Source organism: Rousettus aegyptiacus, unplaced genomic scaffold (genome assembly GCF_014176215.1).
Source record: "Rousettus aegyptiacus isolate mRouAeg1 unplaced genomic scaffold, mRouAeg1.p scaffold_m13_p_4, whole genome shotgun sequence".
Lineage (NCBI taxonomy): Eukaryota > Metazoa > Chordata > Mammalia > Chiroptera > Pteropodidae > Rousettus > Rousettus aegyptiacus.
In genome coordinates, this window is record NW_023416307.1 from 156,858,544 (window position 1) to 156,928,661 (window position 70,118).

At 49.0% G+C, this 70,118-nt stretch overlaps 6 protein-coding genes across 6 annotated transcripts in view; 3 read left to right on the plus strand and 3 right to left on the minus strand.

The window, feature by feature from the left end:
* Window positions 1-4,704: 4,704 nt before the first annotated feature.
* On the minus strand, window positions 4,705-5,378 carry IQCF6 (IQ motif containing F6). Its single transcript, XM_016133139.2, has 2 exons — window positions 5,357-5,378; window positions 4,705-5,131 (listed from the first exon to the last, which is right to left on the minus strand). Exons 1-2 carry the CDS (start codon window positions 5,369-5,371, stop codon window positions 4,763-4,765), a joined length of 384 nt encoding a protein of 127 aa, XP_015988625.2. The 5' UTR covers window positions 5,372-5,378; the 3' UTR covers window positions 4,705-4,762.
* A 16,349-nt stretch (window positions 5,379-21,727) lies between these two features.
* Window positions 21,728-23,137, plus strand: LOC107521063 (IQ domain-containing protein F2-like). The gene is made up of 2 exons (XM_016165453.2): window positions 21,728-21,751; window positions 22,736-23,137. The coding sequence occupies exons 1-2, from the start codon at window positions 21,728-21,730 to the stop codon at window positions 23,135-23,137; spliced, it is 426 nt and encodes a 141-aa protein (XP_016020939.1).
* Window positions 23,138-36,376: 13,239 nt separating this feature from the next.
* LOC107521062 (IQ domain-containing protein F5-like) lies at window positions 36,377-37,714 on the plus strand. The gene is made up of 3 exons (XM_016165452.2): window positions 36,377-36,418; window positions 36,479-36,813; window positions 37,265-37,714. The coding sequence occupies exons 1-3, from the start codon at window positions 36,377-36,379 to the stop codon at window positions 37,422-37,424; spliced, it is 537 nt and encodes a 178-aa protein (XP_016020938.2). The 3' UTR covers window positions 37,425-37,714.
* An 8,972-nt stretch (window positions 37,715-46,686) lies between these two features.
* Window positions 46,687-48,062, plus strand: LOC107504117 (IQ domain-containing protein F2-like). The gene is made up of 3 exons (XM_036219682.1): window positions 46,687-46,710; window positions 46,887-46,952; window positions 47,679-48,062. The coding sequence occupies exons 1-3, from the start codon at window positions 46,687-46,689 to the stop codon at window positions 48,060-48,062; spliced, it is 474 nt and encodes a 157-aa protein (XP_036075575.1).
* Window positions 48,063-57,274: 9,212 nt separating this feature from the next.
* On the minus strand, window positions 57,275-57,697 carry LOC107504132 (IQ domain-containing protein F5-like). The gene has a single exon (XM_016133130.2). The coding sequence runs from the start codon at window positions 57,695-57,697 to the stop codon at window positions 57,275-57,277; it is 423 nt and encodes a 140-aa protein (XP_015988616.2).
* Window positions 57,698-69,008: 11,311 nt separating this feature from the next.
* The window catches only part of LOC107504116 (IQ domain-containing protein F1), a 1,910-nt gene continuing 800 nt past the window's right edge, over window positions 69,009-70,118 (minus strand). The window contains exon 2 of the mRNA XM_036219683.1: window positions 69,009-70,118. This exon is cut by the window's right edge and continues 388 nt beyond it. Within this exon, the coding sequence (XP_036075576.1) occupies window positions 69,990-70,118 (129 nt within the window). The 3' untranslated portion in view covers window positions 69,009-69,989.

The window sequence follows — 70,118 nt, forward strand, 5'->3', positions numbered from 1 at the left end:
TTCACGTGGTTGTGCGGACGAAGCCAGAAGGAGCTTGCGAGGAGGCAGGAGATGAGCACGGAGGGCAGAGGCTGGACGGTGGGAGGGGCCACCTGCTGTCGGCCAGAGAGAGCTGGGAGTTGGCGGTCTTCCTCCCTCCTGTCCCCGGAGGAGCTCGGACCGGGCGGCGCAACCCTGGAGCCCAGCGCCCGTGCGCATCCCGCGCGCGCGTGGGCCGAGGCTCACCAGCAGAGGGCGCAGAGGCACAGCCTCGGCCGCACGGCTGCGCCCGGCCACCGCCGCCCTCGCGTGGCCTTCGGGGCAGTGGGCAGCGGACCCAAACGCGAGCAGAGGAACCGGGCAGCTTCAGGAAGCCCCCAGACAGCGCCGTCCCAGAGGCACAAAGTCCTGCGTTGGGAGACCGGCAGGCCAGGGACATTTGTCATTTTTAAGTGAACTGATTTGCATGTAGAGGCTGGCAAGGCTGTGGAAATTGGGGTTAACAATTTAAACAATGAAAACAGAACACTGAAAAAAGATCGTTGAAGGGATAGCTCTTCCTAGCCAGCCAATATTTGGGGGGGGGAGGGGTAAGGGTGCCAAATAAAATACAGAATGTCCGGTTAAATCTGGATGTCAGACAAACAAGGAGTAATTTTTTAGTCTAAGTATGTCTCATGCAATGCCGGGGACATACTTAGACTGAACATTTTCATTGTCTATCTGACATTGATTTAACCTGACATCTTGTGTTTTCATGTGCTAGTTTTGGCAATCTTATTGGGGTGTTTCCGTTCCAGATGCGTGGCCCAGATTACCCAGGCCTGGGTGCAGCCCCCGGCAGATGGGCACCAGGGGCCTGGGACCGTGGGACCTGCAGTGCTGTTCACCGCCCCAGCCCCAGGACAGGCCCAGACGGGGCTCCGAGCCCCTTGCACCTGAAAAGCCACCCTCCTTTGCATGGCTCAGGGACATTTTCCTTAACATGTAATAATAACAATTTTTAAAAGGCAATAATTAACATGGTTCACAGCTAAACAGGTACAAAGGGTATTCAGTGAAAAATTTTCTAGCCCTGCCACCTCTGGCGGGGAAGACCCTGGACCCTGCGGGGCACTTTGCCCTCCAGCTACTCTCATGCCAGGGCGCTCCCTTCCTCCCACCCCGCCCCGGCTGCTCAGGCCTCCTCTCCTGGTGTGGGGGGGTCGTGGCAAAGAGGGGTCGTGGAAGGTCTCAAAACCCTCCAAAAGTGTCCCCGCCCCAACCTTCTGCAATAAAAGAAGGGAGCCTACAACTCTGCCTGGGCCAGCGAGGCTTTAAGCACTAAAGATGGGTGTCCTCAGTCTGGGGGTGGGGGGCTAGGTCTGGGGAGAGCAGGGCAGGGAGGTGGGGGGTTCAAGGGAAGTGAAAGTTGGGAGGGGCAAGAGGGAGGCGAGAGGGAAATGAGGTGGAGCGTAAAGAAGGGAAGCTTTAAACCCCGGGATGTCAGGGTTGGGTTTTTTAAGTTTATAAGAGTAACATTGGTAAATACGATTATATAATTTTCAGGTGTACATTATCATTTGACATCTGTATATTCTATTGTGTATTTACCACCCAAAGTTCAGCTTCCTTCAGCTACCCCTTTACCCCCTTCACTCTACCCCCACCTCCTATATTGACCCCCTTTACCCCGTCTACCTCCTCCCTCCTCCTCTACCCCCTCCCCTCTGGTAACCACTAGTCCACGTCTATGAGTCCCTGTTTGTCCTGTTCATTTGTTGCTTTTAAGTTTATATCCCACATATAAGTGACCTCATGTGGTTTTTAACTTTTTCTGTCTGGCTTATTTCGCTTAGCATGATTATCTCGAGGTCCATCCATGTTGTCGCAAATGGCAGTATTTCATCTCTTCTTACGGCAGAGTCATGTCCCATTGTGTGTATGTACCACAGCGTCTTTATCTAATCATCTACCGTAGGACACTTTGGTTGCGTCCATGTCCTGGCCATTGTGCATAATGCTGCTATGAACATCGGGGTGCAAATATCCTTTCGGATATGGGTTTTCAAGTCTTTGGGGGATTGCTGGATCATATGGTAGATCAATTCTTAGTTTTTAAAAAATTTTCTCTTCCTGTGAAAACAATATATGCTCCCTATAAACTGCTTAAGCATTGCAGAAAAAAATACAAAAAGAAAACAAAAGTATTACCCCCGGTTTCATCATTCAAATAGAACTATCATTAACATTTCTGGTGCGGCAGCCTAGATTTTGATGCATTTTTACAGATAGAAGGAGAGATAGAAATACTTCCATAAAAATGGGATCATGCCATATGTCTATTTTTTTTAGTGAAGACTATTTAATTTTACTTTATTCTAATTGAAGAAAATGAATCTGAAATGAAACTGAAAACAGTCTTGAACTTCACACACATTTCTGCACCGCAAAAGATATTCCCACCTCCCTCCTCAGCCTCCCCGCTCCGCCCCCAAAGAGTCCTGTAAGTTTAAGAAAAGAGACAGTGACATTTAGAAGTAAACATTCTTTTAGCCTCAGGAAATCTGAGATTCCGACCCACTGTCAGTCTTCCGGTGCCACGAATGGGAGGCAGGGGGACCAGGTCCCCCCAGCCGCACTGGCCCCGGGGGTGGCTGACTGCCCAACCCGTCCTCTGTGCACTGTACTCGGCAATGTCATTCAGGCACTGCACCCGACAGCGGCGCCCAGGCAGACACCCACAGGTGCTAGGCGCTTCTCTGGGCTGGAGAGGACGGCACTCACGTCAGCTCTCCGCCCTCGAGGATGGCAGCGGGAGAAGCAGCTGCAGAGTCCCGGGGGAGCCTGGAGACCCCGAGCTCCCTGTTCTGGATCCTTTCTCCAAGCCAAAGAGACTTGAGTGTGGGACAGCCTCAGCTGTCCTGCAAGTTTGCTTCACAACCTCTGACACTCTGGCGGCCTTGCAGCCCGTGATTTTTCGCTAACTACATTTTTATTTGTGGACGATATCCATCGGTTCCTTGTTGAGGAGTCGAGAAGACCAGCGTTAGCTGGTGGTTTACGCTGTCGAGTTTTATCGCGTTTAAATTGTTTTATAGCAGTAATTAGTTATTTAATGTTCATCCTGTATCTAACGTATTCACAGGTCGCCACCAGCCCTTAACTTCAGCTTCTCCATTCCTGAGTTCCAATCTTCCTGTGTGGCCGGAACTTTCTCTCCCCACCCTGTCCCCACCCCCGCCTCTTGCCATCCTCTGCACACTGAGGCTTACCAGTCAGCTGGGAAGGTAGTTTGCATCCCCATCGCCAGTGGGGGGTGTATCACCTGGGCGGGAAGGGCTTAACTCAGCGGTTTCTCAACACACTGAGTCCCAATGCCCAGCCTCTCCCAGCCCAGTTAGAGCAGGATCCCCATCTGGGCCCAGGCATCAGCATTTGTTATGTCCCACAGACTCCTATGTCCTATGTAGGTTGAGAATCGGGGACTCAAACCGTCGATGGCCCAGGTTTTAAACACCCCTCACAGCAGGTGTGGCGCCTACAGGGCTGGGCTGGTCATTCGGAATTCCCGGCGAGGTCCACGGCCGCATGCAGGTCCACGGCCGCATGCAGGTCCACGGTCACATGCAGACGTAGCTGGTTTCCCACCACTCCCTGCTGCAAGGCGGGGGAGCAGAGAGCTGCGACCAAGGCTCCTGAAGGGGGTCCCTGGGGGGAGCGAGGAGCCTGGCTCATCACCACCGCTCGCGGCCGCCGGGGGTGACGGACGTCGGACTGGTCCCTGAATCCTCACATCTGCCGCAGCTGTTCTGGAGACCCTCCCCTGACCCCTAAACACACGCACGTACACACACGCACATGCGCACATGCACGTGCACATGTGCGCACACATGCACACACGGGGGCCCAGGGGAGGGAAGCCTGACCCAGCTGCGAGGCCCCATGAAGACCTCTGACTCCTGGGCACCTCCCCACTGGTCCTCCCACCCCCCCACCCCCATGCAAGGCCGCCCCACCGCAGAACCCCGGGGAGGGTCAGGGGCCTCAGACTTCTGGGATGCACATTCGGAGCCCAACATCTGCTTCTGAGGGTGCGGCGGGGTCCAGCAGCTGCATCCCCAGACTGATGACCTGCAGCGGAAGAGGGCAGCCCGGCCCCCTGGCCAGCCCCGGGGCCCCCTGGCTTGTTTCCCCGCCATGCCTGGCACCCCCAGAGGAGGGGAGGGAAGCCTTGTCTCTCAGCCCAGGCACAGTCACTGCCCCTCAGCTGCGGCCCCGGCCTTGCCCAGGGGCTGGCCCTGCCTGCCGCCCCCCCGTGAGGCACAGCACCTGTGCAGCTCTTGGTTACCTGGCTGGGGCACCCTGTCTTCCTGGCTCCCCGCCTAGCACGGTGCAGGTATGGGGGCCCTGCCGAGCACAGGACTGTGGAATCCTGGCCTTCCTGCAGCCGGACCCTGCTGTCCTGCCCTGAGTGGAGACGCCCAGGCAGGGGTTGCCCAGTGCCGACCCCCACTTGTGGAGGGAGCTGGGATCAGGCTCGCTGAGGTGTCAGAGCCTGACCTGGGCCCTGGGGTCTCCTTTGGGTGCACGATTGGTCAGGTTTGCATTTGGAGCAAGGGCCTAGGGTGCATTGCCCTGGGATGGGCTCAGGACTATGCAAGGGAACCATTTTGGGGGGCGGAAGGCAGGAAGATCAGGGGCCAGTCCCTCTTCTTTGGGTCTGATTTCCGAAGGGCAAGACTCTGGTCGGCGAGCCTCTTTATTGGAAGAGAGATCCAGCCTCCTTGGCCCCGCCGGCGCCCTAGGTCATGAGGATTTCGATGTCCAGCTCCAGCCGGCTGGCTCTGACCTCGTAGCGGCCCTGGATCAGGCCTCGGGTTTGGCTGGCATGCCAGCGCCAGTGAGACTGGATGACGCAGGCCGCCTGGCGGGCCTGGAGGAAGCGCCGGCGGGCCTGCCACATGCGGACCTGCGCCTGCACCTTCACCACGGCCCACTCCTGGCAGGTGTAGAGCCGTAGCGCCAGGCGCCGTCTCTGCTCCAGCATCTTGGCCTGCACAGACCTCCACCAGCACTGGATGACCCAGGCGCGCAGCGCCGCGTGCAGCAGCGCCTGGCGCACCATGACGCCGCGCCACCACGCCTGGATCCGCACGGCCGCCCGCTCCAGCTGGGTGGGGGAGGGAAGACCGCGGGATGCTCGGCGGGGTACCCGGGCGGGGGAATGAAGACCCCGGGATGCTCCGCTGATTCCCGTGCCCACCTCCGGGGCTCGGAGGTTAGGGGACCCTGGCCCGCTTCCAGGCCCTGCCCGTCCAATTTTCAACGCACCACTCACCTTTAGACACAGCTCATCCCCCTCCGGGCAGACCTCTTCTGTACTGGCCTTCATCACAGTGTGCACGTCCATGGCCCTGATCTTTTGAGTCGACTTGTCCGTCTATCGGTCGGGCCACCCTAGTCTTCAGCCCCGCCCTCAACTGTTAGTCACACCCCCCCTCACCAGACTCCGCCCACCTGCACACAAGGCTCTGCTCACCAGCGCCTGGTCCCATGTCGGCCACACCTCTCTCCCCGTCTCTTGCTCTGTCTGCTCAGGGACTGACCGGTCACCTTACTTATTGATCCCCACCATTTCAGGGGCCCGCCATTCGTTACGAGCCCACACACAGAATGTCCTCTTGCCTTCGGTATATTTCTCAGACCCAGCTGGTATCTTAAACCTCACTCTTTCTACACCTTCCAGTCACTAATTTCTGTTCCGCCAAGAGAGGTTCACACACCGTCTTCCCTGAAGGAAGGGGCTTTGCTTCAGGAGTGCTCATCCCCAGGTTGGCCTTCCGGAGGCTTACAAGTCAGGGAGTCAGGCTCTGTGGGAGGGGCCCGGACATCCTGTGTGTGGGCTCGTATGTTTCTGTGTACAATTTGTGAAAGCAAGGGATTCAAGGTGCAATTGGAGAGAGTCTCCGTCTCCTGAGCCTCTCTGGGCTCCAACCAGTGGCACCACTAGGGACAATGGGCGAGCCGGCTCGGGAAGTCACGTTCTGTGCATCTTGGGTGTCCATAAGAAACAAGTTTCTGTAGAAAATATTTTCCAAATCATCATGGGAAGAAACAATCAGAGGTTGTGCAACTAAAAATGTAAGGAAAATATTCCAGAGGCAGGACAGACAATTAACTATCATAAATATTGTGTTTTAGTGTTTGCCAACTTCTAAAAATTTGTAATATGTTGCCATATCTTTACTCATCCTAAGGAAAAAAAAAAAACATGCACTTGCGTAATTTTCTGTCTGTAATTTTGCACTTTTTTTCTTGAAGTAGGGCTTCCAAATCACATAAGCTCCGGGCCGCGCCGGGAGGACACGGCCATGCAGCCGGGTCTCCTGGGAGCGCACACAGGGCCGCGTCTCTGCATCGCATCAGGACCGGAACTGCAGGCGGAGCGACACCAGGATGCCGGGCGGCCTTCGGGCCATCTTGGCCCTGGCTTGGGCATGCGCGTTGTTACCCACTTCTCTGCGCGAGGCTTTGCTGGGCGCCCAGGGCCTGTGGGGCCACACACACCATCCATGGTTGTCACTTATGTGTGTTTGAGCCCTCACACCATCTGTCGGGGTGCCTTACAGGTTCTGGCCCTATCGTCAGCCAGGTAATCTCTTTGCATCATTTAAAAAGTCCTCCAGAGTGGACCCTATTGCATCCTTTAATGACTGTCGATCTGAGTGGAGGGCGGGAATGGGTCTTCTGAAATGCCTCCATCGCTGCGTTAAGCCCTTGGTCCAGGTGTCCAGCCTCCACTCTCAGCCCGATCTGCAGGAATCTGCAGAAGCAACCACGCAGTAGGGGGATGTGGCTGTGGCCAGTGCTCTGAGGCTCGGTCCACCCAGGCCAGGTGGCCATGGTCAAGACTCCAGACCCCGCTGTTCCCTGTGGATCTCTCACCAGCCTCACTCTGGCCGGGCTTCTCGTTGCCGGAATACCCTGGCTTAGTCTCCGCAGAGCCCCTGGGAACACCCGCCAGCCCCTTTGATGCCCATGCTTTTTTTATAATTCACAGAGTAGCAGTGCAGGGCGTGAAGGGGTAAGCGACCCCGCAGTCCTACTAAGTTGTCACAGATCATGGTCTCTCTTTCCTCATTGCTCCCCTCCCCAGCTTCCGGGTCTCTTCTTCTTGATCGATGTTTTTTTATTTTTTTCTGATTATAAATATGGTACATCCGTAGCTAAAATTTTCAATAATGTAGAGACATGTAAGGTGGAAAGGGAATTACTCACAACATTCGCCCCAGAGCTATTCCTCCAGACTTATACGAGGCACAGACTGACTTATATTTTTGATTAAAAATAATTCCTTTTTAATTTATACATTTTAAACTAAAAATTTCCTTGGCGATTGATGTTTTCTTCCATACCTTGTTACTGCTCCCAGCTTAGAGGGTACCTCGGACAATGGGCTGTACATTTATACACGTGGGACGTCTACGTACTGAAAGAAAGATAAAACTGCTTTGTGTGTTTCTTTTTAAATTGACTGAGGTAAAAATCATATTAAAGAGGAATTTTCACTCAAAAGGCTAACCTTATAATCAGCTCTTTGTTCTGCTTCTGTAGATATGCTTGCCGCATAGGCTGTAGGGCAGGGTGACCTTGAAATTAACTAAATCCTCCCTTTCGCTTGTTCTGTCTAAATAATAAATGTTGCCTGTAACCCATAGCAACTTCCGAGCTTTGTAACCGTCTGAGGACAAATTAACCAATCGGCCAATACCAATTAAGCCCTATAAAAGCAAGGTTGCCTCTGAGCTTGGGGCCCAGGTCTTCAGAGTGCTAGCTAGGTCTCTTGGGACCTCTGGTGTAATAAACCTGAGTTCTCCAACTCTCCGAGTGGTGCCTGGTTTCTCGCTGGTCTGATTTCTGCAACGATATAACATAAAATTGACCATTTTAACTATTTTAAAGTGTACAATTCAGTGGCTTTTAGTACAGTCACAATGTTGTACACCCATCACCATTATCCAATTCCAGTTTCTAATTTCATCTGATTTTAATTCTAATTTTATCTTCCAAACAGGAAACCCTGCAGTCGCTTCCCATTACCTTTCCCTCACCCCAGGCCCTGGCAGCCACTAACTAGTCTTCTTGTAGTCCCTAAGGATTCGCCTATTCTGGACATTTCATATAAAAGGAATCATATAATATATGGCTTTTGTGTCTGGCTTCTTTCACTTACCATGTTTTCCCAGTTCACCCATGTTGTAGCCTGTGCCCTCTTTATGGATAAATGATATTCCATTGCTGGACACACCACATTTTGTTATTATATTCATAAGTCAACAGATACTTGAGTTGTTTTCCGCTCTTGGGTGATTGTAAATGGTGTTGTGAGCATTTGTGTACAGTATTTGAACACCTATTTCCAATTCTATTGGGTACATGCCTAGGAGTGGAATTGCTGGGTCATATGACAATTCTGTGTTTAAATTTTTGAGGAGCCACCCTGGTGTTTGTGCACGTGATGTTATCTCATAGGTCCCTTAAACTATCTTAATTTTTTAAATTATTTTTTCTTTTTGCAGATCAGCTTGGGTGATTTCCATTACTCTGTCTTCCAGATCACTGATCCATTAGTAAGTATCGTCTAATCTGCTGTTGATTACCTGCAGTGTATTTTTCATTTCAGTTATTGTTTTGCTCAGCTTTGACTGGTGCCCTCTCACATTTTCTATCTTTGTTGAAGTTCTCACTTTGTCGAAGTTCACCCATTTTAGTCCTAAGTTTGTTGGGCGCTTTCGCGACCCTTACTTTGAACACTTTATTGGGTAGATTGCTTATGCTCATTGTGTTTAGTTCTTTTTCTGAGGTTCTGTGTTGTTCTCGTGTTAGGGACATATTCCTTCGCCTCTTCATTTTGCCTAATTCTCCATTTGTTTCTATGTGTTAGGTATATGAGCTACGTCTTCCGGTCTTGAAATAGTTGTTTGATATAGGAGATGTCCTGTGGGGTCCAGTAGCACAATCCCCTCTGGCCACTAGAGCCACGATTCCCTGGGGTGTTCCCTGTGTGGGCTAAGCCCTTGGTGGGGTGTGTCCGCTGGTGTTGGTAGGCCAGGAGGAAGACTTCAAGATGGTGCCCACCAGTGCTGGTGTTAGCGCGACAAAATGAGATCACAAAAATGGCTGCCGCTAGCATCTCCATCCCTGGGGAGAGTCCTAGTTGTCTCCGGCCTCTCCAGCAGATGCTTTGGGATCAGTAAGTGGGTCTCCTTCACTTATGGTCTGTGTACTTTTCTATCTGGTGTTTTCGTACTGGTTTCTGGGTCAAGGGAGTCTGTATGTGAGCTCTTTAGGGGTCTGTTTTCATTTCCCTACAGTTCTATATTTTTTTGGATGTATTCTCATTGGTTTTTAAAACCAGCCATTTTGGTGGCTTGTCTCTCCTGTGCAGGATCTAAGGGTTGTGGTGCCTGGTTGTGGGGCTGAGTCTCTCACTCTTCAGGGAACAGTTTTGTGCCTTCGAGATCCCACCTGCCCATCAGGTACCATGGCCGGAGTGGGGTTTCTCCTTAGCAGAGTCTTATCTCTGTCTCTCCTACTCTTCTCAGTGCTGTCTCCTGTGGTGGAAGCTCTATTCATCCAACTCCTCTTCAGAAGGAATTATCCCATGAGTAAATCTGTTGTGTTCGTGCAAGGAAGTGAGTTCAGGATATTCCTACACAGTCATTTCGAACTCTTAAACTCTAGCTCGTTTTTTTTTTTAACCATTGTTTAATACTCCCTTGTCTGGATGTTCCAGAGTTTATTAATCCATTCATCTACTGGAGGACATCTTGGTTGCTTCCAGGTTTGGGCAATTATGAATAGAGCTGCTATAACCATCTGTGTGCAGGTTTTTGTGTGGACATAGTTTTCAGCTCCTTTGGGTAAATACTAAGGAGCAGGATTGCTGATAAGTATACGTTTGGTTTTTGAGCGACTGCCAAACTGAGTCCCAAGGTTGTACCATTTTGCATTCCCACCAACAATGAATGAGAGTTTCTTTTGCTCTTGACCTTTGCCAGCATTCGACGCTGTCGACGGTCTGGATTTTGGCCCCTCTGATAGGTGGGTAGCGGTATCTCGTTGTTGTTTTAATTTGCCTTTCCCTGATGACATATGATGTGGAGCATTTTTTCAGGTGCTTATTTTTCATCTATATATCTTCTTTGGTGAGATATGTGTTAAGGTCTTTGGCCCATGTTTTAGTTAGGTTGTTTGCTAATGGTTTTTTAAAAAGAAGAATTTTATTAAATACTTTTTTTAGAGAATAGTTGCAGAGAGGAGTATGTGGTTTTCCTCTTTGGTCTGTTAATATCATGAATTGCATCAATAGATTTTTTTTTTTTTTTTTTTTTTTTTACTGTGGAAACCTGACAGTGGCGGGCCTTGGCCGTATTTTAGACTACCTGGCACCTGAGTGCCTCCTCTATGTTGGGGGACCGCCCTTTTTATCCCTCTCGGTGGGAGACAGCCTACCTCTAATTGTAGACTTGAAAAATGCCACTTTCTCATTGTCCCAGTTTCCCTGGCTGCTGGGCAGACACGTGACCAGGTTTCGCCAATGGAATGTACCCGCGCGGGATTTGTGATCGGCAGCGTGGGGTCCCGGGCACCAGCAGAGCATCCCCTGGGCCGGCGAAGGGCTCTTCATCAGGCTGGTTCTGCGGCGTGGTGTCTCCTGTGGTTCTCTGCATGTGGACTTGCTCTTGGCCCTGCCCGTTTCTGAGCCTCGTCCTCCAGGCTTCCTGAAAACCCGGTGAGCTCCTAAATATTCTTTTGGTTCTTTTGTTTTCTGACTAAGAAACTATAAATTAGTTTCCGTTGTTTGCAGTTAATAACAAGGACCAATACGCTTGCACTCACGGGATAAATCCTGCTGGTTTAAGTATTATTTGAAATCATCATTGAATTCGGTTTGTTAATAGTTACATAGGTCCAACTGGCATATAGTTTTCTCTTCTTGTTCTGAATGGATCTGATTTCGGTGTCAAGTACATGTTAACTTTTGGGAACATTTGGATCAAAAACAAACAAACAAATAAATAAATAAAAATTTAAAAATCCCAGAGTAAAATTGCTGTATCGCGCGTCCGTGAATTTTTAGTTTTGATGGATATTGTCAAATTTCTACTCAAAGAGGTTGTTCCAGTTTGGATTCTGACCAGCAATATGTAATACTGCCCTTTTCTCTTCACTCTTAACGTGGAGGACCTGTCAACACCAATCTCTCTTTAATTTTTTTATGGACGAGTTGACCATCTTTGCATATGTTCAGGACCTTCTTATCCTGCTGTTTCTTTTCCTACAAACTGTCTGTTCAGGTCTGTGAGACAGGCACAGTCCTTATCTGTGTGGAGGACATACAAGTGGGGAGACATAAGTGATAAGTAGGTGAGGAAATTATATTTCCAGCGTTTTAAGTGTTCGGCTATAAGAGTTTTTATGAGTGAACCACATTCCTTTTGGTAACAAAATTACAGAAAGAAGGAAACCTTTTTAAACATCCGTTTTTTAAAACCGTCTTCCATGCTATCTTATTTTGTCTGATGAGACGCTCCCCCTAGAGGCAAGAAATATATTAGCAACAGGGTGTCTGCTGCTTCCCCTTGCTTGCAAGTTAGTAACATTTCAGTTTTGGGGTTTTTTTGTTTTTGTTTTTGTTTTTTGCAGGAATCCTTTTCCTTTTATTTTAATTAATTAAATTTATTTTTATGGTAACATTGGTTAACGAAATCCAATAAGTTTCAGCTTACACTTTAACAGTAAGGCATATATATATATTTACACTGTGTGTTCGCCTCCCAGAGTTAGATTTTTTTCTGTCACCACATATTTGATTGACCCCTTTTACCCTGTCTACCTCCCCCCTCCTCTCCTACTCCCTGCCCTCTAGTAACCACTAGTCTATTTTCCATGTCCATGAGTCTCTGTCCTGTTCATTTGTTTTCAGGTTCATATCCCACATATAAGTGATATCATGCAGGAATCTTTTTAACCCAGTTATCCATGCTGGTGAGAGTTAGCATGGTTAAAACTAGACAGTGTGATCCATAAACACCTTTGTCAGTGCACAGAAACACAAATGGCCACCTGTCCCAATTCATGGAAAGGACATTTATTTGTTGGTTTGTCTGGAATGTGACCTTCACACATATAAGGACTTTGCCTGCCTCAATCTTTGCTTTAATAAATGCCTATAATAGTACCTAACACACAGTAGGGGTTAAATAACTGTTGAATGAATGAATGAGTGAATGAATGAAACTCTCAGCTTCGAATCCACGATCAGGCCCTGTGGCCAAGGGAAGATACTAATTTGTGACCTAGGACTAAACAGCCCATGCTCAGTGGGATTTACTTAACCAGCATAGGCCAAATTTATTCACTCAACACTTACTGACTGAGCGCCCACTGGGTGCCACACACCATTGTGAGGCTGAGGGTCCACCAGTGATAAAAGCACACATGAGTCCTGTCCTGATAAAGCTGTTATTTAGAGAGTGTTTTAGATGGTAATATCTGTGGTGGAGGAAAGTCAAATAGGGAAGGCAGAGCTTGCTGGATGGGGAGGGGGTCCCACTTTTCTAGAGGTGTCAGAGAGCACGTCACTGAAGGGTGCAGAAAGGAGGGAGGGAGCTCTACAGCCAAGCGTGTGTCAAGACACAGGAGCGGGACTGTGTTCGGCACGTTCGAGGGACGTCCAGGAGGCTAGTGTGGCGGAAGTAGAATAAGGGAGGGGGAGAGGGAGGGAGGAGAAGACTTCAGAAAGATAAACTTAGGACACGTGTCCCAGAGAGGTGACATTTCTAGAGAGCGTGATAGAGGATTTTCTGGCAATGAAGAAGGACCTTGTGAGTCGAGGGCAAAAGCAGGGTGGGTGTTTCCCACAGACTTCTCGGCTCTCAGGGTCAGCTTCCAGGTCGCCTTCCCAGAAACCATTTCCTTGGAATCTGATCATGACTATGAGGTGACGACCCTACAGTGTGGCCCACCTGCCAGGAGATGGGAGATGTTCTAGGGCGGTACAAGGTGCACAAGGAAGAATCTGCTGAACCAGATTCTCTCCGAACTACTGCTGAACGGCGAGAAGCCACACTCAAGGCATTAACGAGAGGATTTTCAGGTGTCAACGCCAGAGTTTTTAAGGTGATTCTTTTGAAAGACGCACGGTTTAAAACAGGTGACCAACCGTGCCCAGATGAGTAAAAACAGATGCAACGCAAAATACGTCATGACACAATTTTAACCGATGAAGATAAATATTTGAAGAGGAGATAAAACCTACCAAGAAGTTTACCTACCCAGGAGTGAATCAAATTGACACCAGCCGACTTCGCGACGCTGGGCGCGAAGGAGAGACTGGAAAAACATCTCCGACTCTCTGAAGAAATAGCTTTGTAAGCGCAGAATTACAGACTCGCTCAAAACGTTATTAAAGTGTAATGACAAATGAAGGAACTTTTTGTATTTGTCAAGATCCAGGAAGTTCACTATACAGACAAGAAATATTTACTGGGCGACGACACCATCACAGCGAGACACAGGGGCGGGCCACAGCGGTGGCAGCGATCAGAGAAGCCAGGAACACGGATTCTTAGCTCTAAAGAACTTGACTGCAAAAATGTGCATGTCAGTTTAAAAATAACGTTCAAGATGATAATGCCATGCAGGATTGGGGGAGTGAGTGGAGGAGTAGGAATTGGGCTAAAGTTCTTGCCTGATTTAGGAAGCAATAGATCATGGTTTTGCTCCAGATGTTAACAGCAAATTATGAAAGTAAATAAATACGAATATTGGAATGCATGAGGAAAGTAAGAATAAGATACATCGCTTTCCTATCCATTAGAAATTGTACTTGGTTGCTATAACGGAAACCTAGACAACAGTGGCTCAAACAAATTAGAGGACTATTTTTACCTCTCATAGAAAAAGCCTAGACGTGGGCATTCCCCAGCTGGCGTCCAGACTTCTTCTGTCACTATGTTTTTCCCATGCTCGTGACTGGATCTTTGTCCTCACACTCGCAATATGGCTACCAGAGTGCCCCGCCTGCTGCGGAAAGAAGTGGAGTAAATGCAAAGGGCAAGAAGACCATTCTAGCCTGAGGCAGCCTCTTTACGAGCTTTCTCAGAAGATTTACCCAGCGACCTCTGCTGACATCTCATTGGCCAGCGAGTGCCACGTGACCCACCCCTAGCTGCAAGGGAGGCTGATGAAGGTGATCCTTTTCTCTCCTCCCTTTGAGGCCGATATACTGCCACCTCAAATTATCATGGTTCTATTAGTTAGGAAAATGAGAAAAATGGATACTGGCTAGGCAACTAGCAGTCTTTGTCTCAACTTCTAAAATAATAAAAGGAATAAAATGTCAAAGAAAACTCAACCAATTCAACAAAGATATGGAACATGAAAAAAAAAAACAGACAATAGATGGAAATCATGAAATAATATGGCGATAAGTCCAGGCATATTAGAAATCATAATAAATGTACATTTGTAGTATTCATCTGTTAAAAATACAAAGACTTTCTTGCTGGGTCAAAACAGACATATCTGTATTCTGTTAACAAAAAGAAAAGAAGTTGAAAATAAATCGGTGAATAAAAATATAGCAGGGAAGAGATACCCACTTCCGATAATGGTATGCTAAGCAGGATTAATCCTTTTGCTGAGAATAACTGGAAAAGCCGATTGAAATGTTTTATATTTCTGCTTGAAGGAACTGGAAAGCAGTGCCATAGTTTAAAAATTTCTGGGCCATGATCTAAACTAAGAAAGAAATCCAGGGACGGGAGCCCGGCATTTGGAAATTGTCCTGTGGCTGGTTTCTTGGGCCTTCCGTGTCCCGTGCTACCCACCGCTTCCCCTGTTTTCCAGTTTTCTCCTGTCTTCCCTACTGTCCTCGCCCCGTTAGCCTCACACGGACACCCCACAGCCCTCGATGGCCAACTCTTCTCTACCTCTCCTCACAGCCCCGCACCAGCCTCCACGATACGCACCCTCTGCACTCCAGTGTGACCTCTCGGTGACCCCTGGGGCTGCGACTCTGAGAGGGAACCAGGGCCACTCAATAAGCCCCAGTCATTAGACAGGGACCTTTCTGCTCAGCACTGACCTTGTGGTACGTCTTCAGAGGCTGGGAGCAGGCGGAGCAGGCTGGGAGCCTTGCTCATGCAATGGCTGCTCCTTACCCATCTCCTGACTGTGGCCTTGAAGCCTTTGGGAAGAGGAAGACAGGAAAGTACTTGAGGCCACTTGAGCCGGAGCTGGGGGCCCCGGCTGGTCCTGGGGGCTTCGTACTCTGCCAGGAGGCTGATAACTGTGTTTCTGGCAAATGGGCCAGACCCGGGGCATTCGAAATTTATCCATTCGCCTAACTCCACCGTCTTCATTAAAGTTAATTATGGTTAAATTTTTATAGTGTATATCTCCCCAATCCCCTCCTTTAAAAAAATGCCTTTATAACACATACATATAAATACTTCCCTGGGTAGGGACCATATTGTTCTTCGATCTATTTTACTTACATTTTCCATGTCGGTACATAGAGAACAAACTCATTCTTTGCCGTTTTTTTCTTTTCGGTTTTATTCAGTGTTTCTTAATAGATAAGTTTTCTCAATTCTATATTCTCAAGTAACCACCGCCCAAGCAAGATATAGAACTTTTCTCTTTGTTTCTTTGTGCTGTTTACAAACAATACCTCTTATACCCCTACCCTAGATGTAAACTCTATTCTGAATTATTTGACCTATAGTTTAGTTTTGCCTGTTAGAATTTTATATGAATGGAATCATTCTGTAAGCACTTTTTTTGTGTCTGACTGTTGTGTTTATCTGTAGTTTGTTCATTTTTATTACTGCGTATTATTTTATGACTATACTATAATTTCTTTGTCTAGTCACCTGTTGGTGAACACTTGAATTGTTTCCAAGTTTGATCTATTCGAATATAATTACTATAAACCATCATACACAAGTCTCTTGTGGATATGTTATCTTTCTTCTTGCACAAATACCTACGAGTAGAACACCTGAGGTGTAGGATGGATATATGTCTAACTTTATTAGAAACTGCCAGCCCATTTCCACAGTGTTTCTGCTGTTTCATATCATCCACCCGCCGTGTATAAGTGATACAGATGTTGTGCATCCTTGCCCACATTTGGTGCCGTATTTTTCATTTTAGCCATTCTCTAGGGTGTTTGGAATTATCTCATTGTAGTTCTAATTTTCACTTTCCTCATGACTAATGATGTAGGACATCTTTTTATGCGCTTCTTAGCCATTTGTAAATCTCCTTTTGTGAAGGCTTTGATTACAAATTACTCCAAACTCATCCTTTCTAATCATTTGGTTCCATTATTTGATTAAATTGAAATACATGTCATTGAAATCCCTATTCGTAGTGTTTAAAATGTCTCAAATTTATGTTTGCATCAACCAGATTAAAATGACTAACTTTATACGCATTTGTGCCAAAGGGCTAGTATTTCGGGAGTCTTGACTCTTTAGCCAAATATTGGGCATTTCTCAAGGAAAGAATGGACAAGAGTTCCACATTTATACCAAAAAGCTGCTCGCTGTTGGAAGGTGTCCTGGTGCCTGAGTCACATGTGCCCTTATGAAATCATGGTTCTTCCCGCCTCCTCTCTGCCAGATCTGCAGCTGGAGCAGCTCGGACCTGAGAGCAAGGGACCATCAGGCTCCTAAGTGTGGACATCTTAGGGGACCGTAGACCTGGGGGGATTTGAACCATCTATTTCTGAGCCATGGACACTTGATTTTGCGTAAGAGAGAGCCAAGGCACCCCAAGGGGCAGGCGAGGGAAAGTGGATTTCAGCATCCAGGGTCTCTGGGCAAAGCTGGAGGTCGAGTGTGTGGTGGGTGCTGTACAGAGTTGTAGAGAGAACAGTTATGTACCCATAACTGTCATCTCTAAACTCTGGTTACAGAAGGATGGCTAGGTTTGTGAAATCATACTACAAGAATTTGAGGAAACTGAACACACGGAAAAAGGAAAAGAAAGTCTCCACTCCCAAATCCACATATCCACGAATGGTAGGTCTGCAGCGGCCCTCAGAGTTAAGGGACCCCACCTGCACTGTCTCTGACTCAAGTCGCTCAAGAGTGATGTAAATTTTTATGTCCTTGATGTAGGCAACAGTTTCTTAGCTATGATACTTAAAACACAATCAACCAAGAGGAGGAAACAGATGAATCAGGATTCATTAAAAACTTCTATTCTTTAAAGAACACTTCAAGGAAGTGAAAAAGACAACTCACAGAATAGGAGAAAATATTTGCAGGTCATATATCTGATAAGGCACTTGCATCTGAAATACAAGAATTATAGACTATCGGGGACCCTTACAACTCAGTAATAAAAAAAATGATTCCATTAAAATGGAAGAAGGATCTGGATAGACTTTTCACCAAAGATATTCAAATGACCAATAACCACAAGAAAATATGCTCTGCATCATTAGTCATCAGGGAAATAAAAATAAAAACCACAGTGACATACCTCTCCACACGTAGTGGGGTAACTATAATTTTAGAAAGTAAGATAATAACAAGTGTTGGCAAGGATGAAGAGAAACTGGAACTCACATACACAGCTGGTAGAGATGTAAAATGATATAGTCACTTTGGAAAACAGTGCATCTGTTCCTCAAATAGTTACACATAGAGTTACCACTGTGACCCAGTAATTGCGCTCCTAGATATGTACTGAGGAGAAAACAGGTGTCCACACAGAAATGTGTATACAAACGTTTATGGCAACATTGTTCATAATAGTTAAAAAGTGGAAACAACCTAAATGTCGATCAGCGAATGGGTGGATGGATAAATAGAAGCGGTATGTCCATTCATAGGACTATTATTTGGCCATAAAAAAGTATGAAGTACTGATCTGTACTACGATGTGGTTGATCCTTGAAAGCATTATGCTAAATGAAAGAAGCCAGTAGTAGAAGATTGCCCAGTACACAATTCTATTTAAGTGAGAAGTCCACACATACGAATCGTTGGAGACAAGTAGTTTAGTGATTGCTACTTGGTAGTTTAGTGATAGCCAGAGTGCATAAGATTTCTTTTCGAGGTGATGAAAATGTTTTAAAATTGACTGTGGTGACGGTTGTACAGATCTGTGAATGTACTGAAATCCATTGAATCGTAGACTCTTAAATGGGCAAATTATATGCGAAGAAAATATCTCAATAAAGCTCTTATTGTTAAAAAGTGTAAAAACAACCTACGGAATAGAAAAAAATATTTGCAACGCATACGCCCAACGATGGATAGTAGCCAAAATGCGTAAAGAACTCTTTTACTCACTAGTTTTAAATATCCAATTAATAAATGGGCAAAGCATGGACAATAAATACACTAGTGGTTACCAGAGGGTGAGGAGAGGAGAGAGAGGGGCAGTAGACAGGGGGAAAAAATTAAATCATTTCTTCAATTAAAAAAAAAAAAGAATACTCATGAACCTTATGTTGTATTATGATGCAGGTCATGGAGGTACACATTGGGTTGTTCCACTATCAATGATGCTAAATTTGATTACTTTGTTAATGTGACTGCCAGATTGCTCCATTGTAAAGGAACAGTCCTTTTATCATTAATACGTAATCTGTGGTACACTTCGAGTCCAAGCAAATATCCCTTTCTGCAACAACCACTCCATTGGGATTAGAATCCATTGATAATTTTTGTTTAAATGTTATTATATTGAGGGCTACAGGATGATTGTTTTCTGATTCTGTCATTTGTACATTTATTAACTGGCATTCATCTGTAAAACTTCCTCTCATACATATTCACACACACATATATACACACACACATAAAAATGTGTATATTATATCTACACATATATTTGTATGTTTCACCTTAATTTTTAAGAGTTTGTAGGAGAATCCCTGTATCACATATACACGGAAATTTACCTTTTGTAATATGTTTACAAATATTTTCTGGAGTTTATCATTTCTCTTCTGACCTTTTTTATGGTGTTTGTCATACAGTTTTTATATCTATACAATTGATTTATCAATCTCTTTTACTGCAACTGAATTTTGAGTCATAATTAGGAAGGATTTTCTCACATCCAGATTATAAAGAAATTCATGTTTTCTTCTTATACTTAAAATTCTAAATTGAAATGTCCAATTTTGATTTGGAGGGCTATGTAGTATCAACATAAATTTAACTCAAATTTGTGCCCATGTCTATGAAGATTCATGTTCATATGTAGTAAAGTTTTAATCATCTGTTGAAGTGATCTGATTAATTGAATTTTCTCATCAATTGACTTTTAGTTAGAAAGCCCTTTATTTCAATTCTTGAAGAAAATTTTAAAATGTGTGAGCTTCCTGCTTTTAATCCAATAAACAACTTTTAACAATCTTCGCACACCTTAAAATTAAGTCTAATTGTATTTTACTGTGAAAATTGTAGGACCTTTCCTAAATCTCTACAGAATGAAGACCATAGAATGAAAATTGTTTCACTAAAGAAAATTTTGGTTAGCACTGTTTTCCCATGACACATTTCCGACACCTAAGAGTGGAGTACTCCGTAATTTACGAAGGACTTCATTTAGTTAACTTTTACTTAAAATCAAATTTAACATTCTTTTTCACACCAATTCCATCTGGAAAGTGAATTCACATAATTAACTCACTAATATGATAAGCACTGAAGAGCTACGAAGAATAGCTGCTGACATGAAAAGTCTCCCACTCTTTGTAACCATTAAAGTAGATTAAAAATGTAAACCCCGACTGTATACATTCAATCAAAAAATGTATATTTAAAAACAGTGAACTGAATCTGATGCAAACTGTACCTCAATAAAGCTGATTTTTAAAGGGCTAAAATACGTACATACATACATACATACATACATGCATAAATACATAAATAAATGAGCAGAGAATTTGAATAAACATTCGGTGTAAGAAGCTGTATGCCAATAAACACGTGAAAAGTTGTCCATCATCATTAACATTGACACTAATGCAAATGGAAACCTCCATGAGATACCACTTCACGCCCACCCAAATGGCTATTGTGTTTTCAAAGAAAAGAGAGGAAGTGTTGCTGAGTATGTGGGGAAATGGTGCAATTGCTGGGGAAGTCTGGGGGGGGGGGCTCCTCAAAAAGTTAAAGACAGAGTTATCATATGACCTAGTAGTTCCACTCCTAGGTGTTTACTCAAGAGAACTGAAAACATGTGTCCCAACCAAAACTTACACATCAATATTCACAGTGGTATTATTCAGAATAGTCGAAAAGTAGAAACAAATGTCTGTTGACTGATGAACAGATTGTCAGACGTAGCGCATACATGCAACGGAATATCATTCGGCCACAGAAAGGTATGGAGTGCTGTGACGTGAATGAGCCTTGAAGACTTTGGGCTAAACAGAAGAAGCCAGTCACAAAAGCCCCTTTCGTGTGCTTCCAATCATATGAAATGTCCATAATGGGCAGATCTATGAGGATGTAGATGAGCAGTTGCCGGAGGCTGGGGGAGGGAGAATGGAGATTGGCCGCCCCTGGATATGGGGTGTATTTCGGGGGCGACGAAACTGTTCTGGAATCAGAGAGTGGCGATGGCCGCACAGCTCTGTGAATAGTCTACCCATTACCAAATCGCACCGTCTTCAAGGCTAAGTATGGAATGCGAATTGTCGCTCCAGAAAAAACTCTTTACAGGTAAACATTTTTAAACTTACAGAAAGACATGAAGGAATTCTTCGGCGAATGGAGAGCTAGTCCCTGTTCTCAGAAGGGATTCTGTAAGTTTAAAAATGACGATCGCCTTCCTCCACGAGATCAAAGTCCTATCACAACCAACGCCCACCCCGTGATGTGCTTGAGGGGAATGTGTATCTTTGATAATAGCTTTGAATAGTTTGTCACGTTAGAAATACCCAAATGTGTACATTTTAAACAGTTAGATATGAATCTACCTGTTCGTGGCGCCTCATTTATGGTGGAATAACCTTTTCAACTTACTAATTTTTACATATTTTCTTCAGTTAGCTTTGGTCATTTACATTTTGATGGAAAAGCATTTCCTCTGAGTTGTGACATTTGTTACCATAATAGTCTCCTACATGTATTTCAATCTCCCTGTGATTATTTTGCCTTGCTCAACCCCCCAAGTTCATGGACTATTTACCTTTAATCTTGGTCTTTTCAACTTTATTTTCCACCTCCCATTTTTCTTTTTTCTTTAATTAACTGAAGATTTTGATCTTTATTTTACTGTTCTCTAGATTCATTTGATCTCTCTCTTTCTAGCTGCCTGTGCTGTGGTGAGCTGCTGAACCCCAAATCAGGGGAAGAGAGGGAGTGCCAAGCCTGAGAAAACACTCGATGTGGTGAGGGGGTTCATTAAGAGTCCCCACTGCTCTCCTGTGCGACTGGGGATGGGAGCTGGCCTCACTAGAGCGGAGCCCTGGGATGGAATCTCATTCAAGTGCCCGGTGTTTGCACTGAGCTCTGGGACGTCTCTGACAGGTGGGAAGTAGACAGGTAGCACCAGCTCCCAGGGGTCTGGTTTCTGAGGCTGATTCAGGTATGTGGCGGATATTCCAATCCCTGTGTCATAATGCAATTGTGAACTCATAGCTCTTCCCCTCATATTACTCATGCGAGATCTTGGGAAGTAGAGAGATCAAGGCTGATGAACCATCTAGAGACAAGCCATGACCACGCGGCTTCGATTCTGTGTAAGAGACATGGCCACATCCAGTAGGCAGGCTGGGGGGTGGGTGGGAAACACTCTGGGCTTCATAAGTCTTAGGAAAAGACGGGAAGATGAGGCGGGCGGTATCTTCATGTAGAGCCTTAAGAGAAACAGCAGTCTTAACTCAGACATTCATTTCCTGTTTAATTCTGATGACAGAAAGGTGGCAATTTAGTTGTATTTGAATTAGAGGACATCAGTCAGACCACTGTATATCGTGCGAAGAAGAAGAAAACTCCGGTGAGTAAAGTCTCCATGTCGTTCAAGAGGTATCCAGAACACTCATATCCGTGCCCCTGTGGGTCCCAGTCTAACACAATCAGGAGTCCGCTCAGCGCCGGCTCCGGTTCCCTCCACTCCGTCCTCAGCGTGGACTCTTGGGGTCTGGGCCTGACTGTGACGTGAAGAGCGAAGGGAGAGAATGAGAGCCATCTGGGAACGCCTGGGGCTGGGAGGCGAGGCGGCGAGGGCTCCGGCTCAGAGAACGAGCTGCTGGAAGTCCGGCGAGCCTGGCGGCAGGCGGCGTGATGAGTGAGGGCGCCGAAACCCCGTCGCGGCGTCTAAACGTGTCGCCACAGCGGAGACACCGACCAGCACCGCCCGGCCGAGGATTAGCAGAGGCCACAGGGCAAACGCATCGCGAGGCTGATCCTCCCAGACCCCGCGAACGCTGCAGAGGCGGAGTGTGACTGACGAAGGCCCCGCGTCCCCTACGCGGGTGGTTTCCCCGTGACCCACTGTGTGAAGCGGTCAAGGGGACGATGCGGTGACTAGAGGACAAAGGGACGAGCCCATGGGGGGCGGGGGGGCTCACCACCCAGGACCCCGGCTCTTAGCCAGGGTCCTGCTCACTCCTCCGAGTCTCTGAAGAGGGGCTGATTCCTACGAGAATCGAGGGTCCCTCCAGGAGGACCCCGGAGGTAGTTGGCAGGATGTTCCCTAAGCGGTCTTCTTTCTCTCTGCTTAGAAAATAGAACCGAAGACAGTAGAGGACACGGATACAGTAAAGGCCGCCACGGAGATCCAGGCGTGGTGGCGGGGGACCCTGGTGCGCCGGGCGCTGCTGCACGCGGCCCTCAGGGCCTGGGTCATTCAGAGCTGGTGGAGGCTGATGCTGATGCGGGCGTGGGACAGGAAGCGGCGGGAAGCCCTGATCACCTACGTGAACAGAGAGAGGGCCGTGGTCAAGCTGCAGTCGTTGGTCCGCATGTGGCGCGTCCACTGGCGGTACTGCCAGGTGCTCAAAGCCATCTACGTCATCCGGGGCCACTGGCAACAGCACAACTGCCAGACCTGCGCCGTCCTGCGGAGCCACTGCGTCGTCACGGCCACCCACCTGCAGTTCCACATCGAAGTCATCGACCGCTAAGCGCTGCGGCCAGGAGCGGCGCCGTCCCGCCCCCGGTCGAGGTCTCGCCTGGCCCGGAGTCTCTCGCGGTTCCCGCAGCTAACGGAAAGTTTAGGACGTGGGCCCCGATGCCTCCCCTTCCCCCTGGGAAAGCCCTCCAGCGAGGGCGCCTCCTTTCCCCTGGACTCTGCTCTGGATTGACAGCGACCGTATTCTACCTGCTCAGTTGTCAAAACAGAAACCCAGGGCCTTGTCTACACTGAGCCAAGAGTCTCGGCTCTTTCTTACCGCCCAGGGCTCTGAGTGACAGGTGGGCTGCGTCTCCCTGAGGACTGGGATCCTCTGTACAGGAGAAGGGACTTGGAGGCTCTTCTCTGGCAGCCTGGGGTCGGGGACCGGCTAGGATCGGGGACACTCAGACAAGGGACCTTTGACAGGCACCGGGAGAAAATGCCGACACCAGCTGACTCCTCCGGGAGCCGCAACCTCGGGTGAAAGATAAAATGCACCGCGCGCGCTGATGACCTGGCGCTGACCCTGGGGGGCATGGGCTTCGCCGACCCCTCACCGAGCGCCTCTCCTCGAGGGCTGTGCCACAAACAGGGCTCCCCCTGACATTGCCCCCGCCCCAACTCTCGTCTCGGTCCTTGGTGACTGTATTGTTGGCCAGCATGGCCCTGCCTTCCCCGTAATCTCCCCTCTCCTCGAACGAGCCGTTCTGCTCCTCTCCCCGGCCACTCACTCCCATGGTTATGGCAAAGCAGCGCTGCTCGATGGAACTTTCTTTGATGTTCTGTGTCTGTTCTGTCTAACGAAGCAGATGGTTGTGGAACGCCCGAAATGCGCCTCGTGCAGCTGCAGGATTGAATTCTTAACTTCGTCATAATCTAAATTAGTTTAAATTCGAGTAGGCGCACGTGTCCGTCTACCAGCTGCTGCCCGGGACGGAGATCGCGCTGGTGCCCAGATCTCTGTTTCTCCTGTTCCGCCCTCTGTTCCATCCTCTCGCGGTTCCCTTTTTCCCATTGACCCCACCCGTATCTGCACAGCCTTCACTCCCGACGTGCGCTCGCATCTCCTTTACCCAGGTCAGATTCTATGGTTACCTGTTGTCGCCTCTCCCCTGCACAGCTTGATTCCCTTGCCCCACGTCCATCTCTGCAAACGCGTGTGGGATGAACCCAGCCATCTGCCTGCCCTGTGCCTGCAGGAGGGCGAGCATGGCTCGAGCTCCGCACACAGCCGTGAAGCATGGCTCCCGGTATATTCACGACCGCAGACCTCCACGGGACGGATTCCCCAGTAAATGCCTCTGGTCCGTGTGCATCTCTGTTTTCTGCATTGAAGAACTCATACGACCTCCTCTCCCAAGGCCTGGTTCCCGTTCTGCCCTTGAACTCGATGGTAATGATGTCACCACACACTTAGCTGAAGGAATGGGAGCAGACCGGACCCCACTTCCCCCTGGACCACACGCACTGCCTCCCCTCCGGCTGAACTAAACGAAGGGTCTTCGATCCCATCAAATGCCAACCCCTCCACTGCCCCACGGCCACCTCCAGGTATTTGACATCCTGCATTTATAAGCCCGTCATCCAAATAATCAATCTCCCTCTTACGTCTTCAAAAAACACGTTCTCGATCAATTTCTGTCCAGCTCTTTGCTGCTACTCGTAGCAAAACGTGCGGCCACTGTCTCCAGGCCTGTTCCTCCCGTTTTCTTTTTGACCCGTTGCAGTCGGGCTTGTGTCCCTCCCTCCCTCCCCACTGACACCGCACCCATCGGCATCACCAGGACCCGGTCTGGCCACATCCAGCGGTTACTTCTCTGTTCTCGCCCTATGCATTTTCTCTACATCGGGCACGAGAGTTAACTACTCCTCACTGAAATTCCGAAGTTTTTAAGAAAGCAAACGACAAAAAGCACACCATGTCGTCCGTAAATACTTTAATAATATATCTTTAATAGATGAGAACTTTGTAAAACACAACCTCTATATTATATCTTTCAACGGTCACAGCAATTCCTCGCCATCGCGAAGTGTGTGTGTACGCGCCTAATAACTGAGCTTCGAAACACACAGAGCACAGGTTCCCTGTGCCCCTTTGCAGCCAGCTGCTCCTCCACCGCCAGACCCTAGCGACCACTGGTCTGTGCTCTGGCCCTGTCGTTTTGTCTTTTCCAAAATGCCGTATAAAAGGAATTGTAGTCTGTAGCCATTTTGAGTCGGGCTGCTTTCATTTAGCATAATAAATCTGAGATTTCTCTAGGGCGTTGTGGGTATTCGTTCGTTTTTTTATTGCTGAGTAGTATTCCGTTGTGCGATTGTTACCAGAGGTGTTCACTGGCTGAAGGATCTTGTTTTTGGTGGTTACAAATGAATCTGCTATGTATAGTCGCATACAGTTTTTTTTGGGTAAACTTCAGTTTTGTAGTTTATTTGGTTAAAATCAAGACGAGGAGTGGGAGCTCCAATCCTGGCACAGCTCGTGTTGACTCACTACTCCCTTCTCCTGTCCTCCAAACACCAACTGAAAATAATCCCACGGACAACCATAAGAGGAGCCTGAGATGCGGAAAGAAGGTGGATAGCTGGGAACTTCAAGACTTTCAAAGGCACGTCGTGAATTCCCTGGATTTTTCTCTTTATCATGCGTCGCAGACTTGATACCAAAGATGCCTCAACCCAGAACCACCAACGGGCATAGGGGGAAATAAAACCATAAAAGCCCGCTCTCTCTCACCAAAGGAAGGGGGCGCCTCGCAGAGACTGAGCGGGGAGACCCGTGGCTGGTGGCCACGGCAGAGTGGACTGCCTGCGGCAGTGACTCTGGTACCCAGATGAGCCCACGCATCTCACGTCCCTCACACACTGGTAGCCGCAGGTGCGATCTGCCCACAGTGGCAGCCACAGGGGAGCCCGGGCTCATCCGCCCACCTCGCACCCCACATTTGCTGGCAGCAGTCCCGATCTGTCCTCAGCACAGTAACTATAGAACCCAGGTGGGTCAAGCTGCCCGATTCCTCACCTGCTGGCAGAAGCCCATCTGATCTGCCCACAGCAGCAGCATCAGAGCCTGGGGAAGCCGACCCATCACCTGCCCCAAAGTAGATGGGGGAAGAGAGGGGACCCTCCTGCACCTCAGCTCCTACAGGCCTAGCGTCTGGTGGCCTTCCACCCAGTGGCGGAGGATAATCCGGACTCAGGGCCTGAGTGTGGAGTAGTCATGGCTCGGTCCTTCCGCCCCGCTCCTATGAGTCAAGTGTGGGGCGATATCGTTTGCCTAGTTCCACAGCCAGCAGGGCGGGAACTCAGCAGCTGTTCATTAAAAACCGCGTCAGGCGTGGACGTGCGGGTCAGGGCCTTCTCTCGCCCGCTCTTCCACTCAGGCAAAGCACGCGTGCGGCAGCCTTCACTTCCGCGTTAACCGCGGAGAGATGATCCTGTGATGGGCCTAGGAGGGAATAATTGAGTGCAATGCTCTTCAAGCTTAGCACTCATTGCAATCACGTGGAGGGCTCGCGAGAGCAGATTGCTGGGCCCCACCCGGCTTTTCTGAGTCAGTAGATGAGGCTCCCAAGAAAGTCTATTGCTAACAAGTGTCCGGGAGTTGCTGTGGCTGTGGTTCTAGGGAACCCCACTTTGAGAATCACTGAGGTAGAGCTTAACTCTGTGGTGGCGGGGAAGGATGGCATGAACAAGTGAGCGGCGGTTTGAACGAATCGGGGGTTTACTTCTCTTCCCCATCGACTTTCAGAAATAGGCGAGCAGTCCTGGCACCCCACTATAATGGCCTCTATTCCCAAGGTCCCTTCGTGATCCTAGATGGCTGCTCTAATTTCAAAAATACATCCATGATCTAGCGAGTGAGAAGAGACGGAGAAAGGCACGCTCTTTCTCTAAGGGCATAACCTCGAAGTTACGGGTGGGACTTTCGTCTACGGCTTCAAAAGACATAAAGGAAGACCTGAATAAATGGAGAAATATTCTATATCATCATTGACAGAACTACTTAACATTGTAAGATTTCTAATTTTTTCCAATTTAAACTATAGATTATACGCAGTTCCAATAAAAACCTCATCAGAAGTTTTGAGAACTGGACAAACTGATGGGGGAAAAAAAATCATATTAAAGATTTGAAGTCCACGATTAGTTAAGACAATTTTGAAAAAAAGAGACTAGAATACAGTAACATGATCACATGAGAGGGCAAACATACACGGACGAAGCCTTTCAAAGCCAAGGCCAGACTTTCATGGCATCAATCCACCTGATTATACTGGTCACAGCAAGTCATATAGCCAAACCCAAGGCACAGGGAGATAGGTTCTACCCCCTTACGGGAAGAAACTGCAAAGTCCCATGGCAAATGATGTGAATATATAGGGTTACAAGTGCAATCCACCACAAGGTCCAAAGAATAGTACAAACAAATACTTATATTCGGGATCCCCACTGAAACAAAGGCCAGCTCTACCTAACCCTATACCGAATGGACCCACTCAGTCAGCCCTGCCCAGGGACATCGAGCTTCCCTTTCACTTTGTTTATGCCCTGCTCGTACACAGAAACAGACAGCTAGGGATCATTAACGCTCGCATAAAGCTGCTAATATGAAAGACAGACAAAACCTAAAACAGAAAAAAAAGGGTTTCAAACAATAGAGATAATACCGAGGACAGAAGAAAAGGTTAAAAAAAAACAATCAGGCAAGCATAACTAGTATTCTTAGACTGTAAGAGACCATCAAGTGAAACAAGAATCGTGGGCTCCAAAAGAAAAGAATATGCGGAGGACGGGAAAGAGCTCTTGAAAGGTAACACCCTTTTCAGAAAAGGAAAAAAATCTTCCAAAAAGTAGAACCAAAAAAACCAGTTGGAAAATAGTGTAGAAAATATTGGAAAATTAGAGGACCAATCTATACAGATTTAATAGGGTTTCTGTAAGTATTAAAATGAGAAAATTGAAGGGTAGAAACTATTTTTTTTTTTAAACCTAAGACAATAAAGTTTCTCAGAGTTGTATGATGTGAATTCCTAAGCTTAGAGACTAAGCAAACCCCCAGCACGATGAACGGGGAGGGGGAAAACACAGCCTTTTCAGAGACATTGCGAACCATGTGTCTACTGCTGTGAGGGGTCAGGGATGGGTGGTGACGGAGGCATTCGGGAATGGTGGGACAGTGCTTTCTGGAGAGTAGCGTTTGAACCGCCATGAAGCCACAAGTCTAAGACCTGGATAGAAACACGTATGCATTGACTGCATAAATGTTCATTGAAACAACACTAACTTCAGAACATCAGGGATGAAGGGAAGATCCTAAAAGCTTCCAGAGAGGAACAAGCAGGGTCACATCCACGGACAAAAGAATCAGAGGAGCCTTAGACTTCTAGAAGAAAGTAGAACGAAGTCCTCAAAAATCTGAGGGAAAAAGATATTGTTCAATCTAGAATTCTATACCAAGCAAAACCATCAATCAGATTTGAGGGTAAAATGAAGTTATTTTAAGACATACAACTTTTTACAAATGTAGACCCACGCCCCTTTTCTTCCTTTTGGAAACTATCATAGAACGTGATCTATCAAAATGAGGCGCTAAACCCAACAAAGAGGGAGACACCGTGTGCAGGATCATGTCCCTGTCACTTGGTGAAGAGCTCAGTGGACAACAGAAACCAGAGCCTAATAGAAAAACGTATGACCCTAGATGGGAAAGCGCTTACTAGTCCAAAAAAAATTTAAACCCAATTATGAAGGGAAAAATGAATGGAAAGATATCTGCATCATGAGATACCACACAAACACACACACACACACACACACACACACACACACAAGTTAACAAGCCAACTAAAGTCTGGAAAAAAGTATCTGTAACATTTCTATCTAGCAAAGGGTTATCTGAGAAGCCACACAAGAGAATAATTGGAAGCCAATAGAAAAATAGGCAAAGGACAAGATCCGACGATTACCAAATGGCCAAGATGCAGCAATTATAAGAGTGATGGACAGGGAGCAGCACTAGGACTAGGCTCTGTTCCATGGATGTCACCTGCATAAACCCCCACAACAGCTCCATGCAGGTGGAATGATGCTGCTACCTTCATTTCACCCAGGAGGAAAAAGACACAGAGAGCCGGGAGGACTTCTCACAGAAAGGATCAGTGTCCAAATGAAGGCCCGGGCACTCACCCTCAAACATCACACTCTGCTCAAGTCCCTCATCAGAGAGACACAGGTGAACACAGCCAGGAGACGCCACTTTACATCTTTCAGTCCAGCAAACATTAGGAAGTGAATGAGAGAGGTTAGCCTGGTGCTGCCACTGCGGAGAGCAATCTGCCAGGATTTAGCGGCACGGAGGAGCCACCTGCCGTATGGCTCAGCAAGCCGCCCCGGCGTGCATCCTCCAAAGAACACGTCCCAAGGCTGCACAGAGACATGCGGGCAGGTGCTCCTCACAGCGCTATCGGCTGTGGACAGTCACTGGTGGTGACTTAGAAATTAATCCATCGGTGGAGAAAAGAAAAACAGGTTATGCCGTGTGGCGAGCACATATGGGCTCGTTGTGTATAGTCCAATTCGTATATGTTGCAACTTTTTCTTGACACAAAGAGCTGTCGGGAAGTTGTGTGGGCAAGGAAAGGGAGTCAGAGCGTGCTCCGTGGCTCCGTGGTGCAGCTGTCACCAGCATTCACATAGTCACGATCACGTAAACACTAACTAACTAGCGATGGGCCCCCAGCTGCAGGGACCTCACTGGGAAGAGGAGGGAGGAAGAGCAGAGGGGCTGCTTGCGGCGTGGCGGAGAGCTCAGTCCGTGTCTGCCCGGTGGGGAGTCGGCGACGATGCCCCGAAAGGCGGAGACGACACCAGCTGTCGCCGCGATCCGGGGGGGGCCGCGAGGTCAGCACGCCTGGAAAAGGCGGCGGGGACGGCCGGAAGATGGCTGGCTTGGGAAGCAAGCGCGAATGACTAAATCGAGTCATTAAAATATGCCCAATGCCACCGCCAGAGGAGTCTACAGTGGGGGCGACACGATCGCCCACGTAATGACTCACGGTCGCAGAATTCCTCCCACCCACTAAGTTTCAGACACGGCGTGGAAGGGCTTGTTTTGTTTTGAGGAACATATACCGGCTTGTTAGGCGCCACCGAACAGCTACAGAAGGACGAGGGGCAGAGCAGCTGGTGGGAGGGCGTGGAAACTGGCTGAGGTACCTCCATTCCGATCCTTCCCCAGCTCCTGTCGCCCTCCATACTCACGCTGATCCCCGAAGCAGGGCTCTCCCGCCCACCGAGGACAGACACCGGGGGCGGGGGGCGGGGCGAGCAGCCAAGCCTACGCTCCTTTCTCTGCACCGTGTGAGCTGCTCTCCTCGGTGGCGGAGGGCAGGATGGCCCTGTGGGTGGGCCAGACCAGAGATCGTCCTTGCGGAAGGACAGACTCAGAGACAGACTCTGTGGTTCCACGGAAGATTCTGGTCCATCCCTGGCAGGAGGGAAATGGGCAGGTGTTTCCTCTTTATCCAACAACTTTGAACCTGGAGAAGGCACCCTGGCCCCTGAGTCACAGGTGCCCTTGTGACATCACTGCTGTCCCCTCCTCTGCCACCCTGCCTGCCTTCGCCGGGCCCGAAGCCATGAAGCAGCATCCAGGAGGGGATGTGAACACCTGAACCGCTGCCCCGAAACCATGGGCAATCAATGCTTTGTAAGACTTGGTCGGACACCCCATCCCCGTGGCAGAGGGAAGCACCCGGCGACTTCCGCAGACTCGGAACGAGCGGCGAGCCGGGGCAGCGGGGCCGCTGCGCAGGGGCCGGTCCTCACTCATGCTTTCTCTCTGCGTTCCGATTGCAGAAGTCTGAACTAGACAAGGGCGACGAGGAGGAAAAGACACTGAAGGTGAGCGAGGCCCGGGAGCACGAGGGGACCGCGGATCACCGCCCCCTGACTCGAGTCCCCGCAAGCGGCGGGCCCGTCTCTGGTCCCACAGGAGTCAGCTCCGTGCTGCTCTCCTGCCCCCGGGAATCCCCTCCCTAGAATGCAAGCGGCCCCCATGGAAGGTGGGGCGCAGGACAGTGGGAACTGGAAAGCTGGAGAAGGGACTGCATGAGAGGTAGCAGTGGCGGTGAGGGGAAGCCCCCCAAGGGGCCGCGGCCCGGCGTGAGGCATCAGGAGGCAGCCCCCCGGGCCAGAGTTTGGGCTGAGAGGCAGGCCGCGCATGCGGACACTCGTTCCGGTGAGGGCCCTGTGGTGCCTCAGGTCTGGATCGGGTCTTCTGAGTCAGAAAGAGTTTGCACTGGTGCCACAAAGCTGTGACGATCACAGGGCAAGCATATCCTTACTTGAAAGACGAGGACACTGTGACTCAGAGGATGAGCAGGTGTGTACCCGACTGCAGACAAGAGAGGAGCAGAGGGAGGTCCCCGCCCCGGTCTCCTAGGCCCTCACTCAGAACCAGCAGGGGAAAGGCTGATGGTTAAGAGAGATCAGAGCACTAGGGTGGCAGACGCAAGAGCTGCGGTCGATGGTGACAGATTCGCTAGGAGTCCTCTGCTTTGCTTGGTTAGAAGCCTCTTACAAAACCAAAGCAGAAAGCAAGAAGCAAGGCCGCTGGCAAGACCCAGGCCGCTGGCAAGACCCAGGCCGCTGGCAAGACCCAGGCCGCTGACAAGGTCCAGGCCGCTGGCAAGACCCAGGCCGCTGACAAGGTCCAGGCAGCTGACAAGAGTCAGGCAGCTGTCAAGGTCCAGGCAGCCGGCCAGATCCAGGCCTGGTGGCGCGGCACCCTGGTGCGCCGGACCCTGCTGGCGGCCGCCCTCAGGGCCTGGATTATCCAGGTCTGGTGGCGGAGGCTGCGGTGGAGGCAGCTGCGGCGGCAGCGGCGCGCCCTGCTGAATATCTACGCGAACCAGGAGCAGGCGGCGGTCAAGCTCCAGTCGTGGGTCCGCATGTGCCAGTGCCACCAGCGTTACTGCCGCCACTGCCGGGCGTGCAGCGCCGCCTGCGTGCTCCGGGCGCCGAGCGGCTGCTTCGCGCTCCAGATCCGGGACGCTCTGCAGCCGCGGCTCGAGTGCGCGGTCAGGCAGCTGGAGTTCCACGTGGAAATCCTGACGGTCTGAGAGCGGTGCACGCGGGGCCGCGGCGCCAGGGCCGCAATAAATGTCTGACCCGGTTTCGTGTGTCTCCGTGACTTGCACGCTGCGCGGACCCCCAGGACTCGGGCCCCGCCCCTCCCCTTGTACTTGGGGAGACTTGGGTTCAGGTACCTCGCCCCTGCTCTAACCCCTCAGGGCCTGCAGCCCCTGTTCCGGACTGACAGTGATCACATGCCACTGGCTGTCCAAATCAGAAGCCGCCTCCTGAGACGGGCTCATTCTGCAGATCTGGCGCCGGCCTTGTGGCCTTGTCTCCTGAATTTGCAGTGGGAGGGGTTGGGCTTCATATACCTGAAGAGTCCGGGCGCCCCCTCCTGTGAGATTGTCTCTGCGGCAGGCGGAGCCCGTGACTGGGCACAAGGCTCTGCCGGCTCCTTGCCAACCTGCTAGCTTGGACGCGATTTGTGAAAGAGTAGATATCATGTTCTTAAGACCTGTCAGCTCCGCCTCCACCCTCCGTCCTCAGGACTGACTTCTCCAAGGAGCTGAACACAAAGAGGGCTCCACTGACAGGACCTCCACCCCAGGAGTTACACTGTTGTTAGTGACTTCGGCAGTGACGGCCTGGTGCCCCCAACCCCTTGCCTCTCATCTGCAGCGATCTGGACTCCTCTCCTACCTTAGTCACCTGCTCCTGTGACCACACCGTAGACCATCGCTTCTCGAGCTGTGAGGAAGGTCTATTTTTTAAAAAATGTCCAATCCAGAATGGACCGATATTTCTTATAAAACGACAAAAACAAATTATGAGAAAAATAAATGGGAAACACATAGAGAATATAGGGCTTCTTTTCAGTTTCAATACATAAACTTAGAGTTTCCATTTGCTGTAACGGTTTCTAAATGTTTGTTCTCAATCTGTGTTCTGGCCTCGGTGGTAACAAATGCTCACTGCACTCTGGGGGGCATTTAAAAGTCCATCCTTGACGACCTGCTATTCCGGTGCTTTACATCTCAGAGCAAAACATGTCACTATTTGCCCTTCCACTCCTCCCATCCTCTCCTGAACTCACACCGATCGGGCCTCCCTCCCCGCCCCCAACTCCACGGAAACTGTACTGCTCAATGGTATTGATTGAGAGAGATTGTTTGCAAAACCAACTAAAATTACTTCCCCCCTCGTATAATCCATGCCCTTTTGCAACGTGACTTTGTAGCTCCATCGATCAAGAGAGGGAAACCACTTACGCTCCTCTTGTATCTAAACTTCGCCGCGACTTTCTTCGGCCAATTCTATGCAGTGGGAGTGATACTGTGGCAGTTGCAAGCCCAGGCTTTGGGAGGTCTTGCGCACCATCCATCCACCATGTGAACAGGGGGACTCCAGCTATAGCATGAGAGACCGCGTGGAGCAGAGATGAGCCATCTCTGATGACAGCATCGTACACCACCAGCCCCCCGCTCACCTGCCAGCTGACCGCAAATATCTGAGTGGGCCTCGCTGGAAACAGAAGTGTCACCCAGATGAGTCCAGGCCAAACTGTTACTCCATGGAACTGTGAGTTCAATAAGTGGTTGTTCTAAACCTCTGCGCTTGGGGTGATTGGTTAAACAACGAAAGCTATCACCATCTAAAATCACCAGCTCACTTGCCTAGTCCAATGGGCAAGTCCCTGCCCTCTGCTCTCTTGTTGGTCATACGCTCTCCAGCTCAAAACAGTCTCCTTTTGGCTTCGAGGACACCATACGTTTTTCTCTTCCTTCACTGACTGCTCAATATTGTCAACGGCTTCTCTGTTGATCGGCCTCTAACCTTTGAAGAGCTCAATCTTAGAACTTCTTTTAATCCCTCTTTATGTTTACCCCCAGGTAAAATCATCCAAATACTCCTAAATACCTGCTATATCCTCAAAACTACATCTCCATCCCTGATACCTCCTCCACACTCCACACCCCAAAGTGCAACTTCCCCCTTGAGACCTTACTTTGATGTCTAATAGGTTTTTCAAACGTGGTGTGGCAGAAATGGGACTTCTCATTCCCCACACCTTATGCTACCATCTAAACCTTTCTTCTCCTTCTCCTTTGACCATTCATCCAATATGTTTGCTTCAGATTTCTCTCTGATTCCTCCCTCCCACTTATGTCAACAGCCAAAGAGAGAGCGTTTCAAGTAGGAGACAGTGGTCGCCTCTGATGCCGAGAGGGTGACAAACGAGGGGGCGAAGGGTAGAGACTTGCCCATTGGGCTAAGCAAGTTGGTGATTTTGGATGGTGTTAGTTTTAGTTGTTTAACCAACCGCCCCAACCGTAGATCCTGTCCTGCCCACACTGTCCATAGCGAATGTCGTTGGCTTCGCTTTCACAGTACAGCAGTATCTTCCCTACGCCACAGAGGGAGGGCCGAAGAAACGGGATCTCTCGCACGTTGCTGATGGGGACGTAAAATGGGACAGCTATTGTAGAATGCAGGCTGGCGGTCTCTCAAAACGTTAAGTATAGAAGTACATATGACTCAGTGATTCTACTTCTACGTATAAGCCCAGAAATTTAAAACCTATCTTCAAACTCAAATTCATATAAAGATTTCATAGTAGGAAAAATAGCCAAAAAATAAAAGTAAAAAAAAAAGAAGAAGAAGAAGAAGAAGAAGAAAAAAAAGAAAGAAAAAGAGAGAGAGAGAGAAGAAAAGAAAAAAGAAACCATCTCAACGCGTGGACGGCTAAACAGATTATGACACATCCACACCACGGACTGCTACTCAGCAACAGAAGGAATGAAGCGCTTATACGTGTGACCACTTGTACGAATCTCCCAATCCTGAGAAAGACAGACCACCGGGCTCCGAATTGTGGACAGTTTAGGGGATCGTACACCTGAGGGGATCCGAACCATCTATTTCTGAGCCATGGGCATTCGATTCTGTGTAAGAGAGAGCAAAGACACCCAAAGGTGCGGCCAAGGGAAGGCGGATTTCCACAGATAACTCGGGATGTGAGTCCTACGTCTAGGGTCTCGGGGCGAAGCAGGAGGTTGAGTGTGTGGTGGGTGCGGCACAGAGTTGCAGAGAGAACAGTTATGTACCCGTAACTGTCATCTCTAAACTCTGGTTACAGAAGGATGGCCAGTTGGATAAAATCACGAAGGATGTTGATAAAACCAAAGTCAAAAAAAATGAAGGAAAGGAGGAAGAAGAGCTTCTGAAGGTAAGTCTATGGGGGCCCTCAAAGTTGAGGGTGTCCCCCAATCTGCACCTTCTCTGATCCAAGTCTCCCGGGAGTGATGGGTTGCCTTCTCTGTGGCCCACACATGGGATGACCATGAAACTCATCCAGACCAGGATACATGTGTGAGTGAAAGGTAGTGCTATGAATTACTATGCAGGAACAACAATCACAAGCCGACAATGTCCCAGGCCACCTGGGATGGATGGTTGTCCCGGCCAGAGCTGGGATGCGTAGGAGAGACCCAGCCTCCACTCTCCTCTCCTCGCCGCTGACCGAGACATGGAAAGCGGGTTGTAGGGAGGACAAACCCTGGCCAGTGGGAATCAGACCACGCGAAGTTGGGGAGTGGGGTGCTGAGGGTTGTGTTTGGGGAAGGCCCTGACAAGGAAAGGGAAGCCCAAGCCTCGAATCGCGTGGGAGTGTTCACATGCGTGTGTGTGTATGTGTACTGACTGGAGACTAAGGTGAGAGAGACTATATATATATACAAGTGAGAAATAAATGAGAAAGGCTCCAAACTGCGAGGAGCAGAGAAACTTCCGACTTGACAGAACACAGGTGGTTGTGATTGGAGCTAGAATCAGGCATGGCAGGTGAGCAAAGGGCACCACCTCTCCAGCCTGCGGGTGGGCACCAAAGGGAAGGGATCTGCACCCCAGTAGGGGGTCAAGCCCAGATGGAACAAGATAGTTAACCTTTCACCTAGAGGTCATGGCGTTGTTCTCTTTCTAGACTGGCCAACCAGGTCCAGAGGATGCGGTGATATAGCTAGCGCAGGTGTGCCCATGTTACAGGTTCAGGGGGCAACGCGATGCGTCCGTGCGCACTCACCAGAATGGCAGAGACGAGACATCTATCTGGTGTTCTGGCTCCAGCCAGTACCCTGCCCCACGCTCCCCAACTTCCGAGAAGGGGCCCTTGCTGATGACGATCAGGACCCTGTCCTGGCGGCTCCCCGGCGCTAAGGCGAGTGGGGAACGTTCCTGAGCATCCCTTCTTTTTCCTTGGCCCCCCCTTCCCTCCCAGGTAAAGGAAGCCCCTGAGGATGAAGAGCAGACGGCCACGGCGATCCAGGCGTGGTGGCGCGGCACGCTGGTGCGCCGGGCGCTGCTGCACGTGGCGCTGCGCGCGTGCGTCATCCAGCGCTGGTGGCGGCGGAGCCTGGCGAGGCAGCGGGAGCGCGCGCGGCGCGCCGCGCTGGCGCCGAGCGCCCGGCCGGCCTGGGCCGCGGTGCGGCTGCAGGCCTGGGTGCGCGCGTGGCGCGTCCGCGGGCGCTACCGCCGCCTGCTCCACGCGGTCCGCATCATCCAGGCGTACTGGCGCTGGCACAACTGCCACGCCTGCGGCTTTGTCCAGGGCAGGTACGAACTCACGGCCAACCAGCTGGGAGTGGAACTCGAAATCATTCTGGGGTCACAGATTTGTCGGATTACGGACCGCATCCCCTTCCAAATAAAGAACTGATCGGGTCTGCTTCAAGTCTGCGTCACCAGATCTCTCAGACAAGCCCGGGAGGTCGTGGCCTCAGCAAAGGGGCAGGGGAGACGGTGGCCGAGCCTGGCGTCTCGCGGGTCAGCTCTGAAGTCGTCTGGGGTCCCGTGCGGGAGACGATTCCGAGAGCCGGGGGCTGGGTGAGCAGGGCCTGTGATTGATTAGCAATGGCTGCCGTGGGTGGGGGAGCTGGGGTCGCCAACCCCAGGGAGCCTCCTTCACGGTGGGGTCTGTGCGAATGGCACCCATTGCATTTGAGCTCCATGGAAACTTGTGTCATCTGATGCTCTTAATCCTTCCATATCTTTCCGTTAAATTTAGGAGTTTCAGAAGCCCTCCCTGTGGCCTGCAGAACCCCGCACGGTCTAGCCCTGGCCATCTCAACGGCCCCGTCCTCCCTGACTGCTGGGCTGTCCTCCGCTGTCGCCTGCGCGCTGCCATCACAGCACGCGGCACTTGCCGCCCCCTCTCCGTGGCTTGACCTCTGGTAGATGGAGCTGCCACTCCATCAGGTGGTCTCTGCTCCAAGCTTCCTCGCAGGGAGGCCGGGGGAGGCCCCATTGGGCCTGCGCATTAGAACAGCGCCGCCCCCACCCCACGCGCGTGCGTGGAGCTCCTGACTCTGCCTCCCTGTGGGAAAGTCCTCACAGCATCTGAGCTTGTTTACCTTTTCTAGATGTTGTTCCCAAAACTAGAGGGTGAGCTCCAGGAGAGCAGGGACTCGGGGTGCCGTGTGGTGTTCCCAGACCTGGAGGGGCAGGTTCTCGCTCTCACCCTTTCTTTCTTGCAATATGTCTCTACACATATGTGTGTATATATTAGATATACACATTTTTTTTCCTGTATATTATAGCACTTTTACATCCTTAAAAAAAAATCCCTTTCTGGCCTGGGGGAGACTGCAGCTCCCAGGACTAGCCAGTTCTTAAGAGAAGACGAACGACTCGGCCCCCAGCACGCCTCTCATTTGCAGACTGGCCGACCCAGAGCTGTCCCTTCTCTCTCTGGCCTGGACACCCAGGGGCCACTATTCCCCTGCCTTCCTCAGCCAGGTTCCAGGCTCCTGGGGACAGCCCTGGCCCAGCAGCTGTGCTCACCGGTCAGTGCTAACCCGACTGCCCCTCCCCGCCTTGTAGTCCCACACCCAGGAAGGCCAGAGCAGAAGCTCTTTCCTGGTCACTGTCTCCTGCCACCTGACCAGGGCCCGATGCTTCTCCTGTGACCCCGTGTGACTTCTGGTGACCTCCTCTCTAAGACCTGATAGCCTATGAGCATAAAGAACTTTGTTTTCCCGCGCCTTGCCCACTCTGTCGTGGCTGCGCCTGACTGACCATCCCATGAAAGGACACTTTAGAGATGTAGACATATATAAAACTTAAGTGAAATTCACACGACCATTTTTAGATTAACCACATAATGTTAACGATTAATATAAAGTTAGCAACTCAGTGATATTTAGTACAGACATAGCATTAGGCACCCACCATCGTCTGTATCAAATTCTAAAATATTTTTGTCATGCTGAAGGAAAACCGCCTTACCCATTAAGCATCACTCCCCAGTAGTCTCTCTCCCAGCCACTGGCGACCTCCAATCTGCATTCTGTCTTCATGGATTTAGCTGGTGTGGACATTTCACATAAATGGGCTCAAACGATATTTCGTGTCTGGTTTCCTTTACTTAACCCAGCATGTTCAGGATTCCCCCACACCGTAGCATGCATCAGGACGCGACTCCTGTTGGGAGTTGCATGATATTCCAGTGTGTGGGTAAGCCACCTCCTGTCAGCTGTGAGGATTACGAAACCAGGGCTGCTGGGGACGCCGCGTGACAACGGCTTGTGAGAATGGCGCCGACGCAGAGGGAAGTAGTGCCAAACAATCGACGGAGAGAAACCGAGTCCCAAGGATTCCTTTGAGCCCCCGGATCCAACCACGCCTGAATTTGCCACTAGCTCCGCCGAGGGAATTCTTGCCTTTCTTAGACACGTGACCCAGTTAACCCCCTTCTTCATTGAAGTCAGTTTGTTAAGATGATGGCAAAAGAGAAAGAGACCTCGACAGATTGATAAAAATCGCGATTGAGTTTTACGTGAGCTGCTTTTCCAGAAGTGGTTTTTGAAAACCTATTTTTGAATTAGAAACATGCAGATGGTGGGCACAGGGAATTCTTGACAATAAATGTGGACTCGTCTCTCAGTTAATGTACCCAGAAGTCCAGAATATTCTGGTAATGCTGCGTAGTGTGATGAAAGATTAATGAATATATCAGTCGATCGCCCAGAATCAGAGGGGCCCGAGTGTGGAGTAGGCATGGCTCGGTCCTATGAGCCAAGTGTGGGGTGATATCATTTCCCTAGTTCCATTGTCAGCAGGATGGGAAATCAGCAGCTATTCATGAAAAAACTGCATTAGGAGTGAATGGACTGGTCAGGTCCTTCGCTTGCCCACTCCTGCACTTATGCAAAGCACGTGCGTGGTAGCCCTCACTACTGGAATAACCACAGAGAGATCCTATTGTGAGTGATGGGCCTAAGAGAGAAGCATTGAGAGCAATGCTTTCCAAGCATATCGTAATCACAGGGCGGCCTCATGAGAGCAGAGTGCTGGGCCCCACCCAGTATTTCTGATTCAGTAGATCACAATCCCAAAGACAGGTATTTCGAACACGTGTCCAGTTGATACTGTGGCTGCTGTCTTAGGGAATCCTCACTGAGTTAGAAAAACCTATAATTCTCCCCACTCTAGGTAAAAACCTGTATAATTCTCCTATGAGTCTTTCTCTTTACCGTGCACACAAAATCCTTCACTTCTGACACTTCTGTAACTCCATTTTTCAACTCCTTTCCCCTATCAAGAGAATGAAGGGAGGGACTGGAAATTTCAAATTTTTAATACGGTTGGTTCTTTCCAGTGACCAGCCGTCACCTAAGATCCAGTCAAGAGCTCAGCCAGAATCACCTCATTAGAACAAAAGACACTTCTATTACCCAGGAAATTACAGGATTTCAGGATTTTAGGATCTGGGTGTCAAAGACCAAATATTAAAACAAATGATGTTCATTTAGCTTTTATCATTGAGGAAATTACAAGGGTTTTAGGAGTTCTGTGCCAGATACTAGGGACAGAGGCCAACATATATCTTTTATTACCACACAAATCTGGAATATTTTATCATAAAAAATAAGGAAGGAAATAATCAAATGTGAAGGGGACATGTCAAAAGGACGTAGGAGCCAGCATTAAGGGCTCCCAGTGGCCAAATTTGGGACCTTTTGGGCAGCAAAATTGTTTTGATAATAGCAAATTATAACATCAAATTAAATAAGAACTCATCAGCTCATACTGATGTAAATTAACAAATGAAAAATTAATAAGAAAAGAAATCACAGTAGAAAGCTAACAAATACATGTAGCAAAATGATATGAGAAAGTCACTTCTTGGAAACCATATAGCAATAAATAAGTTAGGCAAGAGCAACTAAAAAATGCTCATCTAGTGGAAGAAATAGATTGAAGGATGGGATTTTGCATAGTCCAGAGCATCTCCCTATAAAAATACTAATTACAAAAATAAAACATGTTTTCAGCGATGTGAAACAGCACATTGGCCAATTGGTTAAAGTTAACACCATTACTAATGGGATAAATAGACAGTATGTGCATCTAATAGTTGTAATTAAAAAAACACAGCACCTGTTATTTCTCTACAAAAATGTATAAGCAGGATCTTATCATAAGAAAACACCAGACAAACCCAAACTCAGAGACATTACACAAAACAATTCACCTATAAACTTAAAAAGTATCAAGATCATAAGAACAGAGAAAATATGATACTACCAAATGAACAATAATCTTCCAGTAAACAACTCCAAATAAATGAAGATCTGAGATTTAGCCAATAGAGAATTCAAAGTAGCTATTTTAGGGAAGCTCAGTGAGCTGAGAAGTACAATAAACAATTCAACACCAACAGATTGGATGACTTAGGTGAGATGAATACAGTTCTAGAAACACAAAATATCTCAAAACTGAATTTTGAAGAAATAAAAGATCTGAATAGAACTATAACTAGAAAGGAGATTGAATCAGTAATCAAATTTCTCTCAAAAGAAAAGCCAAGACCACATACCTGCACAGGTGAATTCCATCAAACATTTAAAGAAAAGTTAATACAAATTCTCTTTAAACTTCTCTAAAAAATTAAAGAGGAAGAAATGCTTCTTAACTCATTCTGAGGCTAGCAATACCCTGATGCCAAAGCCAGATAATGACGCTACAAGAAAAGAAACCTACAGATTAATATCCCTTATAAACGTTGATGCAAAAAGCCTCAACCAAATACTAGCACCTCAAATTCTATAGCACACTTAAAAATTGTACATGAACAAATGGGGTTCATTTCTGAATTGCAAGGATGTTTCCACATTCTCAAATCAGTCAATGTAATACATCATATTAACAGAATGAAAGATAAAAATCATAATATCATCTTAAAGAAATGCAGAGAGAACATTTGACAAAATTCAACATCCTTTTAGGACAAAAACTCTCAATAAGCTGAGTATAGAGGGAACATATCTCAACATAATGAAGGCCGTGTATGACAAGCTCACAGTCAACATCCTACTCAATAGTGAAAAGCTGGACCTTTTCATTTAAGATTGGGGATAAGACAAGGGTGCTCACTTTCACCACTTAATTTTAACATAATACTGAAGGTGTCATAGTCAGAGCAAAGAGGCAAAAAAAAAAAAAAAAAAAAAAAGGAAGAAAGAAAGAAACCAACGGCGTCCAAATTGGAAAGGAAGAAGTAAAATTGTCTCTGTTTCCATGGTATGCTCTTATATACAGAAAACTCTAAAGACTACACCAATTAACTCTTAGAACTAATAAACAAATTCAATAAAGTTGCAGGACACAAAATCAATGTATGAAAATAGGTCGCATTTTTGCACATTAACAACTTATTTGAAAAACAAATTAAGAAAACAATTTTATTTACAATAGCATCAAAAACAATAAAATACTTAGGAATAAATTTAACCAAGGAAGTGAAAGATCTGTGAAAACTTAAGACATGATGAAAGAAATTGAAGCAGACACAAATAAATGGAACGATATCCTGCTTATGGTTTAGAAGAGTTAATATTCTTAAAATGTCTATACTAGCCAAAATGATAGACAAATTCTATGCAATCTCTATTGTCATTCCAATGGCATTTTTCACAGAAATAGAAAAAAACTCCTAAAATTCATCTCAAACCACAAAATTCCCTAGATGGATAAAACAATCTTGAGCAAGTAGACCAAAGCTGGAGACATCACACTTCCTGATTTCAAATTATATTACAAAGATATAATAATCAAAACGGTATGGTACTGGCATAAAAATAGACACATAGGCCAATGGAACAGAATAGAAAGCCCAGAAATAAACCCTTACATATATAATCAACTAATCCATGACAAGGGAGCCAAGAATACACAATGGTGGAAAGAATAGCTCTTCAATAAATGGTGTTGGGAAAGTTGGATAACCACATGCAAAAGAATGAAATTGGACCCTTATCTTACACCATATACAAAAATCAACTCGAAAAGGACGAAAGAATCAAATGTAAGACCTGAAACAGTAAAACTCCTAGAAGAAAACAGAAGGGAATCTGCTTGACATTGGTCTTTGCAATAATTTTCCAGATATTACACCAAAAGCATAGGCAACAAAAGCAAAGTAAATAAAGAAATAAATAAAATGGGACTACATCAAACTAAAAAGCTTCTGCACAGAAAAAAAAAAAACAATCAGCAAAATGCAAAGGCTACTTGCCAAATTGGAGAAAATATTTGCATATCGCATATCTGATAAGGAGTTAATATTCAAAATACATAATCATATAACTCAATAGCCCACACACACACACACACACACACGATCCAAATAAAAAATGATCAATGACCTTAATAGACATTTTCCCAAAACATTCAAATGGCCAACGGGCAGATTAAAAAGGATACTCAACATCACTAATTAACAGGAATGCAAATCAACACCACAATAAGTTATCACCTCACATTTGTCAGATTGCTTATCATCAAAAAGATGAGTGATAACGAGTGTTTTCGAGGGTGTGTGCTGTTGACAGGAATTTAAATGGGTGTAGCCACTGTGGAAAACAGTGCAGTGCGGAGGTTCTTCGACATATTCGGAACAGAACTACCACGTAAGCCAGCAATTCCACTGCAGGGTACACATCCAGAGGAAATAAAATCACTGTCTTGAAGAGACAGCTGCTTTCCCATGTTCACTGTATCATTATTCACAATAGCCAAGGTTTGGAAACCACCTAAGCCACCATCAGCAGATGGAGGTATAAAGGAAATGTGATGTTACATAAATAAATACGTCACATGTCCCAATTACAAAACTTAACTATAAAGATACAGTAATCAAAACAATGTGCTGCTGGCATTAAGACAGACATGCTGATCAAGGAAATACAATCAAGAGTGCAGAAATAAACTCGTGTATCTATGATAATTGATTTTTTGCAAGGGAGTCAAGCCTATTCAATGGGGAAAATAATCTTTTCAACAAATAATTTTGGAATAACTGTATATCCACATGAAAAGAATTCCTTTGAACTGATAATTTACAGCACATTAAAAATCTTAAATGGATCAAAGACCTAAAGGTAAAAGTTAAAACTATGAAACTCTTCTATGAGTTTCATATTCCCTTTGAAAATCTTCATGTCCTTGGCTTAGGCAACAGTTTCTTAGCTATGAGACTTAAAACACAAGCAACCAGAAGGAGGAAACAGATGAATCAGATTTCATCAAAATTAAAAACTTCTATTATTTAAAGAATACATAAAGGAAATGAGTAGACAACCCACAGGATAGGAGGAAATATTTGCAGGTCGTGTATCTTGCATCTGGAATACAAGAATTATAGACTATCAAGGACTCTTACAACTCAGTAATAAAAAAAAAAATGATTCCATTAAAATGGAAAAAGGATCTGGATAGACTTTTCTCCAAAGATATTCAAATGACCAATAACCACAAGAAAATATGCTCTGCATCATTAGTCATCAGGGAAATAAAAATAAAAACCGCAGTGACATGCCTCTCCACACGTAGCAGGGTGACTATAATTTTAGAAAGTAAGATAATAACAAGTGTTGGCAAGGATGAGGAGAAATGGAACTCACATACACAGCTGACAGAGATGTACAATGGTACAGTCACTTTGGAAAACACTGTGTCTGTTCCTCAAATAGTTACACATTGAGATACCGCGTGACCCAGCAATTCTGCTCCTAGGTATGTACCAAGGAGAAATGAAAACAGATATCCACACAGAAACTTGTACACAAATGTTTATGGCAGCATTGTTCATAATAGCCAAAAAGTGGAAACAAGCCAAATGTCTATCAGTGGATGGATGGATGGATGGATGGATGGGTGGATGAATAGAAATGATATGTCCATTCATAGGAATATTATTTGGCCATAAACAGGTATTGAGTAGTGATCAGTATTATGACATGGTTGACCCTTGAAAGTATTATGCTAAATGAAAGAAGATAGCTGTAGACTGCCTACTACACAATTCTATTTATATGAGAAGTCCACGTAAGCAAATCATTGGAGACAGAAGTAGGTCAGTGGTTGCTACTTGGTAGTTTAGTGATAGCCAGAGTGCATAGGATTTCTTTTTGAGGTGATGAAAATGTTCTAAAATTGACTGTGGTCATGGTTGCACAGATCTGTGAATGTACGGAAATCCATTGAATTGTAGACTTTTAAATAGATGAATTGTATGCTAAGAAAATATCTCAACAAAGCTCTTAATGTTAAAAAGTGAAAAAACAACCCACGGATAGAAAAAAAAAGATTTGCAAATCATATACCTAACGATGGATAGTAGCCAAAATGTATAAAGAACACTTACTTATACTCACTAGTTTTAAATATCCAATTAATAAATGGGCAAAGGATTTGAATGAACATTCGGTGTAAGATGTATGCCAATAAACACGTGAAAAGTTGTCCATCATCATTAACATTCACAGTAATGCAAATGGAAACCTCCATGAGATACCACTTCACGCCCACTCGAACGGCTACTGTGTTTTCAAAGAAAAGAGAAGAAGCGTTGCTGAGTATGTGGGGAAATGGTGCAACTGCTGAGAAAGTCGGGGGGCTCCTCAAAAAGTTAAAGACAGAGTTATCCCGCTCCTAGATGTGTACCCAAGAAAATTGAAAACGTGTCCTGACAAAAACATGTATCAATATTCATAGCGGTAATGTCTGTTAGCTGACGAACAGATTGTCAGACGTAGCGCATACATGCAACGAAATATCGTTCGGCCACAGAAAGGTATGGAGTGCTGTGACATGAACATGAATGAGCCTTGAAGACTTTGGGCTAAACAGAAGAAGCCAGTCACAATAGCCCCTTTCGTGTGCTTCCAATCATACGAAATGTCCATAATGGGCAGATCTATGAGGATGTAGATGAGCAGTTGCTGGAGGCTGAGGGAGAGCGAATGGAGATTGGCCGCCCCTGGATATGGGGTGTATTTTGGGGGCGACGAAACTGTTCTGGAATCAGAGAGTGGCGATGGCCGCACAGCTCTGTGAATAGTCTACCCATTACCGAATCGCACCGTCTTCAAGGCTAAGTATGAAATGCGAATTGTCACTCCAGAAAAAACTCTTTACAGGTAAACATTTTTAAACTTACAGAAAGACATGAAGGAATTCTTCGGCGAATGGAGGGCTAGTCCCTGTTCTCAGAAGGACTCGATCTCATGACGATCGCCTTCCCCCGTGAGATCAAAGTCCTATCACAACCAACGCCGACCCCGTGACGTGCTTGAGGGGAATGTGTATATTTGATAATAGTTTTGAATAGTTTGTCACGTTAGAAATATCCAAATGTGTACATTTTAAACAGTTGGATATGAATCCGTCTGTGGTGCCTCATTTATGGTGGAATAACCTTTCAACTTACTAATTTTTTACATATTTTCTTCAGTTAGTTTTGGTCATTTACATTTTGATGGAAAAGCATTTCCTCTGAGCTGTGACATTTGTTACCATGATAGTCTCCTATATGTATTTCAATCTCCCTGTGATTATGTTCCCTTTCTCATTCCCTTTTTGTTCTCTCAGCCCCCCAAGTTCATGGACCATTTACCTTTAATCTTGGTCTTTTCAACTTTATTTTCCACCTCCCATTTTTCTTTTTTCTTTAATTAACTGAAGATTTTGATCTTTATTTTACTGTTCTCTAGATTCATTTGATCTCTCTCTTTCTAGCTGCCTGTGCTGTGGTGAGCTGCTGAATCCCGAATCAGGGGAAGAGAGGGGGTGCCAAGCTTGAGAAGACACTCGATTGTGGTGAGGGGGTTCATTAAGGGTCCCCACTGCTCTCCTGTGCGACTGGAGATGGGAGCTGGCCTCACTGGAGCGGAGCCCTGGGATGGAATCTCATTCAAGTGCCCGGTGTTTGCACTGAGCTCTGGGACATCTCTGACAGGTGGGAAGTAGACAGGTAGCACCAGCTCCCAGGGGTCTGGTTTCTGAGGCTGATTCAGGTGTATGGCGGATATTCCAATCCCTGTGTCATAATGCAATTGTGAACTCACAGCTCTTCCCCTCATATTACTCATGCGAGATCTTGGGAATTAGAGAGATCAAGGCTGATGGACCATCTAGAGACAAGCCATGACCACGCGGCTTCGATGCTGTGTAAGAGACATGGCCGCATCCAGTAGGCAGGCTGGGTGGGGCGGGGGAAACACTCTGGGCTTCATAAATCTTAGGAAAAGACGAGAAGATGAGGCAGGCAGTATCTTCATGTAGAGCCTTAAGAGAAACAGCAGTCTTAACTCAGACATTCATTTCCTGTTTAATTCTGATGACAGAAACAACGCAAACTTGTGGACAAGAAGAAGATTTGTGAATCAGAGAAGAGGCAAGTGGGTGCCAAGGTGAGTAAAGTCTCCATGTCGTCCAAGAGGTATCCAGAACACTCATATCCGTGCCCCTGTGGGTCCCAGTCTAACACGATCAGGGTACGCTCAGCGCCGGCTCCGGTTCCCTCCACTCCGTCCTCGGCGTGGACTCTCGGGGTCTGGGCCTGACTGTGACGTGAAGAGCGAAGGGAGAGAATGAGAGCCATCTGGGAACGCCTGGGGCTGGGAGGCGAGGTGGCGAGGGCTCCGGCTCAGAGAACGGGCTGCTGGAAGTCCGGCGAGCCTGGCGGCAGGCGGCGTGATGAGTGAGGGCGCCGAAACCCCGTCGCGGCGTCTAAACGCGTCGCCACAGTGGAGACACCAGCCAGCACCGCCCGGCCGAGGATTAGCAGAGGCCGCAGGGCAAACGCATCGCGAGGCTGATCCTCCCAGACCCCGCGAACGCTGCAGAGGCGGAGTGTGACTGACGAAGGCCCCGCGTCCCCTACGCGGGTGGTTTCCCCGTGACCCACTGTGTGAGGCGGTCAAGGGGACGATGCGGTGACTAGAGGACAAAGGGACGAGCCCATGGGGGACGGGGGGGCTCACCACCTAGGACCTCGGCTCTTAGCCAGGGTCCTGCTCACTCTTCCGAGTCCCTGAAGAGGGGCTGATTCCTACGAGAATCGAGGGTCCCTCCAGGAGGACCCCGGAGGTAGTTGGCAGGATGTTCCCTAAGCGGTCTTCTTTCTCTCTATTTAGAAAGAGGAAAAAAAAAGAATAAAGGCCGCCACGGAGATCCAGGCGTGGTGGCGGGGGACCCTGGTGCGCCGGGCGCTGCTGCACGCGGCCCTCAGGGCCTGGGTCATTCAGAGCTGGTGGAGGCTGATGCTGATGCGGATGCTGGACAAGAGGCGGAAAGTAGCCCTGGTTTGCTACGCGGACACAGAGAGGGCCGTGGTCAAGCTGCAGTCGTTGGTCCGCATGTGGCGCGTCCACTGGCGGTACTGCCAGGTGCTCGAAGCCATCTACGTCATCCGGGGCCACTGGCAACAGCACAACTGCCAGACCTGCGCGGTCCTGCGGAGCCACTGCGTCGTCACGGCCACCCACCTGCAGTTCCACATCGAAGTCATCGACCGCTAAGCGCTGCGGCCAGGAGCGGCGCCGTCCCGCCCCCGGTCGAGGTCTCGCCTGGCCCGGAGTCTCTCGCGGTTCCCGCAGCTAACGGAAAGTTTAGGACGTGGGCCCCGATGCCTCCCCTTCCCCCTGGGAAAGCCCTCCAGCGAGGGCGCCTCCTTTCCCCTGGACTCTGCTCTGGATTGACAGTGACCGTATTCTACCTAGCGACCGTATTCTACCTGCTCAGTTGTCAAAACAGAAACCCAGGGCCTTGTCTACACTGAGCCAAGAGTCTCGGCTCTTTCTTCCCGCCCAGGGCTCTGGGCGACAGGTGGGCTGCGTCTCCCTGAGGACTGGGATCCTCTGTACAGGAGAAGGGACTTGGAGGCTCTTCTCTGGCAGCCTGGGGTCGGGGACCAGCTAGGATCGGGGACACTCAGACAAGGGATCTTTGACAGGCACCGGGAGAAAATGCCGACACCGGCTGACTCCTCTGGGAGCCGAGCAGCGCAACCTCGGGTGAAAGATAAAACGCACCGGGCAGGCTGACGACCTTGCAATGACCCTGGGGGGACACCTCGCAGTGACTGAGCGGGGAGACCCGTGGCTGGTGGCCACGGCAGAGTGGACCGCCTGCGGCAGTGACTCTGGTACCCAGATGAGCCCACGCATCTCACGTCCCTCACACACTGGTAGCCACGGGTGCGATCTGCCCACAGCGGCAGCCACAGGGGAGTCCGGGCTCATCCGCCCACCTCGCACCCCACATTTGCTGGCAGCAGTCCCGATCTGTCCTCAGCACGGTAACTATAGAACCCAGGTGGGTCAAGCTGCCGGAGTCCTCACCTGCTGGCAGAAGCCCATCTGATCTGCCCACAGCAGCAGTATCAGAGCCTGGGGAGGCCGACCCATCACCTGCCCCAAAGTAGATGGGGGAAGAGAGGGGACCCTCCTGCACCTCAGCTTCTACAGGCCTAGTGTCTGCTGGCCTTCCACCCAGTGGCAGAGGATAATCCAGCCTCAGGGGCTCCTGGCTGTCCATCCAGCCACAGAAGAAGATCCAGAACAGGATCCTCCTGCCCTCCAGTAGCAGCAAACTGTAGTCCTGGAAGGACCTTCTGTTCTCCAGTGGCATTGACAGAGGTAGAGTGTGAACCCACTGCCATCGCGTGGCTAGAGAACAGGCCAGGGTACCACTCTCCATCCCAGAGGCTCAACAGCCTTAACCCTCTTCCTAACGACAGGAGGGAATCCAGGGAAATGCCTTCCACCTGGCAGCTGGTATCGGAAGGGATCCTGTGGAAGCACAAGTAGAATCAACAAAGTAGATCTGAATTGCTTTGAAAGAGGTCGGAAAAGTAAAACCTCAGTGGAAACAGCCGACAAATGTAGGCCAGAATCCATACACTGAACCTAAATAGGATGCCGACTTCTAAAACAGAAGGTTTAAATCATATTAACAGTCTCCTAGCATAATATGCAAGATGTCCAGCATAGCGCAGAAAATCACTCGTCATACCAAGGCAATCACCTGATGCTAAAATAAATCGGATATTAAAACTATCTGAAAAAATTGTTAATGTGGCCATCATAAACTTGCTTCAACAAGTAATTACAAGTTCTCGCAAAACAAATGAAAAAAGAATCTATAATACCACCATCCGGTACTACGTTGAACAGAAGGGGTCAGAGTGTGTGACCTCGTCTTGTTCCTGAACTTAGAGGAAATGACTTTGACCTGTCACTGTTGAGTAGGATGTTAGCTGTGGGCTTGTCATACATGGCCTTTATTATGGTGAGGTACATTTCTTCTCTACCTAACATTATCAAATGTTTTTTCCATGAAAGGAAGTTGGGTATTATCGAATGTTTTTCTGCATCTATTGAAAGGGTCGTATGATTTTTATTCTTCATTCTGTTAATATGGTGTATTTGTTAATTGATTTGTGTATGTGAACCTTCCTTGCATCCCAGGGATAAATCCCTTTCTGTCATGGTGTAGAAACCTTTCAATATGCTGTTGAATTTGGTTTGCTAATATTTCGTTGAGGATTTTTGCATCTGTGTTCATATGGGATGTTGGCCTGTAATTTTTTTCTCTCATGGTGTTCTTGTCTGGCTTTGGTATCAGGATAATGCTGGCCTCATAAAATTAGTTGGTAAATGTTCCCTCTCTTCAATTATTTTGAAACATTTAAGAATTGGCCTTAAATATTTAATAGCATTCACCTGTGAAGCATGTGGTCTTGGCTTTTCTTTATTGGGAATCTTTTTGCTATTACTTCAATCTGCTTACTTATTATTGGTCTGTTCAGACTTTCTAGTTTCTCATGATACAATCTCAAGGTTGTATGTTTCCAGAAATTTATTCATTTTTTATAGGTTATTCAATTTGTTGGTATATAGTTATTTATGGTAGCCTCTTATGATACTTTGTATTTTTGTAACATCATTTATAATATTCGCTTTTTTGTTTACAATTTATTTGAGTCCTCTCTTTTTCTCTTGTTTAGCCTAATTAAAGGTGTGTCAAAGTGTTTATCTTTTCAAAGAAACAGTCCTTAGGTTTGCTGATTTCTTTCTGTTGTGATATTATTCTCGTTTATATCTGCTGCAATCTTTATTATTTCCTTCCTTTTGCTCATTGTGAGCTTTTTTTTTCTAGTTCTTTAAGGCATAAAATGAAGTTATTTACTTGAGATCTTCCTTTTTCTTAATGCGGGCATTTATTGCTATAAAATTTCCACTTAGCACTACCTTTGGTGTATTCCATAAATTTTGGTATGCTGTGTTTTCATTTTTTATTTGTCTCAAGATACTTTGATCTCCATATTTATTTCTTCCTCGACGTACTGGCTGTTCGGGAGTGCGCTGCATAATTTCCACATATTGGCGAGTATTTTTATTTTCCTCCTGTTATTGATTTCTCGCTCCATACCACTGTGGTCAGAGAACGCACTCAGTATGATTTCCGTGTTCTTAGATTTACTGAGACTTGTTCTGAGAACTAACATATGATCTATTCTGGAGAATGTTTCTTGTGTGCTTGATGAGAATGTGTGTTCTGGTACCGTCAGGTGGAATGTTCTGGGTGAAAGTGCCGAATCCTAGCCACTGGACCACCAGGAAACTAGAATGTTCTGTGTATGTATGCCTGCAGGTCCATTTGGGCTGTAGTGTCATTCAAGCCCATAATTTCCTTACTGATTTTCTGTCTAGATAATCAATCTATTGTTGAAAGCGGGGTTTGACGTTCCCTACGATTATTGTATTCCGTCTATTTCTCCCTTTGTTTCTGTTAAGATTTTTTCTAAATATTTAGGTGCTCCAAAGTTGCCTGCATATATACGTACAACCATTATAGTCTCTTGATGAACTGATCCCTTCATCCTTATAGAGTGACCTTCCTTGCCTCTTGTGATTGATTGTGACTGAAAGTATTTTATCTGCAGCCAGCCCTAGTTTCTTGCGGTTGCCATTGGCTTGGAACATCTTTCCTAATTTCTTCCCTTTCAGCCAATGTGTATTCTTAAAGCTTCAGGGAGTCTCTTGTAGACAGTATACTGTTGATCTCGTTTTTTTAAAAAATTTATTCCATGTGACTTTTGTTTGGAGGATTTCATCCATTTCCATTTAAAGTAATTATTCATAGTGCAGCGAGTCAGAGCGCACCAGGAGAAAGGGAGGCCAGGGCCTCGACTAGACCCGGTCCAGGCACAGAGCACCTTGCTCAGATGGCACTATGAGCCCTGGCTGGAAGGAAGCACTGGAGAAGCATTTGTTGAGAAAGATATTCCAAAGTACAGGAGCCCTTGAGATCATGAGAAATAGGTAGGGACAGGAGCAGTAAATGGCCCAGGGAGCCCCACTTGCCCAGGTCTAAGGGCCATGGTGCTGCTGGCTTGTGTCTGCACAGATTGCCCCCCATTTACTGATCAGAACAAGTATCTACTGCCTCGAGGCCAGTCTCTGTAGCTTCTGCAGAGCTCAGCATAACATTCTTTTTACATAAAAAAAGCTCAATAAAGTGTGTTAATTGCTTGACACATAAATCCTATGGCTGTTTTTAACTAAAGAAAAAGAGCAGACTATTTGTGGTCTAAGCTAACCACCCTCATTCACCACGGGAAGCCTGAGTCACAAGGCACTCGAAGCAGATCAGTAGCACGCCTGAGACCAGATTTCTAATAAAGCCTTTCCGACTCTATCACCTGTTGTTTCCACTGTCCTAAGTTGTTTTGGGACCATCAGAAGTTATAGAAACAAAACTTGGGAAGATTGGGTTAGGCGGGAACCAAATAGAGTATAACGGGAGTCAAAAAGTCTCTGGTAAGAATCTCTAAAATAAAGGGTCTACAATCAAACTGTGGTTTCAATAGGAGGTCTCCTCTCCCCTCTTGCAAATGACCCCCCACTACAAAAAAATATATATATATTATTATTAGAGGACTTACTATTGACATTGTGTTCATTGTTTTCTGGCTGGTTTTTGTTTTTTTTTTTTTTAGTGGTATACTTTAATTTCTTTCCTTTATCTTTTGTGTATTTACTAGAGGTTTTCTCTTTGTAATTACAATGAGGTTCACATAAAGCATTTTATAGTTAAGCAATCTACTTTAAGCCATTAACTTACCTTCAATTGCATACAAAAAAAAAGCTCGACGCTTTTACTTCCCTTTCTTTCACACTTTATGCCACACTTAACATTTTTTTATAGTGTGCACCCATTATAAATTACAAAAAAATTATTGTGGTTATCGTTATTTTTATTCTATTATCTCTTAACTTTTATAGCAGAGTTAAAAATGATTTATGCGCCGCTATTACAGTGTTAGAGTAACTTAAATTTGACTACGTATTTAACTTTACCAATGAGCTTTGTACTTTTGTATGTTTCCATGTTGTTTCTTACAGCCATTCGTTTCCACCTGAGGAATTCCCTTTAACGCTTTTTTATAAGACAAGTCTAGTGGCGATAAACTTTCTCTGCATTTGTCTCTCTGGCCTTTACCTCAGTCTAAAGGGCAGAATTACTGGGTATAGTATTCTTGACAGTTCTTTTGTTTCAGCATTTTGATATATCAGCCCACATCCTCCTGGCCTGCAAGTTTTCTGTTGAGCTGCCCACTGATAGCCTAGGTGAGGGGGGCCCTTTCACACAACAAGTTGCTCTTCTTCTGCTGCTTTTGAAATTGGCCATCCTGCTTCCAAGGTCACTGATAGGCATGTCTCCCAGTGGGCCCCGAGGCTGCTAGGGCTGCCTGTGGACAGGCTGGAGAGAGGCTGGTGCTAAATTACAGGGTCATTTCAGAATCTCCAAGGGTGAAGATGAACGTGTCTCACTGGGTCCCTAGGATGACAAGAAAGCTTGGAGGAGCTGGAACCGAGTTATAGGGCCATTCCAGAACCTGCAGTCAGACAAAATTTGGCAGGCTTGCCTCTCGGGGCTCTCAGACTGGCCGTGAAGAGCCGGAGTTGGTTTCCAGGCCACCTCAGGATCCACAGCCAGGACCAAGGTTGTGGACCTATTACATGAGACACAGGCAGACGTGACTCCTCCCAGGCCCCCTTGGTGTCTGGTGCTGGTGGCTGGATCAAGGCCATACAAGAATGTATCCAAGTCCACAGGGGGACGGAACTGTATCCATGTCTGTAACCAGGACCACGGCTGGCATGTCAGCCACCTGCGCACAGCCTGCATTCTCAAAATGGCCCTCCTAGGTCTGAGACCCCACTGCGATTTCACGGTCCCCTACCTGGATCCCAAGGCTCTCATAAAGGCACTCTTGTCCCTGGATGGCTGCCAAATTACTGTTGCTGAGCGGGGGATACAAGCATGGAACATCCTACTCCACCATTTTTCTGATATCACTTTGCTAGAATCCATATTTTTAAAAATTCTCAAAACACGACAGTAAAAGAGAAATAATCCAACTAGCAAATGGGCGAAAGACATAAACAGACATTTCACTGAAGAGTATAAGGCAAATAAACACTTGAAAAGATATTCAACTTCATTAGCCATTAGGGAGACACGAATTAAAACCACGATGAAACCGGACTCCTCACATGTTGCTGAAAGGGGATGTTAGCTGGTACAGCTACTCTGGGAAATAATTTTGCTGTTTCCTAAACAACTAAACATCATAAATATGATGCAATCCAGAAATGGCATTCTCGGGTATGATTCCCAGAAAAATGGAAATTTATGTTCACCCAAAAGCCTGTGCATGAAGTCAGAGCTCAAGGGAATGTGGCAGGAAGGTACATCAGGAGCCCATCTCCCCACCTGGACGACAACTGCGCTGGCGGGACCTGTCTGATGGAGCTACTTGGGAATGCTGGACTGTATTTAGAGACATAACTTCTATAAACTTGGACAGTAAATCATAATTAACTTTGGTCAATCACAGCACAATGCTGGCTACCCATCCCTGACTTCCTAACCGACAGCAGCATGGCAGGCAGCCAGCCATGAGTTCCAGACAAAATTGTACTCAGCTTGTAGGAGCCAAGGTGAGCAATAAACACTCCATCCTCCACATATTAGGGACCTGTGCTCAGATAGCTGATCGATACTTGTGATCACGAAGGGGCAGAAACAGAGGCAGGAAGTCACTGTTGCAATCCCCGCCGCAATTGCTGCAACACTCCTCCCACCGAAGTGCCTTCTGAAGGATTTAGAGAGATGGAATCTTGACGGGGGGAAAATGGTGTAGATGACAGAGGCTTTGTTCATCCCTCTTGCAACCAAATTAAAGTTGTGACAGAAACACAGAGCACACAGCAGGGAACGTTGCCTGGGATCTAGATGAACAGAAGCACTACAGCCAGGGAGAGAAGTAATTGATTAACCTGCAATGGTAGAAGGTAGGAAGGGGTGAAGAAGTGTTGGCGGGCGGACTTTCATGGAGAGGGACCTGCTCGCTCTGAGCACCAGGGCCCTGTTGGCTGCTGGGGGGAGTGAGAGGGAGCACCAGGGACTGACAGGAGGACACTGAGTTGTTGGAGCGAGGGCCAGAGGCGAGGCTCTCTCCTGAGCAGATGTGCCAGCAGGAGCCATTGTTCCTCTGTGAGCCCTCCCCCTTCCCAGTGCACAGATTCAGTGCCGTCATAGCTGAGAAGTCATCAAACTCAAAACAGATGTTGCCCTGCCCAGAGGATTCCCTGAAACTCCACCTCCCCCAATTCACAGCCCCACCTAAGCCACATTCAAGTGTGTCCTCGGCGAGTCAGGTGCTCCTTGCTGAGCCGCACCTAGACTCACACTGGCAGCATTTGCCCTTGGTTTCTGGCGTGGCCTCTTGAGGCAACTACAAGCACAGCATCTGTGGATTGCTTGCTGAATCTTAACAGATGACCCAGGAGGGGCACAGGCTGGGGTTAAACTTGGCCTGAGCTGAACCCCTCTCAGGACTGTGCCACTGGACACCTACTATACAAAGCCATGCTAATAAGACTGGGAGACCTAGGAGCTTTGCTTAGTTCATAGAAACAGACACAGAAAGGCAGCCAAAACGAGAAGACAAAGCAGAAACCATATGAGAGAAGAGAACAGAGATCCGGATATAATGGAGCCAAGCAACCTAACAGATGCAGAGTTCAAAACACTGGTTATAAAGATGCTCAATGAGCTCAGGGGACGTGTAGATGAATTCAGTGAGAACTTTAACAAAGAGATAAAATACATAAAAATGGAAATGGAAATTATAAAAGGGAACCAGTCAGAAATGAAGAACGCATTGTCTCAGATGAAGAGTATGTCAGAGGGAGTAAACAAGTGAATATAAAGGATGGGGGAGCCCAGGACACTCGGTCAGAAAGCAAGGAAAAGAAGCCAAGGCTGCATCATTTAAGGGGCCGATGGGACGCAATTATGCCATAGGGGTACCTGAAGGACAGCAAGAAGTCGAAGAGAGATTTCAAGAAATAATGATGGAAAACTTCCCTCACCTGGTGCAAGAAATAGACATACAACCCCAGGAAGCTCAGGGAGTCCCAAGAAAGAGGAACCCGAAGATCCCCACACCAAGACACATTATAATTAAAATGCCAAAGGTTAAACACAAAGAGAGAATCTTAAAAGCAGCAAGAGAAAAGCACCTGTAAGACTGGCAGCTGATTTCTCAAAAGAAACTATGCAGGACAGAAGGGCTTGGCACAAAATATTCAATGTGATGAAAACCTAGAATCTACAAACAAGAATACTTCATCCAGAAAGCTATCATTTAGAGCTTCCCAGACAAAAAATAAGATAAAGGAATTTATCAGCACCAAGCCAGTATTACGGGAAATGTTGGAGGGACTTCTTTAAGAAGAAAAAAATATGTATCAAAAACAGGAATAAAGAATGATAATAACTACATTCCTATCAACAAGTACCTCAAATGGATAAAATTAAGTGCTCTAACCAAAAGATAAGGAAGCTGAATGGATAAGTAAACAAGACCCCTACATATGCTGCCTAAGAGAGACTCACTTCAGATTAAAAGGCACAGAGTAAAAGGAAGGGATGGATAAAGATGTTGCCTTGATGGACCTAGAGGGGATTGCACTGAATGAAATGGGTCGGATACAGAAAAACAGATCTCACATGATTTCACACATGTGTGGAATCTAAAGACCAAAATAAACAACAATGGTGGAAACGAACTCATAGAGACTATTTGAGGGCTAGTAAATGGGAGGGGGGTTGGGGGGACGACAAAAAAGGGCAAAGGGATTAAGTGTACGAACGGATAGTTGCAGTATAGACAGAGATGTGGAGGGAAGCAGGGGGAAGAGGGGGACTAGACTTACCGGGATGACCGTTGTGCGAGTAATGTGCATCTCTGATCACTAAGCCACTTACTTAAAAATAGTTAAAACGGTCAATTTTGTGTTATGTATATTTTACCAAAAAGTTTTAAATAGTATATTTTAAAAATTGGCAGGACTGGGGGAGGTGGGTTTGGGGGGAGACAGCAAAAGACCATACAGCACTCCATGTTGCATAACTCCGGAGCGGACCATGCCATTCGCGCAGACCACACCGCGAAGGAGGCTCCCTGGAGTCCTTGGACTTGGCCCTGCAACCCCTACTTCGCTGCCCGCGGCAGGCATTGCTAGTCAATCACAGACCCTGCTCATCCAGCACCCCGCTGTCAGAATCCTCTCCCACACGGGACCGCAGACAACCTCCACTGCTTCCTCAGAGCTGATTCATGAGATGCCACATCATTAGCTCGCAGACCCGATCACTCCTTTATTGGAAGGGCTATGCATTGCTGCACCCTGCAAGCCTGTGAGCCCAAAGAGATTTCAAGTTGAAGATTCAGCTGGTTTTCTTTGATGTCGTAATGGCCCTGAATAAAGCCCCGGGTGTGGCAAACGTGCCAGCGCCAGTACAGCTGGATGATGCGCACCGCGTGGAGCAGGCGGCAGTAACGCAGGCGGATGCGCCACATGCGCACCCAGGACTGCAGCCGGACCGCGGCCCATTCGCTCCGTGTGTACGAATCCAGAGTCTCGCGCCGCCTCTTCTGCAGCCGCGCCGCCTGCACCTGCCGCCACCAGCGCTGGATGATGAGCGCGCGCAGCGCCGCGTGCAGCAGCGTCCGGCGCAACAGGGTGCCGCGCCACCAGGCCTGGATGACCACTGCCGCTTCCTCTTGCGTCATGGTGATCTTAATTCCCTTGGAGCCTTGTTAAGAGAAAAAGGGACACTTAGGACACGTATACATTTCGGCCCTGGGGTGTGCCAGGAAGGGGCCCGGACCCTCCACGGTAATCGTCCCTTGATCTGTTCAGGAGAGCTCGTTGGCTACAGCTGGACCCAGGAGACCCAGGAAGTGTCCCGCGTTCGCCTTTCTCTACCTGAGGGACGCGGACACATCATCTTGCCCTCTGAGTCTCAGGGCCTCCATCTGTAAAGTGGAGGGACACCTGCCCCTGCAACCTCACCCGGGTCCCCGTGGACCTCATTGGCCATTCTAGAGCAAGGTACACACCCTTATCTAGAGGTGGAACAGATTCAAGCTTCACCCGGATCTGACCACCTACCTGAGACCCATGTCACTTCTCTCCCGGCCCCTCCCATCTTCTGGAAAAGTACCCCCCTTCCCCGTCCCCCTTGCCTCTGACTTCGGGTTAAACCGGCGACCAGCTGTCTCCCCGGTGCCTCACCAAAGTGTCAGAAAGTTCCTCAACTTCACGCACTTGAATAAGAGCTTAAACAGCAGTTAACACATACATTGGCGCACAGTCACACACACACACACGCACGCACTGCTCGAGCCGGTCTTCCTGTACACTGGCCTTTGTGTTCTCCAAACACCACCCCACCTCGGGGCTCCCAACCCCGTGGGGTCTGGGTTCACGCGCTTTGGCCCCCTACTTGGCACCGTCCACACACCTTGGCCAGACCCACATCCCGCAGCCTGAGGAGGAGGTGGGGAAAAGGACAGGCAGGAGGGAGTCAGTCTCTGCTCATCCCAGCTCTGTGTCCGGTGGTCCTCCGGCCCAATGTGCCTGGCACACCCTGGGTTTACGCCTCTTGTCCTGGTATAATGTTAAGGCTGCGTTGACTCACTGAAGCATCTCTAGACAACAAGCGACACGGCCACAGACCTCTGGGTCACTCCACTGGACCGCGAGGGTCAGAGAAGTCAGGCGTCAAGGCTCTCCCCAGTAGTGGAGTCTGGACCCGTCTACCCACAGAGGGTGGGGAGGGCAGCGGCCCTGGCGCGGAGCCACTCCTCGCCTTTGCTCCTTCCAGCTCTGAGTCATCAATGTGGTTCCCTCGTTCTCTCTGACTGTAAGTGGGAAGGTTTGCTATCCTTGGGTAATGGGAATCTAGAGAGGAAAACGTGGGAGAAAGTCGAAATGCTCTCCGCGGCCGCGGGGCGCCCAGTCGAGCCCACACTCGGCTTCCTGGCCTGTTCCGGAACCGCAGACACGGACGCGGGGTCCCACCCCGAAGGAACTATGGGAAACGCGCTGCCCTCGCACGAAGCCCGGGCGGGTCTGTCTCTTATGCAACATCACATGCCCGTGACCGGGGGCAGGCGGTCAAAGCCCTCAGGTCTGCGCTAAATTACCCGTGGTTAGGGGCCAGATGTTTCCATGGCTCTCGGGTCCATGCTCCTCCAGCCACAGCTCCGGGAGCGAGAGAGGAGGAGAGGGAGAACCATGATGTCATAAGGGCACCTGTGACTCGGGCACCAGGACGTCTCCCGGCAGTAGAACCCCTTCTAAGGAAAACCTGGGAGACCTGTCCCTTCTTTCCTGCCAGGAGGGCCAGAGTTCTGGCTACAGAGAAGGCCGCAACTACTGACCCACTGACCACAAGGCGCGCAGTGATACTCACGAATGCCTGCCAGGTATGCGTTGAATGTCAATTCATTTAAACAATGGCGGACCCAATAACAACGGGAAAGAATGAGCATGCGCTCTGTGTACTGATTTAGAAGGGCGTTCAAGGTCAGCAAGTTCGTCGAATCAGGATGAACTCAGTATAAGCATATGCTTATACACACGTGTTGTAAAGGCATCATTTTTAAAGGGGGTAGGGATTAGGAAAATATACATGGAAATTGGCAATAATCATCTGGGATGAGGCTGGCGGGATTGGAACAGAGTAAACAGCCTTGCCGCGGCTGAACCTCCTACATCTGGCCTCCTTGTAGGCCACCTAGTTATCGGGACCCTGGGAGGGCGGGACCCACACAGGCGGGAACACCCAGGAAGCCCCCAGGACCAGCCAGGACACCCTCTCAGGCTCAAGGGGCCTCAAGCACTCTCCGGTCTTCCTCTTCCCCTGAGGGCATCAAGGCCACAGTCAGGAAATGGGTGAGGGTCAGCCGCTGCAGGAGCAGGGCCCCACCTCTGCCTGCTCCTGGTCTGGGCGAGGCCAGCGTGGAGCTCTGGGGGGCTATAGAGAAGAGGAAGAGGCCATTTGAGGCTGAGGGTGGTGTCAGTGCGACCTGAATGGGGGAGGGGAAGGGGGAGATGGGAGAGAGACGGGGGGGGGGGGCGGGGGGGCGTGGCGGAGTGAGACGCAAGGACAGTCAAGGTGCAAGGAGCGACAGTTTGAAGACTTGAAGACAGAGGTGCTGGCTGGGCCCTGGGGAGACGCACAGGCCATCGTCACCCCGTTCTGCGGTCGGTGGCTACAGCTGTGGCGAAATGGCGTTCGCCCACTTTGCAGACGAGGAAACTGAGGCGCAGAAACCGCACACGCCTACACCGGCCTCATAGCCCGTCAGTCTCGTCAGTCTCGGAGGGGACGCTGGGTCTCGGCCCCGCCCCCCTGTGCGACTCTCCCGGCCCCGCCCCCCTGTGCGACTCGCTCCGCGCCCTGCACCACGTGCGGCACCGGCTCTTCCCGGGCCTCTGATCCCCGCTGTTTCCAGACAATATCCAAGAAGCCTCCTTCCCGAACCTGTAAGACTTAGCTAAGCCAAAGGGGCCAGACTCTGACGAGGGCACAGCGTGCTGCGGAAAGGACAGCTAGCGTCAGTGGGGACGCGGCGGTGGCCTGAACGTTGCGGTGGGACCTGCATGGGAACTTGGATAATGGAATGCTCTGTATTTCGGTTGTCATGGTGGTCACACAGGTGTGTAAACTTGTCCAAAAAAAATAGAAAAAAAAATGTACACCTGAAATAGATACAAATTATCATATATACACAAATTATACCTCAATAAAAGTTGATTTAGATACCATAATCCATGCTGGCTATAATACAGAGAGCCTCGTACCCACGAGCGTGTTTGAGGTGGTGGTGGGAGGTGGGGTTCAGGTCTCTGTGCTCCCCATCCACGGAGCCCAGGGGAACAAATGGGCTGGGGCTCCAGACGGAGGGGACTCAGACAGGAAAGAGGCCCAGGGGCCGGGGTGTCAGCGGATGTGGTGACCGTAGGGACAGTGAAGGTCCTAGAGCCTTGCGTGCCACCGGGGACAGCTCGGACTCAAGCCAACGAGGCCGAGGAGCCCCAGGGCTCGGGCGCAGTGGGGTAACGCCACGCAGGGGGCGGTTTCCGGGCTGGGTGAGGGACCTGGGGCGAGCATGGTGGGCGCCCCTGGCATAAGGACACAGCACAGGGAACAAGATATGTGCACCCCTCTGGGGGCCTCTGGGGGCGATTCCTGGGCACAGCAGGAGCGGCATGGGGCGGGGGTCTCTCCCCATGCTCCCACCCCACCCACACCAGCCGGTCCCCGCCGCCTCCGCCAGTCTCCCCCCCCCCACCCCCGCCAGGTTCTCTGCAGACTCCTTCTCCCAGGGGGAGGGGTGGGGGCGAGAAGACAGGAGGGTCCGTGGGCGCCTGACCGTGCTCCCAGGCCCGTGGGGAGTGAGCTGCGCTGGGATGGCCCCTGCCTCGGCCATTTCTTCTGCCTCCAGCCACGCCGGGGCTGGGGGACCCCCGCGTGCAGACCCTAACACAGCCGCCCTCCCGGCAGCCTCCCAAGGGGTCACTTGGTGGATCCGCGTCCTGAGAAATCCTGAACCCCCTTATGGATCTCACTGCAGCCCTCGTCGGACCCTAACGTAGTCCCCCGATTGCTCACTGGTGGCTGCGGGCAGAGCCTGAGCATTTTCCACGTTTGTGACCTCAATGCACAAAGTCTGCACAATGTCAGGATGTGGTGGGTAAAAAGTAAGTGTTCATTGAATGAGTAGGGAATGGTGAATGAATGGGCTACCCGCCCCCACCCCACTTCTCTGGGAAAGGCCTCAAGCCCTCGGGGCCTGCGACCCTCTCCTCATTCCTCGGGACAGAGCCTGCCATGCCCTTCCCTTGTCCTCTCTGTCCCAGTAGGGGTAGCCACGGGCTAGTGCTGACAATCCCCAGGTCGGAGAGGAGGCTAGAGCATTTGGGGGCTGGGAGAGAAGGAAAGGCAGGGGAGGGAAAAGGGGAGCAACCTGGGAGAGAGGAAAGTGGGTGAGACAGAGCGTGAGTCTCTGGGCGGCCGCGCGGAAGCCTGAGTCCTCAGGCCGCCCAACAAAGGGCCTCGTTGCTGCCTCTTCTGCCCACTGTCCGTCCGCTGCTCACGCCGGGGGGCCCTGGCTGGTGGATTCCGAGAATGAGCCCGAGACCCCTTAGTGGTCCCTCTGGGATCCTTGCCCCCGAACTGTGTCACCCACAGAAGACCCTTCCTCTGCCCTTCCTAGTGGTCCCTAGCCCAAGCCTGACCCCTCCAGGGGTGATCAGGACCTGGGGCCAACGCAGAACCCCTGAGTTTACCTCGCCTGGAGGCCCTGGCCCACGAGACACAGTTGCTTCAACCCCGGGTCTCAGACGCGGGAGCTCGGCAGGGTCTCCATATTGTTTGTTTAGGGTCGAGGAAATTCAGGACTGAATAGTGCCGAGTGGCTGACAGCCATGACAGTGTCCTGTGGGCCAGACTCTGTCTTACGCTGTCTTATATTGGGTCCCCAAAACACTCTGAGATGGCGTGTTGCATGTGCTTTGTGAGGAAGTGAGGAATCCGGCCTTGAGCGAAGGGAGGAGCTGGCCTACAGCGTGTTCACGGCAGATCTCGGCCGATCCGACGAGAGGTTTGGCGGCGCGGACGGTCCTTCCGAACTGGCCCAAATTCGGGCGGGCGGGCCTGGCCTCTGCGTCCAGCTACAGGACTTTGCCAGGGCTGCCGCGGGCGGTGAAGTGCCGTCAAGTGCTCGGCTTAGAGCAGGAGGCGTTCACTGTCTCGCGGCTCTGGAGGCTGCAAGTCCAAAGTCAGTGTCCCGGCAGGGCCGTGCTCCCCCTGAAAGCTGCGGGGAAGGCTCCGCCCTTGCTTCCCTCCAGCTTCCGGGGCTCGGTGGCAACCTTGGGCGGTCCTCGGCCCGTAGGCTCGTCACTCCGATCCTTCCTCTTTCGTACACATCCCTGTCTCTGTCCAAATTTTCCCTTTTTATAAGGATTAGGACCCACCGTAAACACCTCATTTTAACTTGACCACCTCTGCAGAAACTCCATTTCCAAAGGCCACATTCCGAGGTACTGAGATTAGGACTTCAACGTACCTTTGGGGGCTGGGACTATTCAACCCAAGACACCAATCACAACCCGGTCGCCGCCCGCCGGCTTCCCCTTAGGAGAGGCCATAACCTGGATCGAGTCTCTTCCCTGGGGCCAAGGGCAGTTCCCAGTAGGGGACACAGCAAGTGTTCCCAGCCGCTGTGGAGAGACAACCCACTCCATCCACGCATACACTACCATGCACCCCTGTATGCCCCGCGGACCTACTCGCTCCCCACGGGAAGTGTTTACCTTTAAAAGTAGCTTCTTCAGGATTCGGTCTCGTCTCCCAGGAAAACTTAGAGAAAGGTGAAGAGGACAAACTCCACTCCGTCCCCACGGCTTCAGTTTACTCTGAGGCCAGCACTCACACTCCGACCCCCACCCGACCTTTCTCGAGGGAACCCTTGCACATCTGACCCCCCGTTTCTCCCCACCTAGGCAGTTTGCCTGAGGGGAAGCAGCGGTCCAGACCCTCCCCCATGAGGGCTCTGGTTCTCTGGTCACCAGGTACATCTCAGGCCGTGGCCGTTTGTCTGTCTCCCATGATGCCTGGGCAGCAGAGCCTCAGGTCCTGGTGTGAATCCCCGGACGACCCTGGTGCCACAGTGTAGCAGCAGCCGGGCGCTCAGGGTCCATTCTTCCTGCCCCTGCGGCGACTCCTTTCCTTACTCGCTTGTTTCTTGGCATAACTAATCTGAAGCCACCAGGTCTTAGCTACAGCTTTAAGTTTAATGAGACTCTTACTGTGACCTCTGATGACTGTCTTCCCTCCCTGGAAAATCAGACAGAGCCAGGGCTGAATACTCAGGTGAATGGTCGTGAGGAGTGGTCGCAGGTGCGCTGCCGTTTTTACACCCTGCTCCTGAGACACATACGTCCTGCCTGTTAGGGACTCAGCGCCGTGGGACCGGCATCGGTTTAGGGCTGGGGTTGGCAAAATACAGCCTCTGGGTTAAATCCCGCCAACTGCCCGTCTTCGTTTATCCCGCAAAGAACGGCTTTTACATTTTTCGGTAGTTGAAAAAACTCAAAAGAATAATATTTCACGACACATGAAAATGATATGAAATTCAAATTTCAGTGTTCATAAATAAAATCTTGTTGGAAACCAGCCCGCCTGGATTGTTTGTATGCCGTCTGCGGCCACATCTGCAGGACGATGACAAATGTGAGTGGCTGTGACAGAGACTCTATGTGGCACTCATCCTGCACACTGCTGCTTAGCACACAACAAATCACACTGGTCCGGCTGTAACTAAACGGCGTTTCGAACGCCACACGCATTGCTGCGCTGTGACTTATTTTTTATTACCCGTGCGTATCCATCATGTCAAAACGAGACAAGAGGAAAGTAGGCTTTAAATGTCACGCTTTCGAGACAATGGCAAAGCGTCGTGTTCATTATGCAGTGGCACTATAGCTGCGCCGAAAGACGATACTACAGACCACTCAATCTACGCCGTTCCTAACTCCCAAGGAAGCGATGAACACAGAATTCAGAAATGCTGCACTTTAAATCTCATCACAGCAGACTTTCTCCGCAAGATAAAAAACGAAAATGAGTCTGCCAGCACAAGAAGTTTCCCAATTGCTCGTTTGTTAGCCGAGCAAGAAAAGATGTTTACTGGTGGTGAGTTAATTAAATCATGTTTAATTGTAGCAGCTGAAAAAAAAAAATGTGTCCCGAGAAAATAAACTTAACCCTATTAGCCTTTCAGTGAGAATAGCTGCTTTAGGCGTTGGTGACGTTTGGAACAAAATCAGGAGTCAATTTAAAACAAGCCAAATGATTTCAAGTGTTTTTCCTTGGCTCTTGATGAGTTGACAGATGCTACCAATACAGTCCAGCTGTTGTTCATCGAAGGGTGACTGCCAAGCTTGGAGTGACTGAAGAATTTAGGCTCTAAGAATAGTCTGTATGAAACAAATACAAATATTTGTTGAAGAAGTTGAGAAAACACTAATTCAGTGCCCCCCGGAGTGCAATCTGCTAAGATGTGATAAAATTCATCACGGAGAAATCACATGTGGACTGGGGAAAAAAAAGGAATTGGACAAATCTACAGTTTATGAAAATATAAAGCGCTTAAAGCCTAGGATTATCCACCATATTATTCATCAGCATGTCCAGGAAACTGACTAGTAAACCATTCGCCGTTGCTGAAAACTCCGGGTGTATCCCGTCTCCGGCCACGCGCGCCTCGGTCCACACAAAGTGGATGCACAGCCTGACACTGCCCACTGAGGAGACTTTCCCTCACCAGCTCCTTCCACAGCTATCCCTGAGCGAGGCTGTAGTTCAGCCGCTCTTCTGGGCGGGCATGCACACACTAAGCTTGACAACCCATAAATCAGGCTCAGACGTTTTCCTCTATGGCAGCTGGTCCCAAGGGGTTCCCTTCAGCCCACAGGTGTGAGCTGAGAGGGGTTGGTGGTACCGTGGTGGTGGCTTGCTCGAGTCTGGGCTCCCTGCCTACGTGGCTGGCTCCTTCCTTGCCCGCTGCCTGTCCCCTTGCTGTCCGTGGGCTTAGGGAGGGGTGAAGGCAGCGGAAGCATCCGCCACAAGCAAGATCTGTTTAACCAATAAGAGAGCGTTTTTTAATAGGTCGATATTTACGCTCATCTATTTACATTCATCGATTCCTAATATTTATGGACTTATTGCCACCTTATTTTCCGCTTTAAAACCATCGTATTTTCTAAGGGTCTCTTCTTCTTTCTCTGTCTTTTATTAGATTGACTAAGTTCTCAGTGCATTTTGAGGTTGGTATTTTTTTCTCTTCTACTGTTTTAGAAATTGTGGCAGACGCTGTGCGTTGCTTACCCATATCCACACCCCACGTCTTCCTCACCGGAAGGACACCGATTTTGTGGACCTTGACATTTCTCAGTCTCCCTTGCAGCTAGAGTGGTTACCTGATACTCGTTGGTCAACAAATGTCACTGGATGGGTCTTTCGGGACAATCTTATAGGACTCAAATGGGTCTTTTTTGCCATCTTGCCTTAGCTTTTCCCCTGAAATGTAGTCGTGGTGGCCGGCACTGTGATAATTGTGTTGGGAGCAAGGACAAGGGTTAGCTCCTTCAGACGGTGAAGAGCAGCGGCTGAGTCCCATGATGGCATCGCGTAGCCGCCACACCAGGCCTGGGCTGTGCTCTCTCAGACTTCCTCCGCGTGATGTGAAAACGAATCGCTCGTGTTCTGGACTGACTGTATTTTCGATTTGTTTTATCCGAACAGAATGTCTAATTTATACAGAAGTTATGTATCTTATTCCTTTCCTTCTAGAACTCCCTCGAATGTTCACATCTATTTTATTTTACGTTGTAGAGTTCTTGGAGCAAATCAATACCTATCTCTTCTAAAACCAGGTAAGAACTTTAGGCCAATTTTCTGTTCCCCACCCACCGCCTCTAGCAGCCTCTCACATTGGTACCCTCTGAGATTGATCACATAATGTTATAGAAATGTACGTATTTTATAGAAACGTCTTGTTCACTTCCTCCTTGCTGCGGAGAACACCGACACCCACCTGAAACATTCCTCAGTGGGCAGTTTCGTTCATCCCCGCCCCCTTTTTAAGCGTTTATCTCCACCAGATGTGAGATCAGGTGTGGCCACCTGTTCGGAGGGCCATCTGTTTCCCTTCACCTTTGGGGGGCAGCTGCTTCTCTTTAAGCCCTGGGAAACTCCTTAGTGCTTTGAGAGTTCCTGCACCCCGTGTCTGTACTTCCTTTCTCGGGAACACGAATTCAACCGTGACGGGAACTTCTGGATCAATGCTCTGTTCTCTTCCTTTCTTTTAACCTTTTCATTGTCCTGCCCTCTTGTGCTGCATTCCAGGAGGGCTCCTCGCCTCCAGATTTCCACTCACTAATCCGTACATTAGTTACTTCCCTTCTGCTATTCAGCCCATCCATCACGTTTTAATTTTAACATTGTTCCTTGCTAAGATTTATGAATGGCTATTTTTAATAGCAGGGTGTTCTCTCATGGCTAGGATGTCTCCTCCCACCCACGGAGAACATTGATTTCACTTCCTTAAATTGCCTTCTGAGTCTTTCCCTTGACCACCGTGCTTCTGCTCGTCGAGTTTAGGGGCGCTTTTTGCGCCATTCCCCTCCAAAGCGTGGTGGTTCATGCTGGGAGATCGTCTTTGTTTTGAGATATCCTCTTTGCCTGTTCACTTGTGTCATGTCCCTGACTCCACAGATGGCAGGGGGAGATGTGGGCTGTCAGTAGATGGTCTCCTGGGCAGGGGTCTTCCTGTGCAAGAGGGCCACGTGGTACCCCGCCTTGTCGTTCTCTCCTCCAAGTTCGGTCACAGCTCTTCCCTGGAGACAGGCCCTCTCGCGCCAGCTGCATGGCCCAGCTGGAGAGTCGGCTGCTCTTCATGTAAGTACGTTCCTCCCAGGCCCCGTGGTGGCCCACGGCGCCCGCCACGTCCCGGGCCAGCTGCCTGCAAGCCGGGAGGGAGGCTGCACGTCCACGCGCCACGATTTTTTTTAGAGCCCCGATTGTGTTTTTTCGCATCTGTCTTGTCTTTTAAAAAGAGTCCACGTGACTTCTGTCCCCTGAAGTTCCTAATTTTTTAAGTTCTATTAGAGATTTTAAAAATATATAAATGTACTGTTATTCCTATGACTTTCTAGTGACAGAGAAAGGCCCGAGCCTGTGCTCAACCATTTTGACCCATTTTTTCAGGACGTTTTCTGAGTTTTCTTTGTGGTCACGTGTCCTTGAGATTTGGGGTGAAAACATGAAAGCAGATAGTAGCAAGTGAAACGTTTTCTTCTGCAGATAGCTCGTCTTTATTTTTTTTAGTTGAAAACTTAGTTTCCTCTTGTCCTTTCAACTTCATTGACCTCCCTTCCCTTCCTGAACAATTCATTTTGAAAGCCCTTGGCCTCATTAGGCTGGACGGCGCATCACGGGTGCACTGTGTGCTGGGGAGGGGCGGGGGGGCGGGCACCACGGCACAGAGTGGGGTGTGGATCCCGAGGGTGAGGAGGGTGTTGGCATCGGAGGTCTGCCAGGCACGGAACCCTGACGAGGGAGGAGTCCACGCAGGGGCCTGCCGGCACAGAGAGGCAGAGCCCAGGCGGGATTAAGAGGGGGTCCAAACACGGGGGGCCGGGGTCGTGGCGGTAAGGGGTGTCGTCTTCGGTGCTAGCGTCATAGCCTGAGCACAGCAAGGACATTTGCAGAGGGCACTCCGACATGCCGTGCCGGCCCGCGCTGGGCGACAGCAGCATTCACAAGGGACCGCGACCAATATGGGAAGCGGGAGCCTGGGCCCCATGAAGAGGGTGATGGCCCAGCAGGGCGTCAGAGCACAAGCAGGGTGGGGACCGTGTCTGCGTGGGAAAGAGGCCAGGAGCAGCCGGGAAAGGTTAGTCGACATACGGGAGAGATCGAAGAAGAAACCGTATGAAGGATAAACAGAGAAGACTTACTAAGAATGATTTCTTAATCTTGGAAATAGGAGATAGAAACATACAAGGAAAACTTTGACTTTAGGTTGAGATTGAAGGTCTCAGTGTGAGCTCATCCATCTTAATACAGATCGATGATCCGTATGAGTGTGCGTGCCTGTGTGTGCGCGACACGCACATTCCCTGTCTGTCCACTGAGGGGGCCTGGGGCCAGCAGCACCCCAGTACTGATGAGCACACCCTGCTGTGCGCGGCGGGCTGCAACTCCACCCCGCATTTTCCTGTTTCTCCTTGGCCGCCAGTTTTTAAGGTTTGCGGGTACAGCTCCTTCCTTGTTCTGTGGCTGGTGGCTGAATTTTTATGGTATTTGATGTTCACACTGAAAAGTGAGGATCAGCCACCCAACTTCACAGCTCAGGACACTGGGGGCGAGGGGAGGGACAGTGGCGCGTCCACGGCCGCATGACAGTGGGGGCGGGGAGCAGGGGGCGGCGGGCGGGTCTGACCTCAGCCGGCCTGGCCCCGCAGTCCTTGCTCTTTATTCTGAGACACTGAACAGGAGGAAGGGAGGCAAGAGGAGAGGAGACAGAAGTCCTAAGGAGCGAGGGGACCAGGACCTGAGTGTGACACAAGGGGCAGGACACAGAGAGACCGAGCAGGAAATAGAGCTCACGCCCCCCATGCAGGACAGAGAGCTGGAGCCTGAGACCTCTGGGCCGCACCTCAGAACCTCTGTGCGCTGCGGGACCAGCTTGTCGGGGCAGCAGAGGCGGGACAGGGCCTGAAAAGAGGCTTCTGAGCTTGCAGCGTTAACGGAGATTAGCCCAGGACCCCAGATCCCTCTCCGTCTGCAGGGGACCATGGGACGGCAGTGCCCAGGTGGGCAGAGGGACAGCCTGACCTTGACCTCTTAATTGGCCCTTTACCATCACTTAGGCCCCAAGCCCACCCCAGGGGGCAGCTTTTTGCAGGAAGGGACTGTCAGAGGTCCCTGGCACCTATCGACGTGGAGCAATGTGCCTCTTCCTCCCATCTCTCCGTAGCCGGAATGGAGGGAGGCCCGTTCACAAACCAGCAGCAGCCAGGATCCCAGCGCTCGGGGCGGGTGGGCTCTTCTCACTCATGGGGGTGGGAGAACAAGCCCTGGGCAACTCGACATTCGTGGGTGAATTCCTGGCAAACGTGCTGTGTCGCCACTGCCCATCGGCTGCCCCTAGCCTTCCCTTGTCCACAGCCCCGGAGAGAGGCACCGCTTCCCGGGACCAAACATGAGTGATGCTCCCTGAGTTGGCCACCACGGTGGATCTGTACCCCGGACTTTCCTGCCTATGGTGGCCATGGCCAAACAGTCTCTGCTCAGTCTGGACAAGGGCTCAGAATCCTCCGACAACGACAACGACTGCTGCCAACTCCTCAGAGCTAGCACCCGGGATACTAAGCATCTGCCGACATTCGCCCTGACCCCCTGGAGCTTGTCCGACAGAGAGAGGCTGGGAAAAGACCACTTCACTACTTTGTTGGGAGGGGAATACACTCCGTCACAATGCAAGGCCCCGAGCCCAGCAAGATCTCTATCTCAAGATGCAGCTGGTCCGCGGTGACTCTGTACTGGCCCTTGATGAACCCCCGGGACGTGCA

Coding starts and splice junctions, on each gene's coding strand:
- LOC107521063 (XM_016165453.2), top strand. CDS start 21,728: ATGACCACGCGGCTTCGATTCTGT. Junction 21,752..22,735: donor CCACGCGGCTTCGATTCTGT/GTAAGAGACATG, acceptor CTCTCTGCTTAG/AAAATAGAACCGAAGACAGT.
- LOC107521062 (XM_016165452.2), top strand. CDS start 36,377: ATGACGATCAGGACCCTGTCCTGGCGGCTCCCCGGCGCTAAG. Junction 36,419..36,478: donor GGCGGCTCCCCGGCGCTAAG/GCGAGTGGGGAA, acceptor CTTCCCTCCCAG/GTAAAGGAAGCCCCTGAGGA. Junction 36,814..37,264: donor TGCGGCTTTGTCCAGGGCAG/GTACGAACTCAC, acceptor CGTTAAATTTAG/GAGTTTCAGAAGCCCTCCCT.
- LOC107504117 (XM_036219682.1), top strand. CDS start 46,687: ATGACCACGCGGCTTCGATGCTGT. Junction 46,711..46,886: donor CCACGCGGCTTCGATGCTGT/GTAAGAGACATG, acceptor TTCTGATGACAG/AAACAACGCAAACTTGTGGA. Junction 46,953..47,678: donor AGAGGCAAGTGGGTGCCAAG/GTGAGTAAAGTC, acceptor CTCTCTATTTAG/AAAGAGGAAAAAAAAAGAAT.
- LOC107504132 (XM_016133130.2), bottom strand. CDS start 57,697: ATGACGCAAGAGGAAGCGGCAGTGGTCATCCAGGCCTGGTGGCGCGGC.